The 64,348-nt window shown below is 45.3% G+C and overlaps 8 protein-coding genes and 2 pseudogenes across 14 annotated transcripts; 6 read left to right on the top strand and 4 right to left on the bottom strand.

Moving 5' to 3' along the window:
• The first annotated feature begins 20,832 nt into the window (after positions 1–20,832).
• LOC9639105 (protein MET1, chloroplastic) lies at positions 20,833–21,936 on the top strand. Its single transcript, XM_024667496.1, has 7 exons — positions 20,833–20,924; positions 20,969–21,075; positions 21,138–21,226; positions 21,312–21,361; positions 21,416–21,536; positions 21,606–21,665; positions 21,717–21,936. The coding sequence occupies exons 1-7, from the start codon at positions 20,890–20,892 to the stop codon at positions 21,858–21,860; spliced, it is 606 nt and encodes a 201-aa protein (XP_024523264.1). The 5' UTR covers positions 20,833–20,889; the 3' UTR covers positions 21,861–21,936.
• A 5,950-nt stretch (positions 21,937–27,886) lies between these two features.
• On the bottom strand, positions 27,887–36,485 carry LOC9639119 (annotated as a pseudogene).
• A 400-nt stretch (positions 36,486–36,885) lies between these two features.
• Positions 36,886–44,177, top strand: LOC9638859 (annotated as a pseudogene).
• A 910-nt stretch (positions 44,178–45,087) lies between these two features.
• On the bottom strand, positions 45,088–49,400 carry LOC9638858 (F-box/LRR-repeat protein 15). Of its 2 annotated transcripts, XR_002991350.1 has the most exons (18): positions 48,761–49,400; positions 48,518–48,698; positions 48,334–48,466; positions 48,188–48,287; positions 47,920–48,123; positions 47,591–47,861; positions 47,439–47,537; positions 47,298–47,386; positions 47,139–47,238; positions 46,911–47,081; positions 46,705–46,857; positions 46,490–46,650; positions 46,236–46,434; positions 45,738–46,183; positions 45,619–45,682; positions 45,470–45,556; positions 45,245–45,415; positions 45,088–45,196 (listed from the first exon to the last, which is right to left on the bottom strand). XR_002991350.1 is itself a non-coding variant. In XM_024667461.1 (17 exons), exons 1-17 carry the CDS (start codon positions 49,267–49,269, stop codon positions 45,332–45,334), a joined length of 3,051 nt encoding a protein of 1,016 aa, XP_024523229.1. In that variant the 5' UTR covers positions 49,270–49,400; the 3' UTR covers positions 45,088–45,331. The 2 variants fall into 2 exon arrangements, 1 of the variants encoding a protein (XP_024523229.1); XM_024667461.1 differs by having other exon boundaries at positions 45,088–45,415.
• A 161-nt stretch (positions 49,401–49,561) lies between these two features.
• LOC9639118 (transcription factor MYBS3) lies at positions 49,562–50,778 on the bottom strand. Of its 2 annotated transcripts, none has more exons than XM_024667462.1 (3): positions 50,376–50,778; positions 50,051–50,256; positions 49,562–49,961 (listed from the first exon to the last, which is right to left on the bottom strand). In XM_024667462.1, the coding sequence occupies exons 1-3, from the start codon at positions 50,662–50,664 to the stop codon at positions 49,644–49,646; spliced, it is 813 nt and encodes a 270-aa protein (XP_024523230.1). In that variant the 5' UTR covers positions 50,665–50,778; the 3' UTR covers positions 49,562–49,643. The 2 variants fall into 2 exon arrangements, with proteins under 2 accessions (XP_024523230.1, XP_002993844.2); XM_002993798.2 differs by having other exon boundaries at positions 49,562–50,000; positions 50,376–50,776.
• Positions 50,779–50,915: 137 nt separating this feature from the next.
• Positions 50,916–54,857, top strand: LOC9638857 (BTB/POZ domain-containing protein FBL11). Of its 3 annotated transcripts, XM_024667478.1 has the most exons (20): positions 50,916–51,072; positions 51,122–51,169; positions 51,222–51,342; positions 51,400–51,538; positions 51,590–51,639; positions 51,709–51,797; positions 51,851–51,929; positions 51,988–52,024; positions 52,083–52,183; positions 52,239–52,839; positions 52,899–53,129; positions 53,187–53,332; positions 53,389–53,673; positions 53,729–53,972; positions 54,031–54,086; positions 54,144–54,224; positions 54,276–54,320; positions 54,376–54,441; positions 54,494–54,675; positions 54,754–54,857. In XM_024667478.1, the coding sequence occupies exons 1-19, from the start codon at positions 50,924–50,926 to the stop codon at positions 54,656–54,658; spliced, it is 2,733 nt and encodes a 910-aa protein (XP_024523246.1). In that variant the 5' UTR covers positions 50,916–50,923; the 3' UTR covers positions 54,659–54,675; positions 54,754–54,857. The 3 variants fall into 3 exon arrangements, with proteins under 3 accessions (XP_024523246.1, XP_024523247.1, XP_024523245.1); XM_024667479.1 differs by lacking the exon at positions 54,754–54,857 and having other exon boundaries at positions 52,263–52,839; positions 54,494–54,712; XM_024667477.1 differs by lacking the exon at positions 54,754–54,857 and having other exon boundaries at positions 54,494–54,712.
• LOC9639117 (oil body-associated protein 1A) lies at positions 54,603–55,852 on the bottom strand. Its single transcript, XM_002993797.2, has 3 exons — positions 55,552–55,852; positions 54,928–55,331; positions 54,603–54,876 (listed from the first exon to the last, which is right to left on the bottom strand). Exons 1-3 carry the CDS (start codon positions 55,695–55,697, stop codon positions 54,734–54,736), a joined length of 693 nt encoding a protein of 230 aa, XP_002993843.1. The 5' UTR covers positions 55,698–55,852; the 3' UTR covers positions 54,603–54,733.
• A 63-nt stretch (positions 55,853–55,915) lies between these two features.
• LOC9639116 (senescence-associated protein AAF, chlorolplastic) lies at positions 55,916–58,648 on the top strand. Its single transcript, XM_024667464.1, has 14 exons — positions 55,916–56,265; positions 56,312–56,385; positions 56,451–56,506; positions 56,587–56,658; positions 56,708–56,776; positions 56,826–56,872; positions 56,930–57,023; positions 57,085–57,153; positions 57,203–57,306; positions 57,376–57,451; positions 57,512–58,084; positions 58,145–58,328; positions 58,379–58,423; positions 58,494–58,648. Exons 1-11 carry the CDS (start codon positions 56,000–56,002, stop codon positions 57,680–57,682), a joined length of 1,098 nt encoding a protein of 365 aa, XP_024523232.1. The 5' UTR covers positions 55,916–55,999; the 3' UTR covers positions 57,683–58,084; positions 58,145–58,328; positions 58,379–58,423; positions 58,494–58,648.
• A 352-nt stretch (positions 58,649–59,000) lies between these two features.
• On the top strand, positions 59,001–60,562 carry LOC9639115 (probable purine permease 5). Its single transcript, XM_002993813.2, has one exon. It carries the CDS (start codon positions 59,099–59,101, stop codon positions 60,308–60,310), a length of 1,212 nt encoding a protein of 403 aa, XP_002993859.2. The 5' UTR covers positions 59,001–59,098; the 3' UTR covers positions 60,311–60,562.
• A 202-nt stretch (positions 60,563–60,764) lies between these two features.
• LOC9639114 (protein cereblon) lies at positions 60,765–63,701 on the top strand. Of its 3 annotated transcripts, XM_024667486.1 has the most exons (11): positions 60,766–60,995; positions 61,247–61,326; positions 61,376–61,453; positions 61,504–61,616; positions 61,834–61,893; positions 61,947–62,048; positions 62,108–62,690; positions 62,757–62,959; positions 63,015–63,178; positions 63,236–63,385; positions 63,449–63,701. In XM_024667486.1, the coding sequence occupies exons 1-10, from the start codon at positions 60,808–60,810 to the stop codon at positions 63,372–63,374; spliced, it is 1,710 nt and encodes a 569-aa protein (XP_024523254.1). In that variant the 5' UTR covers positions 60,766–60,807; the 3' UTR covers positions 63,375–63,385; positions 63,449–63,701. The 3 variants fall into 3 exon arrangements, 2 of the variants coding, with proteins under 2 accessions (XP_024523254.1, XP_002993858.2); XR_002991351.1 differs by having other exon boundaries at positions 60,765–60,995; positions 62,108–62,695; positions 63,236–63,701; XM_002993812.2 differs by having other exon boundaries at positions 63,236–63,701.
• The last annotated feature ends 647 nt before the right edge of the window (positions 63,702–64,348 follow it).

Below are 64,348 nucleotides of genomic sequence, written 5' to 3'. Positions count from 1 at the left end.
GTCAACATACCAGGAAGCACAAGTGCCGAATATCAAGAGGAAGCGGTAGCCACACCAAAGACAGTGCCGCTCGCAACACCGCAACTACTCGTAGCGCCGCTCGCAACACCGCAACTGCTCGTAGCGCCGCTCGCACAAACTGCCACTCGCATAAACTGCCGCTCGCAATGGCGCTCGCAATGCCGCAACCGCTCGTAGACGCATAAACCACAGCCCACAACGCCGCTTACACAAGCAGCACTCACTGCGCTCAGCGGAACCAAGAACACGGCGCACAAAAATGATAGACCTAGGAATGAGTTCGAGAATTCAAAAATAACACACGCTTGAACGTCACATCAAATCCTCTGACAAACCAGATCTTATGATTCCTCTGACAAATTTCAAACTGAGTAGCTTCTAGACTTTGCTGTCGAAGGTTGAACTTTGTCACATCATGTCCTTGCCTCGATCCAGCTGTGCCATGTCAGTGATTCGAACTTTGCCATGCCATGTCAGCGATCCGCGCCAAGATTATTCGCCGTGTAAAGGAATAATTATGCTGTGTGTGTACGTCCATTTATGGCAATATAAGGCCACACGCCATTCATAGAATAATGCTCGACATAAGGCCACATGCCATTCAAAGAATAATGCTAGTCGAGCATCTTTTGGTGCATTTTTGGGTTCAAAATTGCATGAGCCCACACGCTATAAAGTTTACCTGTACCAAAAATAGAAATAGCTTTATTTACTTGGGAATTTATATGGTTGAGGCATTTTTAAACTTACAAACACATGCCCTACTTACATTCCTTTGGTTGCTTAAAATTCAAAAATATTATAAACCTTTCTTTTTGCATTTTCAATGTTTTCAATTATGGTTTTTGATTTTCGCAGGACCAGCCTAGTAATCTATTTGCATCCCGTCATGTTTATAGCTAGCTTTCGTTTGTCCCCTTCGCTAGCCTGAGATACATCTGCTCGGCATCTGCCTCTTACAGCATTTGCCCAGAAAGGGCATCTTTCTTCACGCAGCATTTGCCACATGTTTAGGGTTAGGGTTTAGGGTTTAGGGTTTAGCAATTCAGTAGCTTGATAAACATGCAAATACAGAACTTGATGCAAAATCCTTTGATATGTCACAATGCCCCTAGGACCATAAACACATTTCAATAGAGAGGGTCCTTTCATTTCATAACTCCTTACGTAGATCTTGGTGAAACCAGAGTTAGTGAAGTTGGTTTCTTGTGATCCCGCATCTGATTGTGATGTCCCTTTGCAGTGTCGATGGAAAGGTCAATGCACACCAAACTGTAGAATCTTGGAGCAAAATAACGGTCGGATCTATGGCAAATGCCCCTGAAACATTGTAAGGCTCGTGTGGTCTCATGTGGTGTCCGATCGAGATGCTTCTTTGCAGGGTCATCAAGAAGGACATTGTATACCATTCTGTAAAATCTAGTTGCGATCTAACGGTTGGATCTCCAGGAAACTCAAAACAATCTCGCGCGTGTTAGAATATTCTAGGAATATACTCCTATGTGCTCCTGAAAATGGCATGCGGCCCCACGCCATTCAAGAGATAACGCCAGATGACGCCGAGCATTTTTTGGTGCATTTTTTGGGATCAAAATTGCATGAGCCCACATGCTTGAACGTCACATCAAATCCTTTGACAATTTATTTAGCTGAATATCTGGCATTTTTGGAAATACAAGATGCTTTGGAATATCCAATCATGCATGGTATAAATATAGCGAGGGTATTAAATGATATCCCAATCATGATATTTCTTTTGGATTTCGCGTGCATGCAGTCCGAGGAATGATGACGTTGCGGATTTCTTTTGGATTTCACGCATGCGCGCGCCGATCCAGAAATTAATGGTGGCGCCCAAGTCCGAGAAATGATGACATGGCGGGATTACCAACCGTCGTGACATTTCGCGCGTGTGAGGTTAGGTTTTGCATTTTGCTTCGTACTCGCGCTCGCATCGCGCTCCCACTTGCGCTCACATCGCGCTCCCACTCGCGCTCGCATCGCGCTCCCACTCGCGCTCGCATCGCGCTCCCACTCGCGCTCGCATCGCGCTCCCACTCGCGCTCGCATCGCGCTCCCACTCGCGCTCCCACTTCTCTACAGGTTTCTCGTGTGCATCGGCGTCCACTCGCGCTTGCATCACACTCGCGCTCACATCGCGCTCGTGTGCATCGGCGTCCACTTCAAGACACACCCAGTTTGTAACTTCGCTGCCAACTCCGCCGCCCACTCCGCCACCCACATGCAGCCCACTTGGCGTCCCGGGAGATTTCAGCGCCACTCTCCAACTGTAAGTGGCAGAGTAGCCTTGCTGCTACGATCCGCTGCACATACAGTGCACATTCGCCAGCGAGTCCGGTTGTCATGCCTCCATTCGGCTTCAAATGGTAAGTCTTTTAGGCCAAGTAGAAAATGGCATGAGGCCACATGCCATTCAGTAGCAACATTGGCATGCACCGATTGGGCTCTCGAGTGCAGTCCGGTTACAGATGGCGTGTAGCCTCACGCCATCTTAGGATGCAGCCTCAAGACATCTGATGCAGTGGTGAATGGCGTGTGGCCTCACGTTATTTCCAGCTACTAGCTTTTCATCTGTCAGCTCTAATTGTTGTGCATTTCTGAACAGGCGAGGAATTGCGTTCTTCTTCCAGCCACTGTCAATGTGGATGCAGAGAAGGGGGAGGAGCTCACCAGTTGGACTTTCGGGATGGAAGGCGAGGATCTGAGGCTGTACAACACAGATGGTGGGAGAAAAGAATGCATGGGGATCCTCATCCAAGTGACAGACACTCCATGCAGTTCCATGCAAGAATATGGACTGGCACTTGTGGTAGAGACAGCGTCTGCCTTCAAGATCCACCTTGCACATCCTAGTGGCTTCCCGGAGGGCAGCGGCTATGAGGAATTCCTAGAGTGAGCTAGGGAGAGGTTGTCCAGGAGGCCCACAATTTCAAAGACGCTGCGGGTCTATGAAGATCACATGGAATCCACGGACCTCACCTACGGCGATGTTCAAAAACTATATTCCAACATTGAGCCGTTGAGAGTGACTCCAGTTCGCGAAGCAAAGGGGAAGGGGGTCAATCTGGAAACTACCTCGAAGCAGAAAAGGGTGGTCAAGCTCAAGCCGACGTCCGACTCTCCTGCTCCAAAAAAGAAGCTACTCAGTGATGCCATTGCCTCGGGTTCGAACACTACACCCACCAAAAAGAAGAGCCGCAAAGAGCAGAAAGAGCAAGAAGAGGCAGCAAAAATCGTCGCAGATAATAGTACTTGTTACTATTCCAACAAAGTATATACAATCGATGTGAGCCGTATTAACATCCAAAGCAAATACAACCACAGGCTAGTATCTGATGAGTGGGTGGAGAAATTGAAGCAGAAGATGCTGGCAAGTCCAGTAACACCCGACATCGCAGACGTGATCCCCTACTACCAAAAAATGAAGGGCGAGATGAGGTTTCCAGACTTGATCAATAGGAAGGTGTTGGACGATCAGAACATCCGGTTCTATGCCGTCTCCGGGCAGCATTCTAGCTTGGCGATGCAAGAGATAGTTGTGGATATTATGGTGGGCGAGGAGGTGAAGAAAGTCTTCAAGACAAGAGTTGTCCGCCTGATAAAAGGCAACTCGCCCCTCCGATCTATCATATACATCTCCCACGCGCAGAATGTCAAGCAAGAAACGTGCTACAAATCGGGTCTGCACGAGACATTGGCACGAACACGGAAGCTCTGGGTTCAACTGAAGAAGCCACAAAAACCAGGACAAGGACGTGCACTAGCAACTAGCGCCTGGCAGGTAAGCCTCGTTGTATGTGGCATAGCATGTGGCCTCACGCCATTTCCATTGCAGGAATTCTCGAGTCTTCTCTCGAAAACACTGGGGGTCAATGACACACTCAGCATCCATAACATTCTACTCGCGACAAAAGTTGTTTTTGACAAATGGGTAGATGTGCTGAGGAGGTACCATGACGGGGAGTTGCCAAACTCAATGGGTGTGGAGGACGGCCGGAAGCCCAATGATTTGAAGCTCAACGCCTTGCATTTCTCGCGGTCTCTAGACGACGACGACCTTCTGACAGTGGCTAATGCTCTTCTACGTGGTGAGGTTGTCTTCAACAAGACCAAAATGACTCCCGGCCATATTGTGACATACGAGGACTTGTGCACGACTCTGAGAGCTCGTGCGCTATTGAAGGATTGGATCTTCGAGCAAGTGGCCGTGGAGAGGGTGAGCATCGACACCACGCAAGAGATGATGGAAGCGCTGGAGTTGTCAAATGAAGACATCGACGAGTACGTGAAGGGGGCCCCCAAGTTCATCGATCTGCTGCGGGATGCCACGAAAAGTAAAGCTGAGAAGTTGGATCAGTATCCAAATTTCATTAAGATTGATGTCGACCGCCGGCTTCAGAAACAGCTCGACCCCGCAGCAGAGGCCTATCGAGAACCTTACCGGGTATACTTGAATTCGGATGAGGATCAAAGGTAGAGGAGCATCGTTTCCCGCGGAGATGAGCAGGTCAAGAACATCTTTTGTGTGATGGACTTCACAAACGAGGAGATCACTCATGCAGACGAAGTCAGCTCCATCATTGACTTAATGGTGGGACTTGCGGAGGTGGAATCTTCAGTCCACTATATGATCTACGACTCCGAATCCTATCACAAGTTCTGGAAGGCCTTGAACGAGGTGAAGGCTCGGTTGAAAGGCAAGGAGATGCGGGAGATCCATGGGATAATGGCTAAGAAGAAGATACCGACGAATGTCCGCATCTTCACACTCGCCCTTGTTATTGGTCCTGCAGCAGAGTGGGACTGGAGTGACTTCCCAGCTTCGTTCGACAAGGCCAATCGAATTGATCTGAGGGAGGTCAATTTACCCGTGCCTGAGGAACTGAAGACGGCTATGGAGCTTTCGAATCCAAAGAAAGCTCCAGGTGCAGCATGGGAAATGCTCAGCTGGGTCTTCAACGCAATAGCGGGTGGGTCACCTGCTTCCGACTCCAAGGGCAAATGCGTTGTCGAGTACAACTGCGGCGGACTATTCTTTCGAGCCGCACTACTCAAGGGTGTCCCGTGTGTTGCGGTGACAAACTCCATTGAAGAGGTGACTTCAATGGAGCATATAATTACAGTTGCCAAAGAAAAACAGTATCTTCTCTGCGAACCTGGTGAGTACGCACTTTAAGTTTAAATGTTATCTCACAAGCTCTGTATGCAGGAGCGTGGCCACCCCCAGATGCTGAAACGGCGTTAACAGCTACTGTTGAAGATACCCATGTTGGGCCGAGCTCACAACCTGCACAAGGTAAGGTCACGTGAGGCCTCACACCATTTTGATTATAGATCGTTGTGAATATTCAGACACGAGGACTGAAAAGCGCACTGGTGGCGCATCGAAGAAGGACAAACAGAAAAGCAATAGGAAAAAAGGAGGTACAAATTATATTTGCAATGGCGTGTGGTCTCATGCCATTCCTTGCAGGAGAAACTTCTTCAAAGGCAAAACAGGAAAGCACCAGCGAAGCTCAAACTGACAGTGGTCATAAAAAGCGAAAGCACGTTGGACAGTCGTCGAGATCAGAGGCGTTTGATTCGAAAAGGAAGAAGGGCAACGAAAAGATGATAGGTAATGCCTCGCGGTTATGGCGTGTGTGCTCATGCCATTCATTGCAGATCAAGGGCTGAGTGAAAGCAGACAGTCACCACCTCATGACTCAGATTCCTATGGCGGACTCTCCTTCCCCAATCTCAATGGAGAGGTACAATGGATGAGGGAAGCTTTTCAAGGCAGGGCCACGTTTTTCTCATCTTGTCGTCTTCGAAGGGTGCAAGAACGTGCAGAAACCATGTTAAGACAGTCGGGTGAGGATACGGTCCTAGGTCACGCACTAAAACAGGCTATGGATGTCTTGTATTTTGAGATGGAGACTTGGCCAGATGATTTTCCCAAGATGGTCCTGGAAGAACAAGCCATCCAGCCTGAGCAGCCTATGGAAGAAATGCAGGAGGGGGATGAGGAGCCAGAGAAAGATAATGAGCAGGAAGAGCAGAAGGACGAAGAGGAGGACAAAGAAGAGGAGGACGAAGAAGAGGAGGACGAAGAGGACTTGGATGGTCCTCACAATGGTGACGATCACAATAACGACGACGACGATGATGACGACGATGGCCAGCCTGAGGTGGCCAAAGAGCGGCGGAGGAAGGTCATACAAGACAAACCATCAGGTAAATAATAATACATCCATTCCTAACCTTTTACCATTTCTAACATTGTCCATGTAGGTTGCAGAGCAAATGGTAAGTAGAGATTATTCAGTTGAATTTACAAACTCTAGCCTTTAGTGTCGAGGAAGGATAGTGCCAAGCAAGGGTCGAAACGTATGTCCAATCCTTCAGAATCAGCAGTGCGCTCAAGTGATATCGGTCCTAGTTCCTCAATAGCAGTTGATGGTAAATACAGTATAGTCGATTCAATGTGCTAATGAGTTTGTTTTTAGTAGCACGGGAGGATACCATCTCAATCGAAGGGAGATATTTGGACATGCATATGGATCCGCTAGTGGACTCTACTTGGCTGCAAGAGTCATCAGAGCTGGTGGAGGCTACTATCCATATCAACGCCAAGCAAGCTGACCACGCTCCACTTGATGCTGCCCATACCACTGAGTCAATCTTGTCCACGTATCCAACTGACGGTGACCAGGCGCCATTGGACCCACATGAGGCCGCCCCAGCCGCCGAGCCGGTCGTATCCTCATTTCCAACGGACTCAACGTGTGCCCAATCGTCTGACTACGCGCCGTTGGAACCTCCCTACACCGCCCCTGCTGCCTGTTCGGTCATGTCCACTTTGCCAATGGAGGCACCAGCTGAAATGGCGTGTGATCACACGCCATCGGAACCACCCCATGCCACTGTTGAGCCAGTTGTACCAGAGTCTACAGCTGAAATGGCATGTGCCCACACACCATCAGATGCGATTGACCCCACATTGCAGAGGAGAGTATTTCCGCCCTTCACGTTTCCTCGACCAAAACCCTCTCAACGACCATCGGGAGCAACATTCGCTAATATTGTAGATGGTAAAATTGACTTGTACCATTTTTTATGCTGACGCATTTCATTTCAGAGTCACGGCGAAGGTACTGTATCGTTTTTGATCTGAACGGTGTCCTTTTCTCCCATGAGCGTGGCTCGTCCTCGAATGTCATTGCACCCTCCAAAGCTTGCGGTCGCAAGTTGGTCAAAAGAGACAGATTCACATTAATCACACGGGAGAAACTGCGGGATCTAATAATGACCATGCAACACTTAAAACAGAGGGCCGGGTTCAATTTGCAATTGGGAGTTTGGACATCCATGATGCGCCACAATGCATTAACGTTGCTACAGATGATGCACGATCAGACGCGAGTAATATTACCATTTGACTTTCTCCTAACGCAGGAGGATTGCTTGACTATGGTCCATGTGAGGGGTAGCAAGCCCATCTTCGTCAAGCCAGAGGCTGTAGTGATGAACCGGACTGCTAGCTCAAGTGAAATCCTCATCATCGATGACTCGCCGATTAAAACTGCAGCGAACACGCACACATATGCAGTGCACCCCATCTCTTGCAGTATGGAAACTAGGGAGAAGAAACCGTATGTTCTGGGGGACCTTGCAAAACGGCTTGGAGCGATGGTGATAGAGAACCGGCCAGTCCAGGAGGTGGCTGCAGAAATCAACCAAATGGCAGATGGAACGGTATATCAGAAGCCATTTGATCGGACAGACACCAGTCATCATTTATGGCATGTATATTGTCTAGCCAAGCACTATCCGCATCTCCATAATCTGCTCAACCGGATGGGTTCTTCGACCACTGAACATGAGCGTGGACGTATTAGAGAAGAGATGGCATTACTATTGGGTTTAAATCCTGATAGTGTGGAGAGTGATGAAATTCCAAGATTATTGTATAGGCGTTGGAGGCAAAAAATAACAGTCTGAGATGGCATATATTTATTTAAAAATGTAACTTATTATGGCATGGGGTTCCATGCCATTGTATTAATATTAAAAGACAATTCTTTGAGAGGATTTGCATTATACTAGAAGTGTTACAGCATGTTATTGGAAGTCTACGAAGTTGTTTTATTAATAATGGGAAAGTAAAGATTGAATGGGGACTTGGGCTCCACCTAGACTCGGAGCAACTAAGCCAATATTAAAAGGATGGAAAGAAATTGGACGACGATGACAAGGAGAAGAGAGAGGTGAAGCAGTGGCAGGGGGAGGAGAAGTGATTGAGTAGACATTTCCTTGTTTAAAATAAAATGGCATGTGCCTCAATGCAGTTGAATTTTGTTATATTTATATACTATATAAAGGTTTGGAAACCTTATTTTACAAGTGGGATAATGACAATTCCCACTTTAACGAAATAGAGCTTAAATCCAGTTTAACTTGGGGAGAGGGACTGAGAGAGAATTTGGGAATCCATGGATGGATGGCTAACACTCTATTGTTCGTGCAATGAGTTGCTGAAACCAAGTAGGACTAAGTAGGAGCTGGTACAATAAATGGGAATCTTGGCAAAAGAATTTAACTAAATCCAAGGTTGTGGTGGTCAGATAAATGAGGGAAGCTAACAAATTGAAAGGGAAAAATTTGTGTTTTACACTACGCTTTGTTAAGATACAGCAATTTTCTACAAAAATTGTGACATTTGCCAAAGGCATAAAATACAAAACTTTTGTGGGTTTATAAGACCGTATATAAAGGATTCACAAGCATGACATAATTTCATTTTACTTATGGTCAGAAAGCTCTTAAATAAAGACTTGCCAAAATAGAAGACTTAAACGAGCTTAACCTTAAAGTAATTTAGACTTTACATGCAATTTAAAAAGCCACAAATGTTAGGCATGATAAACAACTGAAATCTTTTGTGAGCTTAAACTAAGAGATAAGATCCTTTGGTATCAAGGCAAAATAGATGCTCTTAAAAATAAATTTGAGAGAAAATGAAATGGTCTATTTATTTTGTTTAAGATATTAGCTCTAGAAACGGCTGAAATGCACACTTTAAATAGGGATGATATTGCAATAGTAAATTTAAACCGCTTAAGAAAATATCATGAAGATATAAGCATAAATATTATCTATACCTTAGGGTATAAAATTATAGAGAAGCTCATGGATAAAGCCCTCATAAGGATTCATTCGTGATGCTATCTAAATGCACAGATAGGATGGCCAACTGTGAAGGATAAGAGCTTAGAAAAATTCTACAAAGAGATATTAAACTTTGTAGAACTATAGAAAGGTAGATTGGTTTTTCAATTATAAAATCTTATAAAACTTACTTTTAATATCGATGGAGGGGATATTAAGATCACAAGATCTTATTTCCAAGCTTTTCTATCTCTTTATAGAGTTAGATAAGTGGAATTGGATAGAAGGAGTAGTTTTTTCTGATAAGCTCAAATAGGGATCTATTTATTTAGAACAGAGGGAAAATACATATCCCTTGGGAAAGATTCATCTTTATGTTAAAGAAACTCTTATAAATCTGAGTGCTTTCTTTGATAGGGAAGTTCCAAAGAAAGAAATCAAGGGATACATTAGACAAATATTTCTTTCTCTAGAGCAAGCCTTCCCTTTAAATCTTGTTGATATGGTCTATAAATTTTTTTTCCAAGCAATGCAACACTTAGAGGAAAAGAAAAGAAGGGGTGAATATTCTAAAAGTAATGCTTACATTTTTCTTGCCCCATTCAGTAAACTCTACCAACAAACCACAAGGATTAATAAGTAGAGATTACTAGGCTAACAAGGAAAAAGATTTCCACAATATGTTTGCATAAAAAAACAAAAAAAAGTAAGAAAACAACACTTCAAGCTAATGTAATAAGGCAAGGAGACTTAAGTAATTTTGAGGCAACTAAAGAACTTCTTTTTTTCTCTTGCTTTTTCCCTCTCACTCACTCTATGCCTATGCCAAGATGTGCTAACACTTTAGGCTTAGCTCTGAAGCAATGTATAGCAGCTCAAATGTTGCCTAGAGCCATGCAAGAGCAAATGCCATCGTCACCGCCTACTGGGTCAAGCACACTCTTGATTGGGTGGAGTGATTTTGTTTTCACGTCACCGCCACAAGCCATTGACTCCACTCTTGTAGCGTTGACACAAGATTTCTCTTAAGCACCTTTGTTGGCACTGTACTACATATCTCGATCACCTAACGCCAAGTGTTATGCCTACAAATCTCCACGGATGGCAAAAATGCATAGGCTAAATGAGTATATAAAGGAAATTTCATCTAGCAACGAGGAGTTATATTATGGCCAAGTAAAGTTGTCTAGGGAGCTTTGTGCTTTTTCTCTATAACAAGTTTTGGCTTAATGCTTTTGGGTTACTCGTTTATGTGGAGCCGCTCGAAGGAGAAATATTGATCAAGTAAGGGATCAAGTTTGTGCAGAAGTAGTACCCATTTTCTACAAGCGAGTCTATCCCTTTGGACTCACCCAGTTTGTTTAGATTTTTTGCCTAGACAACAAAGGTGAAATAATTATGATGAGCAAGAAGGATTGCATGTGCGAACAATACATCCTCCCAAATTACACATCTGGACAAGGAGGTAACTTCACCTATTAGAAGCTCGACTATCATGCTAGGCTTAAGGTGTTGTGTGCCATCATCGATGGGAAGACAGTTGTGCAAAATGTTAGCATAAAAAAAAGCCTATATATTGGAAGCTATCAAGACTGGACGACAAATAAACATATCTCATTTCACATACAATGGATTTGTGGCCGATATGAAAAATGTTGCCTTACAGATAAGCAAGGGAAGGCAAGTGAAGATGAGAGTCTTCATCTTTTTGTAGCATATTTACGAGCATTACACTACTGTCGCGCATGTGACTTCGGGTATCGAAAGTTACCTGTCGGCTAGTCCTTACGGACACTCTTACCTTACTGCCACGACGGCAGGAGGTCGGTATTGCTGGACCCGTTATCAGTTTCCCACTTGAGCTAGTTGAGAAACTGGTCAATGACCATGCACTTAGATTGGATAAACATAAGGTAGGAACCCTATGTGTTTCTTGCTGAGCATACTCGGCCTGGTTTGAGAAACTTGAGTCATTGGCTTGCACTTGCTAGTATCAAGAACCCCCGCGATATTGAGATTGGTCCCTCAACATCACTAGATGATAGCTTACCGTGTCTGCCAAACACCCTCGCTATCATGCCCTTTATGTTAGTCTTAATTCGTCCCAAATGCTATTTATGGAAAGTGTCCAGATTTGCTCATTTGGCATATCTACGGAATGTAGAGATCGTCCTGAACACAATGGTGTTCGTCCCGTGTCCAAATTCACAATCTAGGGACATTCCATAATTAGTAAGTTTCGAGCTTGTCCCAGAGACTAACTCCAGATACTAAGGGAGGCTTGGGGTGAAAGCCCAAAGCGTGTGTTCCTCAAGGGGGGGGGGCTATGGGGGGTTCCAAATGTATAGTAGGGATAGGGGGTAGGTCGGGCATGGCCGACCAACCTGAGGCATAATCTAGCTCCCGCTTGCGTGCCTGTCCTTGTTCTGCGTCCGGCTTGGGTCTAAGCCCAAGTTCCATTCCATGCTAGCTGGTGGAGTACCCATACTCTCACGTTAGGCCACCGGTATGCCGAAATAGCGCCAGACTCCGTTTGGCTCCGTTTTGCGTGCTGGTCCTGGCATTGGGATGCTGGTTGCTCTAGGACTGTTCCAAGTCGCTCCAGGCCCCTGTCCCTTCGCTCCTTGGGCTGTATGCTCGGGAGTTGCTCCGTGGTCCGGTTCCATCACTCCTTGGCGTCACGCTTGGGAGTTTGGTACCGTTCCTTCGTTCAGTGGCCCAAGGCCCTGAACCTCGGGTTCCTGTGGACACGTGGCATGGACACGTGGCATGTGACACGTGGCATCTGTCACGTGGCACAAAGAGGGTTTAGGTTCCGCTTCGTGGTGTTATCCTATAGTAAATCACCATAGGATAAAGGGTCAAAACCACGTGCGCTACATTTGGTATCAGAGGATGAGTCTCAGCGAGTACTATTCAATGAGATTGGGCAACTAGTCTCGTTGCATACGCAGAGATGAAAACGATGATCCGAGTGGGTACACGTTTGGGTGCAAAGACTTCGCAATCGTTCCTTGGGTATGGATTCGGTTACCTTCTTGTACCGTAATTATGTGAGCTTGCTCTTGGGCTCATAAGATGGATTTGAGTTGTTCCAGTAGCACGAGTTTGTGCTTGGGCTCGTGAGTGAGGCACATTAGCAACTCAAGGTTGCACTTTGAGTTGGCAGGATTAATGTTAGCCTATCGATGGTTCCATGAGTTGTTCCATTTACCGTGGGTGAAAATAAACTTTCCCTGGGTTTACTATGATTGGCAAATAGGCTGGTTCGTAGCTGTTTAGCACGGCACTAGTGGATCCTTCCTAGGCATGATTATAAGTGGATCAATCAAGACTGGAGGAAATAGTCTATTGGTTCAAGTAATCATTGCCGTGCTCTCTCATAAACTTTTCTTCGATTGAGCTGAAGGCAGTGGGAAAGCAAGCTTGAGGTTTGGTCAAAGATGAGACCGAAAAGAGAGTCATCGGGGACGGAGGATCAAATACGTAAATCATTTTCTCTTCTTGGAGAAATGATTTGCAACGAGGTGTTAACTCATTGCTTGTGTTCACATTATGCAATCAAGAGTCCCTACCTTGATGCATGTTGGAAATGATGGTCTTACAAGTGGTGAGTTATGGGATGGATAGTGGTGTAACACTAAACCATTTTGTCTAGGCTCGCTATTGGAAGACTTGGGTTGCAATGCTCAATTCTTTTCCAGGGAACCTTGCTATTGCTCCTTGAGTAGCTTGGTGTTGGATTAGTGTTGAGTTTGGTCGGAAAGAGAGTGGCATGAGCTTGTCCATGTTGTGAACAAAAGTTAGTGGTGTTGGGTGTCGTAAACCTCTATTTGTGGAATGTGGCATTTATGTTGCATTTTGTCGAATCGAGTTGGCATTTGATACTCACATAAACGTTTGAAGTAATGACATAGGCATTGCTCATTGCGTTACTCAATTGATGATCAAGTCATTGTGATGCTTATATCATATCCATGTGATAAAGAGTAATGCGTTTACGAAGTTGCTTGGGTAAATGATGATCAACCCCAAAGTGGTTGATGGAGAAGCTAGTCTACTTGCACGAAGTAGCATTGTAGTAGCTTTGACTGGATTCTCGATGGTGGTCCATTATGCTAAGCTTAAGTTGGTACCTTGTTTCCTTGAGTTTGCCTGTTAGGTGATGGAAAGGGTTATAGCATTCATTTGCTATGGCTTGTTGGTTGATCTGTTAGCACTTGGAGTAGATTGTTGGATGGAGAAGATGTGTAGTTGGGGCATTGACATCACTAGCACTTGTGTTAGTGGAGGTGGCATTGTTATTTCAAGTGATGAGGAAGTTTCCTTAGAGCTTGATTTTCCAAGTCATTTTTCTTGTTAGTGTTTTGGCTTCACATTGGATCTTGAAGGTGGTTGAAGAAGAGTGCTAGTGCAATGTGGATATCCGAAGATGTGGTCTTCGTGATCAAGCCTTGGATGTTCATTTTGCACTTTGCGGATGTCGGAGTTAGATGTCGGAAAAATGGGCAAAGATGTTCGATGCTTAAGCATATTGATGGATCATGAGAATCTGTGTTGAGGTGAGCCTATGTGAAGTTGTTGGTAGGAGGAAGTTGGTTGAGTCTTGAAAGTTTGCAATCCTGGACTGAGAGTCATTCTTTCTATAGGATGGGAAATTTTCCACAAATTTTCTTAGACTTTTCCAATGGCTGATCTATTGATCATTTTGTCCGAAAACCATTCCATTTTCGAAAGCCAGTACAAACTAGTGAAGCGGTTGGAGTTGACTTCGGTTGGCTTAGATCTTAGTAAGTAGTTTGTATGATGCGGCCCGAAAGGGATGCTAACTTTTGGGGCTAAAGCAATTGAGTTGGATAGAGTCTGGAGTTGGTGTAGAAAAGTGGCTGTTGCGCTTTTCTCAGAAGGGTGACCCTTGTACCTTTCTTTTGTAGCGTTGTGCTTGGTGGCAGGTTGCACCTTGCATTACGTTAGACTCTACGAGAGTAGTGAGCTCTCACTGATCTTGACTTGGTCTTGGTGGCCCTGCGCCTTGGCTGAGGATGGTGATGTCCAACTTAGTTGTTTGAGGTTGAGATGTTGGTACCCGTACTATAGCTTTGTCTATGAGGAGGTTGTGTACCGATGTGAGTTCATCTCATGGTCTTCACTTTAGTTTCGACTGAGTGTTGATCATGCATAGCTAGCCTCTTCAAGGCATGCTCAGAGCTAGTGGCTAAATGTTTTAGTGAGCTTATTACGGTTGAGTTGGATTCAAGTGGTCATTTAGTTTGTGCTTGTCCATGGACTTTTATCTCATGTTTGAGGTATTATGTTTATGCTAGATAAGTATATAACTTGATGACATGAGTTAGTGTTCGGGTCTTGTGAAGGCAAGTTGAAGGGCGATTGTTAGTTGCTTTGCGACTAGTGATTACTTATAGACTTTGCCAAAAAGACCGTTGACACTTGCTTTGCTTGATGATGATTTAGCAGTGGTGGGCTTGCTTGACCGGATGGTGTTGCGGAGGATCGTGTTGTTAGACTTACATGAGTTTTTCATGTTGGCTTGTCGACTCTACCTCTGTCGATATCATTTGGTTACGTCTAGTCCGTAGTGTTGGATTTCATTGAGTCTTGGACGTGGTGAATCACTCCTTGATGATGTGTATCTGAAACTGAGTATTGCTGAAGGGTTGGTCTTGGATACACACTAAGGTATCTTCGACTGTGGTTAGCTTGGTTGCTAGGAAGTTTTGAGTGGTGATTCACTCTAGCTTTCTTCTAGCTTTGTCCTAATGTTGATGGCATTGAAGTGATGCCTTGTCATTGATATTGTTGATATTGAGATCTGAGTGAAATGAGATATCCTTCCAAGGATTGATATTGAGTTTCATTAGTCTTGATGAATATAGTGTTGATGATTTGGCTATAGCTTTGTGTTGTTGGCATTTGTGCATTTGCTAGTTAGCAACTGTGTTGACGTTCAAATGAACTGAGTGGCAAGTTGAGTTAGTTGTGTTCTAGACGAGATTATTTAGTAGAGGATTGAGCTTTAGCTTTTCCTTGAAAAGTGATTTAGTCGTGGATTATGCTAACTCTACAAGAGGAAGAAGAGTTAGTGATCGATATTAGAATGTTGAGTCCTTGCTGGATTTGAGTTCGGAATATAGCGATCATTAATGATTCTTTTTGAGCTTGTTATGAAGTGAGTTACGTCTTGCTATAGATGGATTCATGGAGGATCGTTTGATGATCACTTGTTAAACATAGCTTCGTTATGCTTAGCTTTTGGATTGATGCAGAAATGCTCTTCATTAGCTTTGGCATTATGAAGTTTGGCTTATGGATGTGTTGAGGAAGATATTGTGGGTTGCACCATGATTTCTTCTTTAGCATTGAAGTTAGCTTCTATGAGACTCGTGATCATTATTAGGCAAGACTTAGTTATAGGCTTCTTCGAGCTTTTGGTTCTTGAGTTTTGTGCTCATTGTTCCATTTGTTAGAAGTTGTTGGGGAAGGCATTTTTGGCTCATTAGCTTCGATGTTGAAGTTAGTATTTGCATCTAGCAATCATTGGTGATGATTGACTATCATCTGGGATAATTGATTATCTTTGTCAGAGGTTTTGCTTGATTATCGTTGATCTAGATTGATTCGCTATTCTTCGGGATGGTGGATTCCTTCTTAGACGATGATTTTGCATCTCTTTATTGATGGGATGATTGATGATCTTTCATGATGGTTAGTTGTTCTTTTTTGATGGCTTATGGCTTTTCACAATACCACATATTCTTTGTGGTTTGCTCTGGATTGGTCTCTTGGGTTTGAGACATCCGTAGGATGTTGCTAACACTTGCTTAGGCAACTTGAGTTCCTTCGTGTTGTTGGCTGGGATCTATTCGGATTGGCTAGTGTAATGGTTAATATGAACAAGCGTTTGTTTGCTTTGCAACATTCATTTTGTTCTGTTGATTGTTGCTCGAGTTAGTTTTGATAGATTTGGATGTTATTTCCTTTGGGTGATACATTCGCGAGCATTGTGCTTGTTAGTCAATGATACTTTGTGTTCTTTGAGTTCTCTCTAGTAAGTTGTTGGCTTACTGTCTACTATCTTCGATAGTTAAGTTTCATCATTGCGTTTCCTTGATGATCTACTTGCTATTGAATTTTGTTGGATGGTGATTCCTATGTTTACCAATTATAATGATCTTGGTGGTTCCTATACTGTAATACTAGTTTATCGGATGATAACTTACTTGGAATACTTTTGTGTTCTAATCTAAGCTTTATTCACTGATAATTAAATCTCTAAGATATCATTGTCTATGACTTTGATATGTCCATATATATTGATCTTTGAGTTTGGGCCAGTATAGGCAGACTGGCTTCGGCACTTCGTGTGCATGGTGAAATCTCTAGTCATGGGGTAGCTACTGTCGACTGGTCACATAACCCGCCTCTCTGTCGATGTTCCTTGTTCTGTGAAAGGGCGTGACCGTGTAAACAACTCTAACTGCCTGTTTACAGTAGTCTATCTAAACCTTACCGACGTGTTTGGTTTATTTGCTTAGGAGGGTTGGGGCCTCTGGCTTCTCTCTCTATGTCCCTGCGGGCAGGGGCGTATCACACTTTTGTAAGCTGGGTGACTCCCAGAGCAGCAGGGGTGGTTGACTCCGTTGGTCATTTCCTTGTCGGCGACGGCCGGAAGGTGTCTGAGCTGGTAGCGCATCCGCGTTAGACAAAGAGGTTACCCCCTAACTCATTTAAGTTGGTGCATTTCTCACATAGTGTGAGTACCGTGAACTTTTTATGGAGTTGTTTCCTTGGCGGTATTCTAGACTGGAGTATGCATCGACGAGGACGTCGATCTTCCCAAGGGGGGGCGAGTGTCGCGCATGTGACTTCGGGTATCGAAAGTTACCTGTCGGCTAGTCCTTACGGACACTCTTACCTTACTGCCACGACGGCAGGAGGTCGGTATTGCTGGACCCGTTATCAGTTTCCCACTTGAGCTAGTTGAGAAACTGGTCAATGACCATGCACTTAGATTGGATAAACATAAGGTAGGAACCCTATGTGTTTCTTGCTGAGCATACTCGGCCTGGTTTGAGAAACTTGAGTCATTGGCTTGCACTTGCTAGTATCAAGAACCCCCGCGATATTGAGATTGGTCCCTCAACATCGCTAGATGATAGCTTACCGTGTCTGCCAAACACCCTCGCTATCATGCCCTTTATGTTAGTCTTAATTCGTCCCAAATGCTATTTATGGAAAGTGTCCAGATTTGCTCATTTGGCATATCTACGGAATGTAGAGATCGTCCTGAACACAATGGTGTTCGTCCCGTGTCCAAATTCGCAATCTAGGGACATTCCATAATTAGTAAGTTTCGAGCTTGTCCCAGAGACTAACTCCAGATACTAAGGGAGGCTTGGGGTGAAAGCCCAAAGCGTGTGTTCCTCAAGGGGGGGGGGCTATGGGGGGTTCCAAATGTATAGTAGGGATAGGGGGTAGGTCGGGCATGGCCGACCAACCTGAGGCATAGTCTAGCTCCCGCTTGCGTGCCTGTCCTTGTTCTGCGTCCGGCTTGGGTCTAAGCCCAAGTTCCATTCCATGCTAGCTGGTGGAGTACCCATACTCTCACGTTAGGCCACCGGTATGCCGAAATAGCGCCAGACTCCGTTTGGCTCCGTTTTGCGTGCTGGTCCTGGCATTGGGATGCTGGTTGCTCTAGGACTATTCCAAGTCGCTCCAGGCCCCTGTCCCTTCGCTCCTTGGGCTGTATGCTCGGGAGTTGCTCCGTGGTCCGGTTCCATCACTCCTTGGCGTCACGCTTAGGAGTTTGGCACCGTTCCTTCGTTCAGTGGCCCAAGGCCCTGAACCTCGGGTTCCTGTGGACACGTGGCATGGACACGTGGCATGTGACACGTGGCATCTGTCACGTGGCACAAAGAGGGTTTAGGTTCCGCTTCGTGGTGTTATCCTATGGTAAATCACCATAGGATAAAGGGTCAAAACCACGTGCGCTACAACTACTTAGGAGGATCTTGCGCCTCACCTTGTTATTGAGCCACCACCTTTAGTATCTCTTCTGAGGGAAATAGAGAGGGATGTGGAAGTGGAGGAGAATACAGATTCAAGCGAGGAAAATTCTCCCCTTAAAAAGAAATTTTACCTAAATCCAAAAATCCAAACTGTGAGACCTCTAGAAATCCAGTGGCTAAGTATGCTGTAGAAAAGCTAAACACAATAAGTATGGTGATAAAATGCTATGCCCAGATCAAGAACAAAATTGTAATTTGTCTATGTCTACAAAGACAATTCTGATGCCTAGACAAATCTCTTTGAGCATCGAAGAAGTGATGAATACACAAATGGATAACACTAGGCAAATGATGAATGTCGAAGTTGTGGAAGAAATTCCAAAATTTAAGCCACAAAATTCAACACATAATGTGCCTATAGATGTTGCAAAACCATTGGCTGTAGATATATCCAATGAGGTGAGTTTAGGCCAAGAAAATCATGGCCAAAAAACTCAATAGGACAAAGACGATAAGGCTACAAAAGAGGGTCTATGTGAACTAAAGGAGTATGGGTTAAAGTTTCTCCAATCCACCTATCCATTTGATAACGACACACCCTTGACTGATAAGTCTAGCAAAATGAGGCAACCACAGCAGTAGTAGACACTACAGCAGCACTATAAAGTCAAAGCTAGTTGCGCCTTTGTGCACAAGTCCGCGAATCAACCTAGCCAGCTAGCAGTCCGAAGCTTCATGGAGGAACTTGCTCAACACATCAAGGGAGGCAAGCAGCCAGTTGACAAGCCAATGCAACCGATAGAAGATGAGGAAACTACAAAGTACTAAGTGCAAGTCTTGAGCTACCTCAAGACAATTACCAAGAAAGTGGATTGAGTCATGGGTGAGCAAAATCATCAACACCATATAATCCAAAAAACTCAAAAGCACAATCTTGACTTTCACATCCACTGATGTAGAGTGTATCACCCGCCAGGATTAGCACATCGCCATGCTTGACTAGAAGAATTAGATGATATGTCAAAAACTTGACAATCTATGCTGAAGCGTCGAGCTTGTCACTATGAAGACCAAGCTCAGCAATCTAGAGCAGGATTTAGAGAATTCGACTGCTTGAGGACAGGCAATAGCTGGGAATGATGAAAAGGTAAATGTTTTTATATCTTAGGCAGAACAAAAGAAAAAAGCTTAAACAAAATGGAATTACACTTAAGACCTCCTTTTCTATTTTCTTTTGTTCATATTCAACTTTGCCATAATTAAAACTAAGCAAATAAGAAGAGTAGGAAGCCCTCCAAAGGAGAGGCCTTTGAAAATAATTAAGAGAAACCGTTGGGGTGGGGGGTTTATGTTAGAGTTGCTACCTTTGAACAAAAATTTGGACAAAAAGAAGTTGGTCATACATATTTACAAAAGAAGATTCAGAGTCAGATTAACCCTGGTTTCTTAAATTTTAGAGATTATTAACCAAGGTAGAAAACCTTAGGAAAACAATGGAACCACCTGTTTAAATGCATGGCTTTATAGCATGGTCTAGGCACTTATAAATATTTTATAAAATCATAGTTTTTTGTCTTTTATATCTTATCAAAGTTTTACAATGAAATCAGTTGGATGGGAACTGGACAGCATATTGGCATTGGCCCATGCCCTAGAATTGGCTCATGTTGGCTATGGTACTTGTCATGGCAAAGTGCATGGCCTTAGCTGCATACTAGTGTTGGCTCTAGCCATGCTGGCTGTAATGGCATGCAAGCTCAATTGAGCAAAGGAGAAAAGAATGGTAGAAACCAATATATTTAATTCAAATTTTGATTGTTGGTAATGACTCCAAAATGGAAAAAATATATAATGGAAAAAAAGAAGAATTATTTTTTAGTTGATAAAGTAAAACGGTTTTGTAAGGTCAAACCCCAATTAATATACCTATATCCCAAGAACTCATAATGGCTTTCAAAAAGGTCATATAAGTTTACCTCTTAAAAAGAGTTTTATATCTAGTTTATTTAAAAAATGAGAAAGGGCATTTGTTTAACACAGATATAAAACAACTTAAGAAAATTTACTATCTATAAACATTATGTTAGAAGCGAATATGCCAAATCGAATATGCCGCCGTAAGGTATATTCTAGAATAAGTCCAAGGAATTTCAGTGGTAGCTTCGTCCACGTGGCCACGTGGACGAAGCTATGGCGCTCTTTTATTTTTTATGTCCTCCCGCTTCTTCATCCTCCGAGCGGCGATGGCGGCCGGGGCAGCGCTGTGGAGCGGCGGCGCCATCCTCAATCAAGGTGGCGCCACTGGGATTCCTGGTAAGATCGCCAGTGGCAGCAGCAGCAGCAGCATTTGTGGCATTTGCCTCTTCAGCCACGGCGGTGGCAAGCCAGCTCCAGGAATTTCGAGAGGAAGCTCACCTTCCCGCAGAGAATCGGCAACACGGGATCGATCTTGGCAGCTGCCAGTAGTGCCGATTCATCTAGCATTGGGACGGTCACCACCGGGGAATCCAAGGATTCTAGCGCTAGTACAAGTAGCAGTAGTGGTAGCAAACCCGACGAATTCTATGAGGTAGAGATTGAGAAGCCGTATGGGATCAAATTCTACAAAGGGTCCGATAGTGGAACATACATCGATGCTCTTGCTCCTGGCGGGAGTGCAGCGAAAACAAAGATGTTCCAGCCAGGGGACAAAGTTCTTGCGACAAGGTAATGCCATCGTGTTTTTACCATCTTTTTCTTTGTAATGCTAGTGCTGTCTTTGGGAATGAGATCTGGCCAGCGGCAGAGTATGGACGCACAATGTACACTGTTCGTCAAAGAATTGGACCTCTTCTCATGAAGATGCAAAAAAAATACGGTTGGTCATGACTTGTTTTTTTTTCTCATCTGTATCTTACCGAGATTTTCTCATCTCGAAGGGAGAAAGAGAAGATCAGGCTGTATCGTCTGGGAAACTCGCAGCGCAAAGAAACGCGAATGTCATCAGTGAGCAGCTTCGTGAAATCCAGGTGAAATTTCTTAGTTTTGCCCATCATCGGAATCTAGAAACTTATCAACAAATTCCAGATCCAAAACTAAAATCGAAAAATGCAGCTCAAGAAGCAAAGAGAAGAGGACCTTCGGGATGGCCTTCAACTCTACAAGTACGTACGACCGATTTGAATCACGACGTTGTTAACTTGAATATTTCTATCCAGAAAATCAGCCTATCAAGAAGCACTGTCAAAATTCGAGTCTGTACTTGGATCCAAGCCCGAGGGGCTTGAAGAAGCAATCGCCAGCTACAATGTAGCGTGCTGCTACGCAAAACTTGACCAGGTGACCATCAGATAAATGTTTTCGTTGCTCTCATTGATCTCTAATAGTGGTCTGTTTCTTTGTGGCAAGGTTGAAGCAGGGCTTTCAGCTCTGGGGGAGGCTCTGGAGGCTGGTTTTGAGGATTATAAGGTGAGAAACGAAAAATCAGGTAGTTTTCTGAAAGAGAGAAATGTCCTGCAGAAAATAAGAACTGATGAAGATCTGGCAAGCTTGAGAGCATCACCGGAATTTAAAGCGTTGATTGACAAGTATGACGAGCCTATATTCAATGAGAATGCTGTCAAAGCTATCAAAGGTCTCTTTGGTTTCTTTGGCAAAACATAAGCATACCAAAGTAAATCATTCTTATTGACTCTTATTCATATATGTTTGCCATCAATAAATAATTAACTATTTATCACTTATCTTTCACCGGTATGCTGAAATAACATTATATTCTATTTGGCTCCATTTTATGTGTTGATTCTGGCATTGGGATGCTACAAGCTTTAAGACTGTTTCAATGTCATTTTATATTTTTATTTCTTTGTTCCTTGGGTTAAATATTTGAGGAGTTGTTTTGTATTCCAATTCTTTGGCTCCTTAAATGTAAGTTTTGGAATTTGGCTCTATTCTTTCATTTAGTGGCTTAAGGTTTTAAAACTTGGGTTTCGTTCCACTGTCTTTAAACACGTGGTATATAATATGTGGCACATGAAAAGTTTAAGTTCTATTTTGTGCAACTGGAAAAAGGGCAATTGCTTGATAAGAGAGCCCTTAGTGGCTATTTTATCTTTATTTATCTCCTAAAGTTCCAAGAATCCACAGTGATAGTATATCTAAATCTTATCCCATGATCACATGCACTACACTCACTCCCCCTTCAGAAATGTTAATGTCCTTATTAACTATTGACTAACAACCCCTACTGAGCTAAGAGGAACTAACACTTCCATTTCTGCACTAAATTTACCAATCTTTCCATTGTATGGATTACCTATTCCATGTAAGGCAATTAGTTATCCACCTGTACTGTGGTCCCATGGTGGATACCTTCGTCTGTGGATACTCCACACAGGAGGAAGGATGTACGCATGGATGCCCAATTTCAAATTTAGGGGTAGGAATATACCTTACTCAAGGGTATATTATATTTTTAAGTAGCCACTAATTAATGGGAATCAAACCTGTGTCATTTGCTCCGATACCAATTGTAACACACCTTATTTCTCTCCTCTTAAGTCAACTGAAAAAGGGGTAATTGCTTGATGAGAGAGCCCTTAGTGGCTATTTTATCCCCATTTATCCCCCAAAGTTCCAAAGATTCACGGTGACAGTATATCTAAATTTTATCCCATGATTATATGCACTACACATGATAAGTATGATCAACTTCATTACATGCCTAATAGTGGATATCAAAGCCACAACCATGTCCATTAGAACCTCCATTGGAACAGGACCATCTCCCATATGAAATGGAACTGAAGGACATACATTGAAAAGTGGAAGAGGTAACATCTCATATATTATCAAAAGTGGCTAGAATAAATACATACATAAGTTTTACAAGATTTTGATAAAATATTCGCCATAATATTCCTAATTTGATCCACTCTAATATATTTAGCTCTACATAAAGCAAAAAGCTTCAGAAACAAACACCAAATTGCATCATTAACTCAAATAGCTTTTAATAAAAATGATATAATTATTAAAAGACATTAACACAATCCTTGATATGTCTAAATGTGCATTTGAAAATATCTGGGAGAATGCTCCAATCTGCATAAGTGATTGCATTTAAACTATTGTACCACTACAGTGTTGTCCTTTAGAAATATATGGGGAACTCTCACAAACACTAAGTATCATCCAAAAAATGATATGTGATAATCATTGTAAATTGATTGAACTAATTGTACATATTATTTTTAAGATTCTCATAGAAGAACTTCAACCAGACACGAGGATTGGCAACAAGAGTAGAAGGAACTATATCATATGTCATGAATGGCACTATCATTTAAGTCTGATTGTTCAATTACAACCACATAACATTGAGCAATTACACCAATTATTACTCCAAAGTTAAAAGAGGAGGAAGTTGTTACTCTACTATGAAAATGAATGAAAAGGAAAAAGGAAAAGAGAAAAAATTTAAAAAATTATAAGGAAAAAGAGTTTTAGACAATGCAAAATTTAAATCTAAACCAAAATCCCAAATCCAAGCACTCCTTAAGGATAATCAAAATTACCCCTCACCTCTATAATATGAGTGCATAAAATATGGAAATTGAATATAGAAATGGGCATTTCAATAAACCCAAAAACCTAGTTTATATACAAGGAGCAAGTGTCTAAATTAAAACTAATTTAATATTAATATATAGCATCATAGCCATACCAAGATGGCCATCTCCTATAATAAATTCTACCCAATGTTTTCTATTCCCTATTCCCTTGCCACACTAGTGAGGTTAGTCTTTCCTAATTCATATGTAAAGTACCTGCTGGGTGGATTTTTGCAGGTAAAATGTCATTAGGTTTGTGGAGGATGTTGCCCAATTGAGCGCAGATTACACCCATGTGAGTCAGGAATTTTCCATGCAATTGATGGTTATTATTAAAGTGACTACTCCAAAGACAAATCATCCAGACTCCTGGTAACACAATTCAATACAATCCAATGCATTGTTAAATTTAATACAAAACATTCACAATATTCGGGCCGTGTGATCTAATTTCTGCGTTGGTGTTCTTCCTAGCAACCCGCATGCCCTGGAGGAGGTGATTGGTGGGGTGGCAGGTTTTGCAGAGGAGCTGCAACAGCTTCTCCTCGTCCTCGCTGAGAAGCGTGGTGGAGAGCTCGATGAGGTGCTTCCAGCAAATGTTGGACTCGGCAACCTCCACTTCCTCCAGCAACACGGCGCACCAGTGTATGAACACGAGGCGCAGGTCCCTCATCCGTAACAGGATTCCTCCCAACATGAGCTCAAGGAAGCGCGACAAGAACTCGAGGAGTAAGGCCAGGCTGCCGCTGCTACTGCTCGCCTTTCTCTTGAGCGCATCTAGGTACTGACTATTCATTGTCAGTTGGATCGCCAGCATCTGGAATCCCCTCATCGAGCAGCTCATGAACAGATTGTTGAAGATGAAGAAGTCATTGCCACTGCTCCTCTCCAACAGCAGGCCACGGCACTGGCTGCCTGGGCTTCCATGCATCCAGCAGCTTGTAGAAACTCAGCAGCTGCTGCTTCTCCTGCTTAGCTTGCTGCAAGCTGCGGCGTGGCTTGTGATCATCGACTGAGGGGAGCGGCTTCTCCACTGGCCTTTCAGTCAGCCTGCTCAGAAGAACCCTGTGCTTCGAAGCTAAGTAATCGACTGTTACCCCTAAACGCAGCAGCGTGCCCAAGATTTCCTGCTTCGACATCCCTTGCCATGAACTAAACGCCAAACATGTGAGGCACTCATCCAGCCGCCCAGGATCTGGCGCCTTGACCGACATGCCTTTGAGTATGTTGAGCGATTGTACAGCAATCTCCGCTGCTCGTTCATGACTATCCACTGGTCGTTGCCCTAAAAGCCTCATTTCGGAACGATAACCTAACCTTCGTTCCTCCTCTCTAAATTCCTGCCCTTTTCTCCGATGCTTTTAGATTCGGGACCTCAAGACAATCAGATCCGTTTCAAGATGAAACACTCCTCTGGATGAATCTGCTCAGTGCATATGCCCGCAATGGGCATCTTGAAGATGCAAAACGAGCCTATGACGCTCCACAGTAACCAAAACTCATGACAGGTACTTCTTATAGTTTCTCACTGAGCTAAGCAACTCGTTCGCGAACGGTCTTGTTTCGTAGACATTGGAGAGCACTATATAACTCTGTGCGTGCTCGGGGTTGATATCGGATACCTGGTCACTGGCCTCCTTTGTTCGAGTTCTACAAGCTCCCAGCAGCGTCATCCACACCGATGCTGCAGCTTGAAACGGCATCTTGCAAATGAATCCTTCCGTCCGAGGAGATTCGCCATGAAAGAGCAGTGGTCGCCAACTTGGTAGCCGTGGATCATCGGGACGAAGAACTCCACGGCCTTGGCGGTCATGCCGCCGTGGCTGCAAGCGCTTTCACATCAGCGACGCCGTGCCACCTGATGAGTACCGCCACCTCGGGCAGGCACGGCTGCGCGGCAGAGGCGGTGGCAATATTCCACCGGATGCTGGAGCTGCTGTGCGTCGCTCTCGTGGACGCAACTGTGGATGTTTCAAGCTCGAGCAGGCCAGCAAGATGGTGGTGAAGGTCTTGGCGTCGGTGCGGTGGCCTGGTTAAACTGCTGGATCCTTCTTCAAAGACTGCACGGAACTTTGTGGGAAGCAGTGCGATGGACATTCTCATTGCGATCGCTGAAGCCAGTGAACAGGAAGTAGAGGATCGTCTGCTCTCGGCGGGCCTGGGGGAGATGATGGTTCAGCACGTACAGTCCGACTTCGAAGTGTTTGGGGTATGCGGCATCGAGGGGCTCAACCTCTTGAGGCAACGCTATCTGGAAGGAGAAGTCGAGACTTTCCGACAGTCAAAGCTGTGTGACAAGAGAGGCATGCAGCGTTCTTTGACGAAAGCTTTTCTCTGGTATAGGTGTGTCCTCGACACGCGTTTCAAGCTTTTGCAAAGAAAGGTACAAAAGTTCTTGGAGCCATTACAAAACAACCGAAATTCAAGGGCAGCTAAAGCTCACTCCAAATCTTTCTCAGGTGATCTTTCACTCTCCCCAACCACCCACCGTCGTCCTCTTCGTCGTCGCCTCCAGGTGGTTCTTGCTCAGTGCCGACCACCTGCCTAAAATAACCTCAATGTAAGAACCAAAGAGACGCACAGACAACCTTACCGACACTCGCGAGGCTCCAGATGCTTCACCAACAGTGGACACATCTTTCGTCTCTTTCGTTAAGGATGAAGCATATATTTCGTACATTTTAGATTGTCCCACTTGATATCATGATTAACCATGACGACAGCACTGTATCTCTGTTTTCCAGAGACTATCGAATCGGAGCATTCAGCTACACTTCTCTCCATGTCAAAGGAATAAGGATATGTGCCTCCTCCCCAGAGCATATACATTCCCTTTCCTCCGACTTCAGCGGGCCATCCCATGCCAAGTTCTTCGTCAAAGTACTCTCCAACCTTTGTTGTAGTAAGGGCAGACCATGGCATACCAACGCATGCTGACAGAGCTAGCCTTTTGTGATTCGCCACAAAGGCCATTTTCCCACTCAGCTTCTTGGACACCTCATGCACGCTGAATGTGGTATTAGCAATACCAGCCAGTTTAATTGAGGAGCTTGATTCAGCAGCCTCTGTCGAGACAGTGGAGGCCTTGAACTCAGCTCTTCCTTCTAGAGCCCCAGATGCCCCTAGCCGCAAATAACCACCTTGCATTCGCATGCCTAGCAAGTGATCATTGCTTGTCGCAGTCGAGGATATACTCGTCACAGATTTATCATGAGTGTCATGAAACACCATTGTGTCCAACAGTGTTGCCGTAGCAGTAGAATCTCCGACACCAAACTCCATCAAAAGGTCGTCATGAAGTACACCAACTCGGTCGTCATTTGCGATACACCTCCCAGATGTCTCAAAGCCGCCTTTGAGTACAACGCTCATCTCCATAGCATCCCAACCATTCTCGATCTTAAAGCGGAACACCATGGACGCCGACAATGCAAGTCCCGAGTGAGTTGATCTTGCTAACTGGAGGACCCCATCTTGCATAATGCCAGTTCCAGCGGGTGCCCCCCGCAACACCACCACCACTTCAAGCTCACCAGCTCCATGATCTTCTTCTTCTTCTTCTTCTTCAGTTTCTTCACTCTCTTCACTCCCGCCTCCACCCTCATCCTGGCCACTGTTCTGGCCACCGTTCTCATCCTGGCCTTCGCTTCCATTGCCGTCCTGGCCATTGCCATCCCCTACACCTCGCCCATCCTGGGCAGCATGCCCCCCATTGCCATCCGTTACACCCCGCCCATCTTGGGAACTAGAGCCATGCCCATCTGCTGTTTGCCCTTTCTGGGCACCACCCTCTGTGCCCTGGTTCCTGCAGCGAGTGAGTGTGAAGCTTGGAGTGGTGTTGTCCCATACCTCCTGCCACTCTGCCTTGGACAATTCCACAATCGTCACAGAACTCGGGATCAAGGGATTTCTTACCACTTTCCCAAATGGCAATCCTACCTTGAATAATTTTACCATTTCAATGGCACTACCAAAATAGAGCGCCTCACAATCGCCGTCTTGAACACGGACGATTCTCGCTCCATCAGCCATTGCTATCGCTTTAAACCCTCGCCAGTTTTGCCCTAACCCTAAGTCTAGATATGAAACTTGTTCTATATCCTATCGCGATTATCTGTTGTTACAAAACCCAGAAACAAAAAGAAAAGAATGGCAGCGCTCTACGTCGATGTGTTGGGGCGGTTGCCGGCAAGGATCAAAGAGATTTCCAGGCCCCGACTGAAAGCTTGGTTGAAGAGGAGCCGGCTCTGGAAGGTAGACACGAACGGGAACCACGAGAGAATGGCGACAGGGACGAAGATCACGGTTCCCATCCCAGCGTCATAGAGACGAGCCAAAGAACGCATCGATTTCCACAGGCCCAGGAACTTGATGACCGGTCTCCAGGCAATAGCAATCTGGAAGAACTCACACACGTAAGATGGTGGAAAGAACTAAGACTTTTTTTACCGAGAGGATTCCCCATCCGGTTGGAAGGAGGGCCAAGGCGGAAGCAAAGATGTCTCCCACTGTAAGCGTCGACGCGATGATAGCGGCGATTAAGCCGCCGAGGAGAAGGATGAAAATCACGCCTTGCATTAGCCGGAGAAACAACTGGATGTTTGTTGCTGTCTTCTGGCTCAAGCTGAAAATCTGGAGAAGCAATGAATGGAAGAGTTCATCGTCAATACACTGTCAAGAAGCTGGAAGAACCTCACCTTGAACAAGAGTATGAATGCCGCAAATACCACCCAAGAGACGCCATAAGCCTGGAACAAGAGGAACAGACGGTAATATGATACAAAAAGATAGTGTAAGCTTACCGTCAAGGACGTGCTAGTTCCGGTAACATGGAGCTTATAGACGACACCGTACTGGAAAATGAAGAAACGCAAGCTGAGGATTGTTTCCAAGATCCTGGATCTGAACGTGCGAATGTGCTCCTGGTATGGTACACACGAATGGTTAGATTTGCGGGAAAGCGGCTTAAACAGTTTCTTACTTGCTCTTCATCCCACCATGCTTCCCAGCTCTCTTCTCCTTTCACTCCGACTCCACCTTTATACAAAAGCCAGTTCGTCCAGTCATCGAAGTCGTCCACAGTTCTGAAGTTAAGACGAAGACAGTGGAATAATCAACCATAGAAAAATTACAGTTGTGCTTACTTTTGCCATTCGAAGCCGGACGGATTGAACAAGTAGGGAGCATACATCCACGAAATGGCCAGAAACCAACTGCTAAACGACAAGAGAAAGTAGCTGGTTCCACTTGAAACACCATAAGCCATGTATACGATCAAAAGCATAACGACTTCCAGGCTGGTCAAAGCAAGAATGAGTGCGTTTTCCACGATAAAATAATCAACGTACCCTTTTACAAAATGACTGCGAGAATAAAGCCGATAGTTTTCAGCGAATGGAATGTGCCGAACCACGAAACCTCTTCCGGTAGCCCGATACTTAACAAAAACAAAAGGACTTTTAGAGACGAGACCACATAAACGTCAACGGAAACATTAACCTTGGCACCGCCATGCAGAATTGTTCTACCAAAATAATGACATTTCGTTCCGAGAGAAAACGTAAAGAACACGGAGCACAGTTGCAATTGCATTGTGATAAAACTGATGATTGCCTGCGATCACGTAGAGATGAGCATCGAAGCTGTTTTAAAGAGCATTACCTTAAGCACCCCCTGTTCTAATACAAGCCCCATAATCATAGGTACTGCCGTAAGAACACCGATTTGGAAAAGAAATTGAGCATTCAGAGCACTCTCAAGGGCCGTGTTATCCAAAACGTCCGCTGTGTTCCTCAAGCTCGCTTCGACACCAGATAAAGACTGCAAGAACTCCGAAAAGTTACAATTTGCACGAAACTTTCAAATGTTTTTGACGCACCAGATATATTTTTCCATAGAGGAAGGCGTAAACTGTCCATACAGTAAACTGAAAGACAAAGATCAAATGGAGCTTAAAAAACCAAGTACGACCTTACCATTGTGCAAATGTAGTAACCCACAGTCGTATAAAAGAACGACAACATTCTGAAAAAATCAAAAAGCTGACCCAAACGGTATACATCCCTGCTAAGCATTTGCTCCCCGTTCCCGCTGGAGACTTTAGCCTCAAAGAGTGCAATCTGGTTGAGACCAACATCCCTTCCTTTCCCCACCTAAGATGTTTCATGGAATCAGAGTATGTTACCAATAAATGTGAAACAAACCTGGATGTACTCGTGATGTGTAATATTACCACGCCGCAGAGTTGAGTTGAAGCCTGAAAAGTTACAACAGAATGGGACCGGAAAAAAAGTTGATAACAAACCTGCAAATATATCCTCACTAATGTTTATGACCCGAGAGGCTTTACTAATGCCCCCCCTTGTTATATGGAAGATTCTATCGAAAACATCTGGATGACCGTAATGCATTCTCACCCTGCATAAAAACTGTTAACACTACAAGTTCTACCAAGAATAGACGTACTTCAGAGGCTTTGCAAGAACCCTTTGCCCCAGCGTAACAAAACTAGTTTCCTGGCTTGACATAAACCAAGCCAAAGAAGATACACTGCAAGAACACATACTGGTTAGTAAAATATCCTTCAAAAACCAGTAAACAAACCTTCCAGTAAAAACATGTTCACGAACACCCAAGATCGACGGGGGACGCAAACCGTGGTTCGAGTCAAACTCTTGAAGCAGGTTTCGCATTTTAAGGGCCTCTTCGAAATAGTTGTCCTGCAAAATAAAATGGTAAGTCTGTGAGAAAATGAATGCAAAGTAGTACCTGGTTCATATCTATGGTTTGTATTGCATCTCCACGGGTAAAAATAATCGCATGATTTTGATTTTCAGGCTTGCCTTCTCCAAGTTTTGGATTTCCCGGTAATTTGATAGTGTAGATATCCTGTAGTACCTGATTAGATTAAAGTTGAACGCATAGCGAGCGTACCTGGTCCTTGCCACTTGCATCCGTTTTGATAAGTTTAGAATAGTATTCTTTATCGATTTTCCCTTCTCTTAAAGTTTCTACAACGTCAATGTATGCAATCCTCAAGGCTTCGTTTCTGTCAAAAACAAAAGAAAAAAACGGTGAATATTTTCACTATACCATTACCCAGCCTACTTCTGCATCAAGTAATTGATGTCTGTAGCTCGTTGATCTCGCTTGTGCTTTTGCTCGCCATAAATTTGACAAGTAACAACATAAGTAAATTTCAAGTCGGATTGAGCTCGAGCTCCACGAGATAGCAAGTAATCTTGGTGATTACGAGATAGTCCATCCTCCACATCTGTACGATACAGCAAACCATTCAGTTTCGTGGCGAAGGCGATTTTTTACATACCTCCTATGTCAGATTGTTCGAGGAAGCTTTGAAGTATCAATGCTCTACGGTAGTACATCATTCCTCTAACTGCACAAGGAGATTATAATCAACAGGAATATAAATATCTGTACCTGTTCGAGCAAGAGTCTGCCCTCGGTAAGATGCCCAGAGACGGAGCTCAATGAGATCAAGAGATTTGTTGTTTAATTGCCGCTCGAGCTCGGCCTCAGTAATTTTTATCCGTTCCAGGAAATTACGCCACTCATCTGCAGAAAACTAATTAGACGATGGAAAGGAGCAAGCTTCCAAATGAACCTGGAAAGATCTTTTGCAGATAGAAAAGAATGCTGATACCGTCTTCATTGTCTTTCCGAAGTTGATCTTTGCTATACATCACGTCCTCACTGTAGTAAGGTGTGAAGACGCTGAAAGTTTTTGGCCATCGTCAGTGCACTTGAGCAAGGATCTTGATCTTGAGTGATGTACCTGAACGAGAGCATTTTCTGAACTGGTAACGGTGCTGGCATATTCATAAACAAGGAGTTGGTGAAAAACTGAAGACGACGACGAGCCTCCAAATTGCGAGGAATGTTCACAGCAGACTCCTTCAGGGAGAGTAAGCTGTGAAGCCTCTTTACTTGATCTCGCTGAGACTTCAGGTCAGAAACAAAACAAAATCTACACGCGATCACAACGAACCTCTTCGCCCTGACGAGGCCAGGAAATTCTTCCAAAGAGCCTGTCTTCACGTAATGCTTGTACCAATGCTCCCCATCCCTCATATTTCTCCCTAATTCGAAAAGCGAATGAAAACTATGAAGAGCATGGAGCAACGAACCTTAGCTCAACAGATAAAAATTCACGCATCACAGTTTCGTACAAATCTTGCAACGCTTTTACAGCGGATTTGAGATTCTCTGGACTTTGATCTCGAATCTGAGAATGATAAATTTTGTCAAATTTAACAAACGCTTGTATGCATACCAGAACGGCCGTAAGCGTTGTCACTTTACCCAGTATATCATGCAACTTTTGAAGATTAAAATGTGCAACAAAGTGTCCCTCGTTGATGATACTATCAATATCTTGAAATATAGTCCTTATCCTGCAAAATGGTTTCAGCAGATAAACAAAATAAATGTCATAATTACCAAGTCTTAGCCTCATCATGCAGCAATCTTTTTAAAAGCCATTGTACGCTGTGATAGATCTCTTCAATGGCAAAATACAAGTACTCTTCTCTTCTTATCCTCTCGAGGAGCTCGTCCTGGTTGCCTTTGTGATCCTCGGCCATACCGATAGCAATATAGACCTGTTCATAGAAATCAACATTTGCCAATCATTTGAAGAAACCACCAACCTTACTAGCGAGGAGAAAAAGCGGCCACTGTACTAGAGGCAGAATGCTGTTATTTCCCGGCATCAAAAGCAAGTCTTTCTCCCTGCAGCAATAAATCACTAAATGGCGTCAAAAAGTTGACACATACCTGTCACTAATATAGTCCTCTTCCCGAAGGCTGAGTATAAACTCATTCCAAAACGGAGCAAACTTTGCTGCATTGACTTTATTTCCAAGATCCTAAAAAAGATGCAAACTATGAGTAGTGAACAATAGCTGTCGGGCTTACATCATTTGTCAAGTTCATGCTCGGGGGAATAGTTGGAACTCTGCGAGATACGAACAAAATTACGTACGAAGTTAATAAAAATAAAGAAAACTAAAAGTTCTCACGTTTCTTTCAGTTTTGAGGAAACTAGTGTTTCTACAAAAGCTCGTGGAAAACTTTCAAAGCGCCTACGCAACATAGTAATGGAACGAATCTATTACAAAAATAGTTAGTAAGCAAAAGCTGCCACGTAAAGGAAAATCAATTAACTTACTTCTCCAAGACGGTCTTTTGCACCACTAAGGCCACCTACGAGCGCAGACAACACCGTATACCATATTTGTGTATCCAAAAAGTAAATCTACAGAAATCCGTTAGAGAAAAAATATCTCAACACAGTTTAAAGTTCTTAGTTACCAGTATTACAGGAGCCCAAAGTGAAACGAGGGTCAGAGCATTGTGATTTCCTGTCATAAAACAGCGGTTAGTGACTGTATCAACTGAGAAAACATACCCTTTGAAACGAAATCGTGCCAGTCGTAAGTGATGGTTCTGACATCAACTATAGCTCGTGATGGTCTTACTAGCGGACGTATCTATGATATACGAAGTTAAAGGAGCCACAGAATAGAGAATTTTACCAGTAGGAAATACGCGAAGGAAAACTTTGCTCCCAGAACAACAATCCAAAAGACGAAGTATCTGTGAAATGAATAAGCACAACAAAAGTCATAACAAGCTTTGTACCTGAGGAAGTCAGCAGCTGATTCATATAGCCCACGGCCAACGTAGTAACGCTCCTACGGCACGAAGTAAGGATTCCATAGAGGAAATGAAGAAGACAAACCTGATGGACCCACTTAATGAAATGAACAAATCCTCCTTCTCCAAGGCCAGAAACGGCACGATAGCAGAAAGGCAAGCGCATGATGACACTGATAAAAAAGTGAAAGGCCGCGTAAACACCAATTATGAGAAGGTAGATTTTAAAATATGAGGAGTCTGATACACCCTGGCTCGTTTCGTTGAGAACTTGGCTGGAAAAGCAACTCGTGTTAGTTGTTAGAGGTTTATTGGTTTAGAGATAAGAATCAACTTTTAACAAGCTTACACGTAAAGTATCGTAAGAAGAGCAGCTGACGCGCCGAAGAACAAGAATCGAAAGAGTATTCTTAGAAGAACCGATCTGCTGGTGCTTGAGTATGCTCCGTACAACAATATAACATCAAATACACCTTCACAAACCCGAGAATTTAGCAAGGAGAAACACATCATGAACGTACATTGTGCAAATTTCATCACCACATATGTGGGGCCAAGGCTGAGTAGCCTCTTTATCGTGACGAGATGAAGATTTTCGTGAAATGCGAAGATTGTCAAGGCCTATTAAATAAAAATATCAAAAGAACGGACCAAACCGGGCATTATTCAAACCTGAAGCATTAGAACCAGAAATATCCATAGACGGTGAAAGCTGTGATACATATGTATAAATGTCCGATGTTCCACAAACAGCACTTTCCCTCCGTATCTACCTTTTCGATATTGTAGATCGGGATTAGTCTAATCAATAACAATTAGAAAATAGTAAACACCAGAAAACGTAAAACTCACATTCCTTTTCTTCGGTTTCGGTCGCAAGAAGAATGACCCGTTTCTTTTCCATGGCCAATGAAGCTCAAAACACTTATGCGACCTACACAGGGAAAGCAAGGAAATGAAAAAATTGAAGTCAGTGGTAGAAAATGATACAGACCAGAAGTACTCATTAAAGTCGTCATAGTTTCTACTTGCAGCATGAGAAGCTTTGCCATCGTTCGTGTTCGCTGCTTCCTGCGAGCATTCTCAGAAAAACGTAAGACAACAAGAAGATGACGTAATACCGCCGAAAGCAATTCATAAATTGGTGAAACGACGCTGTGAAGGAACCCGTATTCCGAATCGTTTGTCAACATTTTTGATCTTTGTGCAAGTTGACCATCCAATATCGTGTAAAGCTCTTCAGTCATCTGAAATGTGATCGCAGATAAAAATGAAGTAAAACAGAAAAACACACCGACCATGTGAAAAATGTAGCAAAGGCATTCGGGTAAAAACCTCAAGTTGGCCGCTTCGCCCCAAATAAGAAAATACAAGGATACCAAGAGCACCTTTCTTTGCCTATTGTGAGCTCTGTAGAAAATACAAATACAAAGGTAAGCAGCATGGCCTTTTATAAAACGGATAACTTGCACACCTCGCAGTGACTGGCCTTGCTCTAACAAAAGAGCACCATCTGTTGTAATTTGCCAGGGTTCTATCAAAAACACGGGTGACCGCCTCTTCATCTAATTGCTGCGTAAAAATAAATAGCTCAGCGCATCATAAATGAGCGCGAATTCATCTTACTGTATCCTTGTCGTGTAAGACCTCTAATTTTGATTGACTGTTGGCAAGCAAAAGAAGGAGATGCTCCCGTTGGTTGATTACATTGTCCGTCTATAAACACCAGAGGGAGGAACTCACGAGGAGTCACAATAGCACTAGAGTACCTGAAATCCGAAGATGAAGTGCAGCAAATCAAAAATATCGATAGGCCTGTGCTTTGGTTTGGAGTAATTTTGAGGTAGCTGAGGAAGGTCGCTAGTGTATTCCACCGCCGAAATCGCTCCCCTTACCTGTATTCCACGAGAACATTTGAAAAGAAAATAAAGAAAAGCAAAAGTATGTTCCACCTCTGGAAGTAATATGATTGCGTCTGCTACTCCAGGAGCCTCCAAAGGAAGAATGTTGTAAGGCTTAAATTCTTCCACTTTTGCAGCATCCGACTCCATCATTCTTTTCATCTGATATAGCGAAGTACGATTCAGAATGTGGCGTCATTTAAACAGACTTTACCTCCTCCGAGATATTGGCTGCTGCTTCTGGCGATGCCTGCGTGAGAGCCTCGAGCACCTCTTTCAAAACTCTTAAAGTTTCGAAGACCCTTTTCGATCTTTCCGTCTGGATCTTCAATCTAAGAAATTCAATGTGACTGTTTAAACCCAGATGCTACATAAAAGCACCAACTTACTCTCCCGGTTGAGCATCTATGTCCCCAGCTGCTCTCCATTGTCTTCCCTGCTCTTTTAGCTCATCAACGTTGTGCTTCTGCCGGTAGTACTTGTAGTATTCCCAAAGCAAAGAGATATCCTGACTGCGATCGATCCTTTCTCCCTCTTTTCTCGACAGTTTTTGCTGTAACTTAAACCTCTCAAAAAACCCACAAACACCAGAGAAGCCGCGTACCTTGATAACCGACTTTAGGCCCGTCTTGAACTGGAGGACTCCTCTCCCTTCGCTCTTGGGGTCCAGGTTCTGAGCTAGAGTGTAAGCATACTCACACACTGAGAAGAATTCGACCAGCCAGAAGCGCCTCATCAGCTCAGAAAGTATAGTCATGAAAATCACCACGAACTCACAGATTCTAGAGACGCTGGGATTGTCAGCTTGGATCTCGTCGGCAGCCTGTAATATTGTCTCGATGTTGGTCTCCCGCAGCAGCGATGGCGGCACCGCATCGCTGGTGGCACCGATGCCCGATCCCTCGCTGGCTAGACCTGATGTTCCTCGCAGCTGCTCGCGCCGGAGCGCTGCATCCACAAGCCTCTCCCAGTTGGATAGCGCCTTCTGCCACGCCATTTCTGCCGGCCGCCTGCCCCGATCTAGGAAAACCTAAAACATGACAAAATGCTACTCGTCTGGGCGAGCTTCTCAGCAGCTCGAGCCATTTGAAAAGATCACTGTCGAAGGGAAATCCCTGCCGTTGATTTTGGCGACTTGTACATTCCGGATAGGAAAGAGCGGGCGCGCATTGTACGCAACGCGAGATCCCAATCTCCAGCCGTCCATTGCCAGGAAGCCGTTTTAAGGAGCTCGTGGCCGTCGGATCGAGAGGTCCTCCCTACGCGGACTCTTGACACTGACAGAAGCATCCATCCAGGTACGTTTGATGCGTTTCTCTTTTTTGCCACGCTCCCGAATTTTCCTTTTAACCATTCTTTCACTAGTTAAGCCCGCGAATATTCCGCCACATGGAGGAAGTGTCTATTGGAAGTAAAGCTCTCTTTGAGTAGCGAGGCGGGAAAGCGAGCGCCCTAAGGGTATCCTATTTATTTCGATGATTCCTCGCCGAGTGATCGTCGAGGCGCCGGAGCGATGGCCGCGAGCTCGGCAACGGATCACGCTAGCAAATTGCTCGAGGTATTTCTTCGATCGATCCAGCGGCGGGCTTAATCGTTTCGTTTTCAAGGTGGAAGACAGCGTCAAGAAGAAGCTCAAGACAGTCAGAGAATCGATAATAGATGACACAAAAGATGAGGACATACTGGATTACCTCAGAGACGTTTGTAAGTTCCAGGTCAGGATTTTCTTTTTGCCCAGTGACGATGGATGACAGCTCCAGTTCCAGGAAGACAATGTGAGGAATCAGCGCGAGCACATTATCCAGTTGATTGCCAACACGCACGAAAAAGATATCAGTTCCGCCATTCGTCACCTTGCGAATAAGACTTTAGAGAATTACAAGAGTTGGTATACGCACTCTAAGTCTTGGATTGATGATGAGCACTCTAAATCTCGGATTGATGATAAGCACTCTAAATCTGATCAGCACAGGTATCTAAAACTTTTTTTCTATGGTCGCTTCACCACCTTCATTACAGTTTCAAAGGCGACGATCATCTAATGTCCTTGTGCTTGTACTTGCTGATATGGGGAGAAGCGGCGAACTTAAGATTTATGCCCGAATGCCTTTGTTTTATCTTCCACAAGGTTCTTCACCAGAGAAGTAGATCACTTGTGTTTCATTACTATTTCTTTTGCAGATGAAAACAAGTATAATTCGGCATAATGCCAAAGCCAAAAATGGGTTTCTCGAGAGCGTGATTACGCCCGTCTATTCGATTTTGAAGGAGGAAAAAGATCGCAAACCAAGTCCCATTATTTCTCATAGAAGGATTGCAAACTACGATGATCTGAACGAGCTATTCTGGTTGGTAATTTTCATAATTCTTTGTACCAAAGCTGTTTGTTGTTTCCAGGTCCTCTCAGTGCTTGAAAGTCTTCACATGGGATGATAACAATCTTTCTTTGGTCATAACAGTCCCCGGATTAGAGAAATGGCGACGCAAGAAAAAAGTCAATTTTATCGAGCATCGCACTTTTCTTCATATTTTCCATAGCTTTCACAGGCTTTGGATTTTCTTCACAATCATGCTGCAGGTTGGTGCCACTTTGGTGTATTGAACTTGTAATCTGGTAATGTCCACAGGCCCTGCTTATAATTGCGTTCACTCAAAGCCTTAAGCTCAAATACCTTTTACTTTTTGGTCCTACTCATGCCTTCTTGATGTTTTTCCAGTGTAAGCCAGAAGCCTTTGGCTTTTATTAAGATCTTACACTTCGTGTGCAGCCACTCTCGACATCGTCTTTACCTATGGTGCTTATGTAAAGCACAATGTGAGGATTGCTCTCCAGTTTCTTTTCTACGGTGTTGCAACAGGGATCCAAACCTTTCTTTCTATGTAAGGAATGTTTCTGATACGTTTTCTTACCCCTCGTTTCCAGCAAGAGCTTTCAAGAAAATGAACCTGAAACTTCTGTCGACTATTTTAAGATTTACGAGTATGTGGCGTCATTTTATCTCGTAGCGCATTTGGCTCATGCAATCGGCCACTCCCTCTTGAGCTTTTTCCCCACTGATAAAGGGAAATCTGTTACATGGCTCAAATGGATATTCAAGGTTTGTAATTTGCTTTTGGTAAGCTCTAAGAAGTGTAAAACAGGAAAGGTACTTTATCGGGAGTGGCATGCAAGTAAGACCATTGGATTTCCTTAAGTATGTATAATGTCTATTCTAGTCCTCCTTTCTATGTCAATTCGTGATGTCAGGTACGCGTCCTTTTGGATAGTTCTGCTCGCTGCCAAGTTTTTTGTTAGCTATAAGACACAAGTGAGAAGTTTCAAGGTTTTTTTTTATTTATGCCACGATTACTTATCGAATTGCCTTCAGATAGTACCTTTGGTTAAGCCAACGCGCTCTATTATCATGATGAGAGATGCGAATTATGTTTGGCACGACTTTATTTCCAAGAGTATGAGCATGCACGTCCTGTTCCAAGCTTAATTTTCTCTTGATTCTTCGGCAGACCATTACAACATTCTCACCGTTGCCGCCTTGTGGACACCAGTAGTCCTGGAAAGTATATGTTTTCATACTTTGATGAAGGTACTAAAATTGGAATGCATTGCATCGCAGATTTATTTCCTTGACACGCAGATTTGGTATGTCGTATTTTCCGCTATTCTTGGCTGCGTAACTGGTGGTATCGCCCACCTTGGAGAGGTAATGCCAGGTTTTAAATGGTACCAGCTAACTATGAAAGTGATTTTCTCTTCAGATGAGGTCAATGTATATGTTTGCCAAGCAGTTTCGCAGGATGCCAAAACATTTTGAAAAACGATTAGTTGAGGGTTCTGGAGAACCTGTTTTTTACAAGTGCTGGAATGAGCTGATCAGTAAATTGCGAGAGGAAGACTACTTAAGTGACAAGTAAAGTTCTCACAATTCTATCACTTCTTTTTTTCATGGCCTGTTTGTGTTCCAGTGAGAAAGAGCTGTTCGTAATGCCGCCACCAAAAGAATTTACAATTGGAAACGGTGCGGTTAACGTTAACAGGTGGCCTCTTTTTATTGTAGTCAATGAGGTAACCTCTTTAGGAATCAGTAAACTCGTTTTTGATATGATCTTCTTGTGGAATAAGGTGCAACTTGCTGTGTCATTGGCTGATAGAAAAGACCATAACGAGCTTTTAAGAAGTCTCAGCAAAGAAGGCTATCTCCGAGATGCTATCAAAGAAATATTCTTCACCGTTGGAGAAATCCTTGACCGGCTTGGCGTGTGGTAATGTTAGCTCCATATTGGAACTTGGCCCTCAATTGCCTATATAGGACGAACGAGTTGAAAGAAAAGTACTATAATAACTGGAAACATGGCATATACAACGAGGAAGCTACTCATCTGCTTAAAATGCGGATACCGATAACGAGTCCTATGGTTCAAAATCTGCTGGATGACAAGACTCTCCACGTAAACTGGAATGTGAGTGAAATTTCTTGCGTTAGAAAGCAGTCCCTGATACTTATCTTGCAGGATCAGGAGCTGAACACTTTGAGTGTGGAAAAGCTTCGACTTGAGAAAATGCTAAACGGGACAACAAATGTCTTAGACGTTCCTAGAAACGGAGAAGCCCGACGCCGGCTTCTATTCTTTGGCAACTCGTTGCTCATGAAAATGCCAAAGCCTCCATCGGTTGATCGAATGCTATCTTTCAGGTGCTTTTTACAGGCGTGTTCTCTTCAAAAAAAATTTAATATTCTTCTGCTTGCAGCGTTTTGACACCATATCTGGATGAGGAAGTTGTATATAGCACAAACGACCTTCATACGAAAAACAAAGATGGGATTACCACGCTATATTATCTCCAGCTTGTCTACTCAGGTATGTGAGCTGAATTATAGATAGCATGCTAGCATGGTGTTGCAGACGAATGGGAGAATTTTAACGAAAGGATGGAGAAGAAAAGGATAGGGAAGAAAAGCCTTCCTGAGGACGACGACGAAATCCGACTTTGGGCTTCATATCGTGGCCAGACTTTGGCAAGGACGGGTAAGTGCACATTCAATCACTTTGATTGTTGATTTGTGCAATATCTTTCGTATGCAGTTCGAGGAATGATGTATTATTATGATGCCTTGAAGTTTCAACATACCGGGGGCGACGGTGATGAGTTAATAGGTTGGTTAATCGACGATTTTCTTTTGGCAGCTACTTAAACTTGGATTGCACAGACCTCGTGCCTGCGCAAAAGTTCACGTATATTGTAGCTGCTCAAAGATACGGCGAATTTATAAAAACCAAGCACACTAAAGCAAATGACATCAACTTTTTGATGAAGAAGTATAATATCCATGATTTTGTGAACTAACATGAATTCTGTGATACAGGCATCCACTTTTAAGAGTGGCATATATCGACGTAGGAAACGATGGGAAAACGCATTCATCCAAGCTTGCAATGCTTGATGGGAAAGATATAAAAGTAATACTCGATTGTCGCTTCTTTCTTATTTTTATTTTCATTTTTTTCTTTTTAGACAATATACAGCATTGAGCTTCCCGGTGATTTTCGCATCGGCGAGGGAAAGCCGGAAAACCAAAACCATGCCATCATCTTTACCCGTGGAGAAGCATTGCAAACAATTGACATGAATCAAGTGACCTATGCAATAACTTAATCTTTACCGTTTTGATAATTGTTTCCGTCTAGGACAATTACTTTGAGGAGGCTTTAAAAATGCGAAACTTACTTGAGGAATTCCGCCCTCCCCACAAGAAACCGGACAGACAAGTGCCGACCATCTTGGGTGTCCGAGAGCATGTATTTACTGGAAGGTACTAAATCAAACTCGCACTTGAAAATTGATTTTTTTTTTTTTTTTTGCAGTGTTTCATCGCTAGCGTGGTTCATGTCCAATCAGGAAACCACCTTTGTTACTCTCTCCCAACGAGTCATGGCAAATCCATTGAAGTAAGTCCTGCTTTACATTTCCCAACCTTCTACAATACTGTATGCAGGATACGAATGCACTACGGGCATCCAGATGTGTTTGATCGGATCTTTCACATAACCAGGGGTGGGATCAGCAAAGCCTCGAGAACCATCAACTTGAGTGAAGACATCTTTGCTGGTAAGTCACACCTCTGCTCGGTGTGAACTAATCGAATGCAATTGTAGGATACAATTCTACACTCAGAGGTGGCATGGTGACCCATCACGAATATATTCAAGTTGGTAAAGGTCGGGACCTGGGGCTGAATCAAATATCAGCATTTGAGGCCAAAGTCTCGAGCGGAAATGGCGAGCAGATCCTCAGCAGGGACGTCTACCGCTTGGCACGATTCTTTGATTTCTGGAGAATGCTGTCGTTTTACTATACATCTGTTGGGTTCTATATATCTACAGCGGTAAGCATGAATTCAAATCATTGTAAACTTGGACTTTTTTCTTTTTTCATTTTTCTTTTTCTACAGATGATAGTCGTGGCACTTTATGCATACTTGTATGGGAAAGTTTACATGGTAGTCCTAAACTTCCCAACTTCACGTAATAGTTCTGTGTCTTCTTGTGAAGGTTCTGTCGGGGGTGGAAAAAGATATGCTGACAAAGGCTCGCATAGAAGGCAACAACGCACTGGAATCAGTGCTTGCAACGCAAGCGATTTTTCAGTATGGGTTCTTAAACTGCGCTCCCATGGTCACGGGCTACATTTTGGAGCAAGGCTTTCTCAAGGTGATGTTTTCCAAGTTTACAAGGAATGTCTCACAAGCTCAGTTTTATTCACTTTCAGGCTCTACAGTACTTCATTCTCATGTGGCTGCTGGGCTCGTTTATTTTCTTTGCTTTCTCGTTGGCCACAAGAACACACTACTTTGGTAGGACGATACTCCATGGAGGTGCAATGGCAAGTGAAGAAAGAATTAACTTCGAAGCTCCTCTAAACCATGGATGTTGTGTGTCAGTATCGCAGCACTGGGCGTGGATTTGTCATTGAGCACGTCCATTTTGCTGAGAACTATCGCTTCTACTCGCGCAGCCATTTTGTCAAAGGGTACGTCTTTTATGTCCTCGTTCGAAGCTAATCCCCGTGTAGTTTGGAGATAGCAATGCTGTTGTTCGTCTACGTGGTATATGGAGCACAACGGACAAGAAAAGGATACGTTCTACTGGCTCTGGACATCGGTTTCCTTGCCATATGCTGGCTCTACGCCCCGTTTTTCTTCAATCCACTCAGCTTTGAGTGGCAAAAGTAAGTTAGTCTGATGGCGTTGTTTGCACGAATGATAAATTCTTCTTTTCCAGGACTGTGGAAGACATAACCAACTGGAATAACTGGCTTACAAACAAGAGCCATTCCGCCCCGGATTACGAGAGCTGGGCCACCTGGTGGGAAAAACGGGTACAAGAAAAGTTATCCAACTTGAAAACTACTAGTTTCGTGTTTCTCTTGTTCTTTCTGCTAGACGGATTTGATGGGCTTCCGAGCTAGAGCCGTGGAATGCATCCTGAGCTTACGCTTCTTCCTTATCCAGTTTGGAGTGGCTTATCACCTCAGGTCGGGTGTCGGAACAATCTCTCTGCTGGTAAAAGCTGTGTTTTCGTCTTTAAGAGCATGCACAAACAAGAGAGCTTGTGCTGTCAGGTGTACGCAAGTTCATGGGTGTTGTTCGTTTGCATAGGCTTGCTAGTGGCGGTAAGCTCCAAACCCAGCCAGCTCTCACGCTAATCAAACGTTTCTCTCTTTTGTAGTTCCTGTCGCTCAGCCCAAGGAGCAGTAACAAGCTCCGCTTTGTTCACTTCCTTGCATTCATAGTTCTTCTCGCTGCCTTCATCACCGGATGCGTCTTCACGCTGAGGCTCCAAGTCCTGGATGTTATAGCGAGCATCCTAGCTCTCATTCCCACCGGCTGGGGGATTCTCAGCGTAAGCTTTGTGTAGCTTCCCTCCAATCCATTATCACCTCCAACTCTTTCTTCGCAGATTGGCATAGCTTGCAAACCATGGCTCAAGAAGGCGAGGCTGTGGTGGCTCATGTCCGTCTGGGCCTGGAGCTACGACGTCGGCATGGGCTACGTGATCTTCGCTCCCATCATCTTCCTCTCGTGGTTCCCATTTATCTCTCCACTCCACACGCGCATTCTCTTCAACCAAGCTTTTAGCCGCGGGCTCGAGATATCTGTGCTACTGTCAACCCCCATAACCACCACAACAGAAGAAACCATCGGAAGACAACGGGCTCTGGACTTGAATCTGCAGAGAGCAATAGAGACAACAGTTTGCTGTGTGGATCAGGCAGTTTTGCGGGGCCTCAAATGGTCCGTTCTAAGAGTCGACGTTGGCCTCGACACGACTGCTCTCCGGGAAGGTGTTGCAGCAGGCACCGAGAGAGTAAGGCTGTGTTTTCGATCGATCACCAATCATGACTTCTTGCCGTGGTGTGCTAATTTTCAGAGCGTTGCGACGATGATCTTCAGTGTCGATTCAGTGGCGAGAAAGGTGCTGGTCTGCGCTGGAGTCCCAAGTTTCGTGGCGGGGAATGGAGTCGGCGCTGTCGAGTGGCTGAGAAAGGCTTTGGAGCCATTGAATGGGAACAGTGGTGGCGAGTCCATGTTTGCTCAGGGACAAGTAAGCTCCTTCCTTGTATTAGTTTCTCGTCTCGTTTACATGTTCATATTGTTTCAGGGCAGCAACGTTGATGGAATCAGCAAAGCGATGCTCATAGCCGAGGAGCACGCTGCTCACATTTTTTCATCCTAAAAATGCGATAACTGTTAGAGCTGAACGAAACAAGAATAAAAAGTACCATACCATTAGCGGTAGTGTTCTAAAGATGGGAGAGTTGTCAAGAGCTGTATGAAACAAATGGGAGAATTGTCAAGAGCTGTATGAAACAAATGTAAAACAGATGAACTCGTACCGTTATGCGAGAACTAAGTTAAGGATGGCTGCAGCCACAGCCTCGTCCTCGACGGCTACGGCGGGGAATCCTAGAGAGAAGGCTCTCAGAACATCAAACTTGTTGATCGGCTCACAGGCGCGGCGTTGACGCTTGACGATGAAAGAGAGCTGGCCGAGTTGGCCGGGAGTGCATTTCCGGTGGAGCTCCCAGGCATCATCGAAGGAGATGGCAGCCTTTTCCTGGCAGGTTGACGCGGTAGCACACCCAGAAGATGGTGCGGATCCATGCCTTGGCGAGCTTATCTCCCTCCTTTCTCGCCAACTTAATGATCCATCTTGCGTGACCCATTCGGTGGAGCTGTGCGGAGGTAAGTTGATATCGTTTAGCAACGAAAAAGCTCGCTAAATTCGACTATCAGGAACGCACCTCTCGAACACTAGACAGGCCGAGGCATTTGCTATTGTCTCGGAAGAGGGAGTCGCCAAGGGTACGAGGCGATTGGTTGCGGTGACTGGGAACCTCGCAAAGGAGGCTATCCAGCGTGCGGAAGAACTCTCTGCGCGTGTGTCCAACGCCTACTCGCTGGAACTCACAGAGCTAGAAAAGGCAAGTTGGAATTTGCGTTGTGATTCATACTAAAGTCTTTAGATTGTAAACAGGAACTCGCTGCACTTAAAAACCTCTCGCAAATTCCACTGGTTCGGAAGGTCTATTTGCAGCAGCAACTTAGCGAGCTCCAGGTACTAGAGTTTTCATGCTTCGAGTTTTGATATCTCATCGGCATGTTTCTTTCACATGTAAGAAGACAGAAGGAACCATCGGAAGAAGACAGAAGAAGAAGCTTGAACATACATACTGGGAATTTATGATATTACAATGGACCTTTTGAGGCTTTCACTGTGGCAGCTATCCGGCAATAATATCCTGTCAAAACTATATGGCTATTAGCACGAACAATGCTAACAAGCCATCCACACTCACTTGGATGATGGTGGAGCTCCTTTCCTTTTCATAATCTTTGGTCGCCGGCTATCTTTTGTTCCTTTTTCCTGTACAATAGCAGCGCTACTAGCCGGGTGTCCCCCAACTGTTATAGAGTCGCTTTATTCCAGGACGAATCGCTCGTATTTTCACCAGGGTAGAAGTTTGTATCTGTAAGGAACAGCTTTAGCGAAAAGAAGAGCAATAAAGTGAAAGTCGGCACACCTTTGGGCAGTTCCGAAGGTCTAAAGTCTCCAGCAAACTGCAATCTCTTATGGCTTCTTCCAGCTCGCCTTCCTCGATTCCAGATGCCTACAAGCGAGGAGGTGAGATGAAAAGAGGTTTTTTTTTTTGGGCGTAAGAAAACTAAGTACCTGCAAACACAGGCTCACGAGCTTGGGACAATCCAGTTTAAGATCCATGAGCGACAGGCAGTTACTAAAAGAACACAAAGTTAGAGGGCAAAGGTGATAGGCGAATGCGATCCACATACCTCAAGTTCAAAGCTATCAAGTTCGTGCACGCCAGTCGTACCTCCTTTATGTTGGTGGACAAGGAGAGGTTCAGAATCGAGAGATGGAGGCAACCAGCCGATGACGGAATGAAAACTCTCTTGATGTTGGGGCACCCGACGCAGTTCAAAGTCTGCAAGCACCTCTCCGCTGAAACTTCCATTGGCTGTTCTTCACGGTCAGCATCGTGCATATGGGTATCCTCCTCGGTGCTTGCAGACGGCCACTCGATGTCAAACACGTTGGAGCAGCCATTGAGACTGACGTGTTTGAGGTGGGGACATTCCGACAGCAGCCCGTCGATTGCATTCCGGTCAAGGCTCCCATACGAAAGATCAAGTTCTTGCAGATCCGGAAGTAGTTTTCCACCATGCAAGGCGACCAAAGCGTCGTTGGCGAGGTATTTACACGCAGAGAGCCTCAAGACCTGGAGAGAAAAAAATTTAACACCCAACAATTTTCCGAAGATAATCACTGACCTCCAACTGAGGACATGCTTCGTAGATGGGAGACAAGTCGGTCAAAAATGTGTAAGAGAGGTCCAAAACTGTTAAGCCCGGCAACTGCTTCAAGGCTAGCAAACCACTTGGTCCCACGGAAGGACATGACGCCAGAACAAGGGACTGTATAAGCGAGCATGCATTACTCGTGGCCGCAAGACAGTCATCTCCTAGTTGGCTGCACAGTACAGCATCAGTAACAACCAAGTAACGTACGTGTTATCAGATCAAACCTGCAGTACGAAGCATCTAAAGACAGGAGAGACGGGCAAATGATTTCCGCCTGGCGAAGAATTCCACACCCCCTGAGATCAAGAGCCACCATCTGATCCGCTCTGATGACAAGTGTTTTCAGGTGGGGACAGATTCCAAGATTTAAGGATCTCAATCCGACCTGCCACAACACAGCAGCATCTAAGTCATCAATTACCCAACCAAGAAAACATACCGGTTTTAAGCTTGCCCGACTGAGATGGTCACATCCATCTAACAGCAAGCGTTGAAGCTCTGGACACTGAAGATCGATAGAGGAAACTGTTCGGCAGCCAGCAAGAGATAAATAAAGTAACGATGAGCTCGATAACCTTATAGCCGTTAGACCCTGCACAGCGTACTCATGTGCACTTGCCATTTCGAGAAACAGAAAGGACATACCTCACAGCTGTCGAGGATAAGTGATCTCAATCGCGGGCATCCGCCCCCATTACTGAAGACTTCACATAAAGAGTTCGAAAGCGAGTCACAGTCTGTCAAGTCGACCTCGTACAAGGATGGGCATTGCAAAAGTATGGTCGCCAGGTTTTGTTGTTGATTTAGAACTAGCTTCTGTTAGAAAATGTATATAGAATGTAAGTAATTTATAACACGTAGCCGACACTTTACCTGAAGGCTACTCGAACTTATATCAATTCTGTTGAGCATTGGACACTTTGTGACATCGATCGATGTCAGAGCTGGCGAACGAAGAGCAAGCTCTGAAAACCTGATCCAAGTGAAAGATGCCAAAAAGTGAAAGGGACCATAAAACAAAAGAGGACTTACTTCCGACAGTTTGTCAAACTGATCTTCTTTAGGCGCGGTAAGTCTAGCGATACCGTCGTCAGCAACCAGCAAAAATCAAGAAGAAGTTCCTGCAAGAGAAGGACTAAAGTTAACAGGGTGCAAAGTCCATCCTTGACTTACTTCGAGCATGTAACAATGAGAGATGGCCGTCATAGACGAGGAATTGATTCCTTCGCAATTGACAAGGGTCAAAGAAACGAGCACTGGCATCCGAACACCCTGCAAAATCGGACTCAGAATTTAATCCGCAAACTTACAACTCTCATGCTTACTTCAAGAGAAATGTTAGGACAATTTGAAGCATCAAGGGACCTCAAGTTTGAGCACGCGATAGCAATCTCTCGCAGAGTTTCATCACTGACATAAGAGCAATGAGATATATCCAGCTCCGACAAAAGTGGACAGGTTGTCGCTGCTGCTCTCACTCCAGTATCAGAAAGCTTATGGCATGACGATATATCAAGACGCAAGAGTCGAGGACAGTGAAGTATTACAGCAGCTGTGCCTGTGCGTCTTAGAGACAACCCTTGCAAATGTGAACCTCTGCAAACGAGACATAAGGTTACGGACCAAGAACTTGAACATTTAGCACTGTACCTACCGGACATGAACTCGTAAAACTCGGCATTTTACAATATCGAGTTTTAGCAAGTGGTCATGACGGATCTGTATCTCTTGAGAAGCTCCACTGCCTAAGACAGCGTCTGAAATACTCAAAGTTCTCAAACTAGCGCATTCGGCCGATAAAGCGTGAAAGAACGGATCACCATATAACCCCTCTCCCAAGCTAAGAACCTGCAGTGCTCTGAAATTCAAAGAAAAAACAGGGATGAGTGCATGAAAAAGTAATCACTTGAATTACTCGTCACCTGAGGCTCCGGATTGCGTCAAGCGCAAGTAGATCCTCCACAATTTTACATTTCAGGTTTAGCTCGATTGCGTTGGGATACCTTTGGCATAAGTTTCTCACTGCAGAAGATTTTGTAAGAAACAATTGCAACATTGATGCGGTCACCTTGCTTCGGAGTCACCCGTCGGCCTTCAAAATTCAAAATCTTCCAAAAGTCCTCGTGCGCACTTGCGACACGCCATTGCCGACAAACTATTGCCGCACGACACAAGGAGACGTCATCCAGATAAGAGAAAACCTGCACAGTTTCAACAGGTATTCTAGCTCCACATCAATAAACAAAAGTTACCTTGTGAAGCAAATCATCTGTAAGATCCATCCTAGCCTCTCCAGCAAAAGGTTCTTCTGGCTCCACCTCCCGGGGCGCGATGGGAACGATTTTCTCTTCCTCCTTCTCTGCGATAGACATCTCCCTGCGAAGCTCCTGGATCTGTAGCTCAAAAGCCTGCGTCTCTCGAGTCTTCCTACGCCTGCAGTGGTGTCATAAAAAATCCAAAAGGAATTTATGGAAGGTAAAACCACCAAGACTTACGCAGCAAAAGTAACAAGCTTCGTCCTCTTGGAAAGCTTGTGTAGCTGGGACTTGTTAGCTCCCGGAGGCGCTAGCAAAAAACACTGCTGCTCGGTCTCAGGAGTATCCTCTTCCATGATCCTCAGTGCCTCGGCTTGATTGCGAAGCCCCCGCCCAAGCTCCGAGATAATCTCCGCCGCGATCCTGGAACCATCTACATCCCCAAACTCAAACCCCAGAGACAGGGAATCCGAGCAAGCCTTCAACGCAGCACTGCTCTGGTACCCCCTGAGCGATTCGCCAGCGCCAGCGGCAGTGGAGCTCGTTCCAATGTCCTCACTGCCGCTAATGCCGCTGGAGCTGCGAGCTAGACCTTTCCCTCTCAGGATCCGGCGCTCCTGTTGTTCCAACTCGGGCATGGAGGAATGGGGCTCATTCTCCAGCCCTCTCGCCGCCCACTCGTCGCCGCCGTTGTTGCTGCTGCTGCTGCTGCTGCTGTTGCCGCTGCTGCTGCCAGAAATCTCCTCCATTTCGAACGCGCATTCCTGGTAATCCACGCGATGCGCCGGCGCCGTGCTCTCGGGCTCGCACGCTTACCTCGATTGTGAGCTCCACTCGCACGCACAAACCCTAATTTTATTTCAGACCTAGGCCAAAACTCTCTCCAGCTCACTGCGATAATAAAAGGGGTAAAATAACTGCAATGCATTTTTATCTTTTCTCCTGCCGTATATATATTTCTTTATCCATTGGACAAAATGCAAGGGTAAATTCTGATAGATATATTTGCCCTAAACCTGGCACACGAAACACGTGCTTGGATACGCCATATCTCCTCCTGCTCGTATTCCCTTTCTCCAGTAAAAAGTCAAATAAAAGGTATGTACGTTTTTCAAGGTCTGGTTTAAACTACGCTTATTGGCTCCGAAGTGGGGGCAAGCTTCTCCAGATTAGGCGGGGCCACTAAGTTGGCGGAGCCGAGGCTTAGCCTCGTCAGGTCCTCCGGTTCCTCCTCCAGTGCTAAGGTTTTAGCAGGGGTTTTGGGCTTAGGCCCCGCTAACTTATCCGCCGCTGGATTTGGCGACGTGGATATACACAGCCACTGTCGCGGATTTTCCACGGAAGATGACGAAATGCTCTCCTCCTGGGGCGCGAGCGGTGGAAGATGCCTTTGGAATCTGGGAGATTCCCTTGGATCCGAGCTCGTTGCATCGTCCATTGCCTGCTTGCCACGAAGATTTCTCCGGGGATTACAATCCGCCTGTCCTTGTTCCAAGGTCAGTGGAAGAACAAGTGGATGCTTCTTCTTACCTCTGGGGAGATGTCAAACAAGCTGGAGCGGCGCTTGCGCTTGGTGAGATTGCTCTGGCGGATGAAATACTTCTGCGCGTGGCTCGCGACCTGCGTCGGCGTCCTGCTCGTCACGTAATTCCTCGAGATCCCCCGCCAATCTCCTTTCCCCAGCGCGTGGAGACCCACCAAGAACAGCCGGTGTTCTTCCTCCCTCCACGGAACACCTGGAAAATTTCCAGAGAGATTCAGCCAATTGCGGTGTGGACGACGTGAATTGAGGAGGATTGGAAGCGACCCAAGCCGAGAGATCGCGAGAATGGGCGAGAATTGGGCTGCAATTTACCTTTCTTCCTCGCTCTCGCGTAGCTCGACGCCTGGACGAGCCCATCCGAGGCGTAGCCATCGCCGCCCGACTCAGATTGCTCCGACGCGACCGCGGAGCTGCTCGTCGGCGTCGCGATTGCTTGCATTGTCACCAAATTCCCTGCGCTGGCGCTCCTCCGCATCGCTACGCCGCTCGCGCCGTCCGTGGCCTTCATCGTGAGCCTCACGCCAAACAACCGGATGCCGCGATCCGGACACGTCCTCGAGTTGTGGCCATTGTGGCCACAATGCGAGCACCTCCGCGCCATCCTGATCGATTGCCAGTTCTTCCCACACAAGAGAAACTTCTCCACAAATCTGGAATCTTAACCGCGGAGAGTGTGAGAAAAAGAAGACCCAATGCCCTCGCTGCAATGGCCAAGCACACAGGTAGATCTGGGGCCGGTTAGCTGACAAGACAAGGCACCGACCATGATCCGACGGTCCAGATTCATCGTCAATTCCTCCGCGGGAATGTTCTATGTCTGTGAAAATGTAGCCTAAAATCTCAGGGTTTCCATCCTCGCGATGGAGGACGAGGTGATCTTGGAGCTCCGCGACAGCGATTGCGAGGAGGGAGGAGCTGCGGTTCACGCTGCGGCGATGGAGAGGGAGGATTGGATTCCGCTGCTTCTCGCGAGGAAGTGCAAGGTTTTCTTGCGTGCGTCCAGGGTCATGTACGTTTGCGAGTCGAGATATTCGCTCCTGCTAACGTAGGGTCTACAGATTATCGGAGCGATCCAGCTATTTTCGATCGCTCTTCAGCAATTTCAGGTTCTTGTCTATCGCTCGACTCGGGATTTCGGTTAATCCTTTTCGTTTTCAGGGAGGCCCATAGTGATCACGTTGTTGTGACTTGGAATTTGGAAGTTCTAGCCAACATTTTGCAAGGAATTCTATTCGAGCGCCTCGACGTAGCTCCTTGCAGCGTCGCAGACTTGCTTGAGGTAAAAACCATCGCAAGTATAGCTTCTTCTTTTCATCTCTTTGCTCTTTGCATGCAGGGCGCCACATTTTTTGGCTGCGATTCTATTATTTCTGAGTGTCAAGTTTGGATTGCTTCTGACATGCTCTCGTGTTCTCGAGACAACCAAGATGTTTTGCAGTACGTTCCTCGTCTCTGGAAAGTTGCCACTGAAACAGGTTTGTTTCTTAATATCTGAAATCACAAGGAAACCTGTGGTATGCATTCAGGAGTCCCTACTATTGCCAGTGCTTGCGCGCGCTACCTCGCAATCAACTTTGTAAGTAAACCTTTTAACTTTGTTTCCTCTCTTTATGGAAGTAACTTGGTCCAGCGGCAGTGACTTCAGGAAGATGCGGGCTCTGGTGAATTCCTCGAAAACATTCCACTTTTACTTTTTCAAGCTGCTGTAAACCATCCATTTCTCACAATATCCAGGTGCGGTTGTTTACAAAGCTATGTCTTGTGGCCAACAACAATCTCTTTTACAGCGAGAGAAACCTTTTCCAGGCTATCTTACGCAGGTGTAGGTTTGAAACAAGGGATTGCGCACTCGAGCTAATAAGCAAGGTTGCACATTATTATACCTTCTGTATGAACTCATTTCTAAAATCATTTACCGAGACAGGTCAGAATGCATTGGGTGCCGGTGGACTTTCTAGCAGGTCGGTGGATCCATAATACGTGTCTTTTCTTCTTTCTTACACTTCTCTACCTATCCAGCTCAGTCGGATAACTCATTATTGAACTCCCACAATCGTGACCTTCCTTTGGAACCTCCTGAAATAAAATCCGCGGGCCTTCGCCTTTCTCAATACACAAAGGTCAGATATTTGTTTTTGTGCTTTCTTGTGATTTATTTTATTCTTTTCTTGATAGATTTTAAATCTTACTGGATGCCAGCAAGTTACAGACGTGATATTGTTCGACTCGGTTCTTTGTTCCCCTATAAAAGTTGAAGGAGAGTACATACTTCATTCATTCCTGAACAGTTCTTCTCGATATTCAAACTCTTCTGCAGCTGGTCCGTTCCTCAATCACCTAGTCAGCCTGTATCCTCTTCAAGAAGAGAGGACGCAATTTGAGCTAATGCAACTTCCAAGCGTATCAGAAGAAGTTAACAAACCAGATAGATCCGGTATTCCACTTTTGAACAGCCTTCGAATTTTGCTTCTCGGTAAGTGCTGGAGAGTAAGACCAGAGGAGCTATTTCTTTGGATAAAGACGACGTGCTCAAGCCTGCAACAGTTGAACGTGTCGCAGTGTCCTCAATTTTCGGCTTTTTTCCTATCGCATTTGGCTTCGGCTTGCCCTTTTATTGAGGTAGCGGACTTTTCTCGAGATTTAAGCGTTATCCACCTTGCGACCGTGAAGAAGCCTTGTACTGGAAAACTGTTGACGACTTCGTACAAGAAAGGTTCATGGGACACTCATCGTTATTTAGTCGAACTTCATCTTACGGGGCATACTGAGCTCAAAGGTCCGTCTTCTAAGTATACTCCTTTTTGCTACCATGCGTTAATCTGCTTTGCATCACAGATTCTGAGTTATCTTTGATATCGAAAAAGTGTCCAAGTATATCTGCAATCTCATTAAGTGGATGCAGTAATCTCAGTGACTCGGGCATTGCAAAGTTTTTGCAAGGCCATCCAAAACTGCGGTTTCTCCGAGCTGCTATCACCGCATTTGGATTTCAATCTGTATGTGCATTACTGGCGGCTTCTGATCAAGAATGTAACCTGGAAGTATTGGACCTTGCCTACTGTACAGGTTTCCTGATCTCTTTCATGTGTTTAACCGAAGAAAATTCAACTCACAAAACTACAGGATTGTCTGCTGGAGCTCTTGTTCGTCTGCTGACACGAATATCCAGTTTCTTAAGCCTATCGCTTTGTTACACGAACCTCATTGATGATGGCCTCTTTCTGTCTTGTGGAACCTCTCTGGAAACTTTAAATATACGAGGAACGCAGGTAAGGATCGCGTAAGCTGTTTTTTGCAAGAATCACTTAAAATGTTAGCAATGCAGGTTACTGGAGCGGCTATATCATACACAATCAGAAAAAATTTTAAACTTACAAGTCTGAACTTCAGAGACTGTAGAGGAGCATTTTCGTATGAAGGTTTGAAAGAGGAAAAACTGGATCTTCGTAGGTTGAAAGCCGGGTGGGGTGTGGCACACATACTGGCAAACGCAAAACTTCCCTTTTTACAAACACTTCACCTGGGACTCGGAGCACAGATTACCAGCACATTTCTTCGTGAGCTTCCCAGTCGTTGTCCACAGTTACAACATCTTTCTCTGTCTCTCCAGGTAAGATCAGTTGTTTGCGTTATCTATTTACTTACGGTTTTCTCCATGATTGCAGGACCTTTTAGATGACGACTTAAATCATGCAATAGCGAAGTTACCATTCTTGACTACGCTGAAACTGCGTCATACTTTGCAGCCATTGTCGGGAAAGTTTTTGGAATCTTTAACTTCCAATCTTGTCTCTCTGAAGCTTGAAGATGTTTGCCCTTCGCTTACAAATGCTCAACTTGCATCAATTGCGACTTCTTGTAAAGGTCTGCGTCAACTGTCACTGACGGCTTGCCGTTGCCTTGATTCTGGTCTGTAAATCTTATTTTTCTTCGTACTTCCACATAACAGTTTTCTTATTGTCAACAGGTGCTCTGAGCATAATTTCTAAAGCCTGGCCTGCACTTTCTGAACTTAAGCTGGAGGTTTGAATTAACATCTAGAACCAACGTCTTAGCTGACGCTCTTTCTCTTATTTGCAGGATTGTGGTGAGGCTACAAGGGAAGGTGCCGCTGTCTTACTCTGCTTGTATGGACTCCAATCGTTGACATTACGTCATAATGTAAGATGGAAACGTTGGGAATGCCTTACTTAATTCGTTTGCTTTGAGCAGGGAGCTGGTCTGCCAAGGAACTTCATAATGGATGCTTCGTATCAGGTACTTAAATCTGGGCGGGGGTAGCTGAAAGATCTCTAAGATATTCTATTTGCAGTTCCCACTGCTGAGATGCTTATCTCTGGACTCATGTGATACGTCAGGGCATTTCAACACGCCTCAGGTGAGTAAACTAGACACAGTATATAAAATCTTACATGCTTTCTCCATCCTAGGATGGAGACTGGAGATCCATTTCCACAATCAAGATAGCTCACTGCAGACATGTCCCTAGTGCATTTTGCCTTGAGGGAAGGGGACGAAGAGTCCACAGGCAGACTGAGGTGATGGAAAGAGGAGGCACCACGCTGCGTACATTCATAGTCAAAGAGAGGCTCTAGACAAGCGTGTAATCCAGGTGCCTTTTGAAGAACATCATTCACTTTTAGTTTCTAGTTCCTGGACTAACACCACGCCTACATCTCCTTAACGACAGTTTGGAAGCCTTTTCCTTTCTCCCAGTAGTCAGCCAGGGAATGAATTCCAAGGTCGGGTCCTTTCATATCAGCTCGCTTCTTCTTCTTCGCAGCAAACGAGACGCCATATCGTTCCTCGACATCTAGACAATCACGGAGTGATCAGCATTACTAGAGGTACAACAAAGTCTTACCTTTGGCCAATTTATCGTGGAGCTGACCATCCTTTGTGAAGGACATCATGAGCTGCGGCGGCCCCAGAGGCAGCGCGTCTCCTCGATCAAACTGCCAGAAGTGGAACGTCTTGCCATACGTCTTGGCGACTTTGGCAAGCTCGGCGTGCTCGGCCATCTCGGGCAGGCCCGGACAGAAGAGGATGCCGCTCTTCACCTCGTACTCGTGAGAGTGCCAGAGCTTCTTCTCCTCGTCCGGCAGCCCCATGAAGAGAGCTTCGGAGATGATATACTCGATGCCGATGAGCCTCGCGTTCGCGTCATCGCTGTCGTATATAACGCACTGCCGCATGTCTTCGTTTACATGGCCGCAGTAGTGGTGGGCTTCTACCTGGCGGCTCATGTCGTGTCCATAGCCGTGGAAGCTGAGAAGAAACCAAGACAAGGCGTCAGCCAAAGGCAAGCAAAAAGAGAAACTTCTTTGCTCTAAGTTGATGTTTTCTCGTGGCAGGAAAACGCACAAGAGGGAAGCTGGAACACCAAAAACTCTATGGAGAAAAGCTTCTTCCAAAACAGAGAAGAGAAAATCGGGAACCACAACAACAACAAAGGCGAGAGAGATCTAGAAGGAGCTTGCGATCTTACGCGCAAAGATGTTGATGGATCTTGTTCACTGGAGCGAAGCTTTGGAGGATTGAAGCGCCGGACTCCAAGACCTTGGTCTTGGTCTCCTTGGCATCGCCAGGAACATACTCCCTCGTCGCCACCGGCCCAGGCCCAACAGCAGCCATTCTCTTCTTCCTCTCGATCAATCGACGAGCTAAAACCCTCTTGCCAAGTGGCGTATATGCACATTGCCACCCGACCGCCACGTGTCACAACCTGCAAGCATATTCTGCTTGCTTTGTATATTCAGTCAGGGGATATTCTGTACATTCTGTTAGGGGCGGGATATTCAGCTTTGGAATCATTTTCTTTTTGTCTTTGATTTGTGGCGCTCTCGTGGCCACTACTTAGCACTGTCTAGGTCGGGGGCCCCGGCATGGCAAAGCGAGCAAGAACCCTAGCAGCGTGAGCACCGCCGCTGTAAGTCATGAGAATCCAGGCGGGAGTGCGCGAGAATGGAAGAATATCGAGCTTTCGCGCGTGGGATTGCGGCAGCGCCGCCGCCGCGAAGCCGTGCTGCTGCCGGGCTGCGAAGCCGAATGGCTCGTCTGGCTTGGAAGAGCAAGACAAGTCTGGGCACCAGTGCCGCTTAGCCGAGGCGGCGAAATATGCCCGGCAGGATGCGATGCTTGTGACGGCCGCAGCGCAGAATATGGACGAGAAAGCTCGAAGTAATCTTCTTCTTTTAGCTCGGTGAGTAAGAGCCTTGTAGCCTTGTTTCTTATTTCTACCATGGCAGGGAGTTTTCGAGATTGGACATGCGTGCTCGCCAAGACATGGCGTTGATAGGATCGACAGTGACAAAACTAGATGGTAAGAACATCCTTCTGGAACTTCTATCATTTTGCTTTGACGTTTATATAATTCTTTTTCCAAAGCTCGTGCCAGGGAGAGGGCGCACAGAAAGGCTGACCGCGTCAATCGTATAGCCACAGTATTTAGTTTAGAGGATGATTTCCACCCCAGCTGAAGTTTTTTCCGTTTTATTTTCTCTTGTGATTCTCCCATTTTCAGAAGTTGAAGGAGATTGCAGGCAGCGAATTGAAAGTAGCAGCAACTGAGCATTGGAATGACGGAGCTCTGGATGTAAGCTCCTAAGTCCTGTTCTTTCGATCGTAATGTATTCCTCTTACAGGCCGATCTCCGCTTGGCCGATTTACGAGCTCGTAGACGAGCTATGGAAGATTCTTTTGCAACTGTTCAGGTGGCTTGCATATAAATATGAATGTGTAAGACTCTCCTTCCGCATGCAGGCAGTGAAGAGCATTCATGATGCTGCCGTCAAGGTGTTGCTGATGAAGTAAGAGATTTTGTGTTTTTTCTTTGCGGTAGTGAGCATTTTATTATTTGGTTGCAGAGAAAATGCTGAAACTACAACGCTGAATCCTGGTACGGACGAAACTTCACGTCCTGTAAAGAAAACAACCTTGGACCGAGTTGCCGAATTTGAGGTCTCTTTCTTTCACTTGTTGTAACAATTTCTAAGCCGTACACAACACGTCTAGTCAACAGGAAGCCTACGTGAAAATGGCGTCACTGTTGGCGGAGGTCAATGTTTTGGACGATAGTGATCCGGATGAGGTATATGAATATCCTGCTTCAATTCCTGCTGATGTTTGCATCTGTCTAGCTCGAATATATAATAGCAACACTTCTCGATATGGATGAAGTTCATGGTGCAAGTGGTGCAACTCTTGTCACGCAGACCGCGAGCTCTCCAGATATTGCAACCAGGCAAGGCCTTTTATGTTCTATATCTTGCGAATTGTGGTCCGAGGTCGTTAATTCCTTTTTGTCACGCAGGCGTGCTTTAGTTGATGCCCTTGCAAATGCACCGTCTCTTTTGGCCCTTGGAAATGCTGGAATCAGCGCATTACAGGTTAGCTCTGTTTTTTTTCCATACAGCGGCATTTACCACGCGCCCTATGCCCCTGGCCAGAGATTAGCTGAAGACGAAAATCTCGAGGTCTCTCGTGCTGCCTCGAAAGCTCTGGATGAGCTCCAAAGCGAATGGAAACATATCGATGCTAGCATGCTTTCCAACAACGTTGACGGTGGCCAGCACTATTTGGATGACACGACATTAATGGAGGACCCGGAGGAAGATTAGTAAGAGGGGACAACTGTTCGCTTACGTAGAAAGGAGGCTCCGCGGACTATATAAAATTACGATGCATGTGCCGAGATGCTCCACTGAGATATGGTCCGTGCGATTTCTTAAAATCTTACAGCTCTGCTGGAAAGGTTACATCAGAAGGTCTGTGGTGCCCCGTATTGTTCTCTTTTCTCTTGCCCCTTTACTCAGGCTGTGAGGAGCGCGATTGAGCGAATGAAATCGATTATATTCCCAGGTAAGCTCGTCTTAAAATGATTGAGCTAACGGTGTGATTCCATCCATCATCGGAGCGAGCTTTGTGTCCAGCAACTAGGGAAGCCGTTTTGAGGGGCGCAGTTTCAACGGTCCCTGTGCTGGACACTCCGCACTCCGCACACTCCGCACTCAAATCTCCAGGTTCGCTTTCCAGGGAAAAGGCAATCTTTGTAAGATTTTGATTTTCACTCTTGATTGCAGACAGATACTCCTCCTGCTTCCAAAGTATTTGCCACGCGTGAGCCTTCGGACGATTCTCTAAAGAGCGTCAAAAACTCTTCCATTTCCCCCGAGCAGTTGCTGCTGCGAATCGCTTGGAAATCATGCTCGGGGATATTGCAAGACGGCAGCAGGCCTTCCTGGAACATCTGTCTCTCTCTCTGTGGTAAAGTTTCCTGGCTTTATACTGTTTCATATGCGCACCTCCTCAATCAGGAAATTGGCTCTTGCTACACGCGAGAGAAGTTCGAAGCTCACAAGGTACTCTAAAAAACTTCTCTAAAATATTCTAGATTTCTTTCTTGAAAGCGTGGTCTTGCTTAATCCTTAGGAGTATCGTCAGCTGTAATCTCGTGAATGGGCCGGAAACTTATATTTGTGCGGTCAGAGCGTTTTTAAGGCTCCAAAGTTGGAGAGCTATGATGCTTGTTATATGCCAAAATATTTCCTTTTTGACTTAATGGCCATTGTATTATATACAAGTAACAGTAAGCGAATTTATCCATGAGAGAATCAAAAACTTTAGTTTGAGGCTGAAATCCACCACGACACTCCCGAGACACTGACCAGCATGATGCTTATATTATATGTCTTTGCCAAAGAATTTGAGGTGTCCTGTGAGAAATGGATTTGAAAAAGACGATCTTACATCAAAGCCTGTGATGTCATGGTTTCGCATCCGTCCTCCCAATGGGTGTGTCCTCACTATAAAGAAATGGCGAGCGCGCGAGCGCTTGGAAGAGTGTATCCAACTTAAGAGTGCATGCCTGCGCCTGTGCTTGTCATTGTCGCCCAATATCACGTCCCGCTGTTTGCCAGTAGCTGCGAGCTCGAGTTTTATAATCGTATCGCAGCTTGTTCACTTGCAGTCCTGGAAAAGAGAGAATTTTAGGCTGCTAGATCGACAAAATAGCCGAGTATCTATGGCGGAGCTCAATGCCGACAAAGTTGCTCCAGAAGAGACCATGCCCAAAGGTGAGATCCACCTTGCATATAAAGAACCGAAACGTACGGTGTTGGTATTTTGGTTTTCCAGGCTTGAGTGCTTTCGATGGCGAATGGAGCACGGCCTTGGCGCGGGCCTTGAGGAGCAAGAGCCGCAAGCACTGGCTGCTCCTGTGCCTGAGCTCCACCGGAATGTTCGTCGGTTTCATCGCCGCCACGCTGCTCATGCGCTTCTACTATTCCAACGGTGGCTCCCGGCGCTGGCTCTGCGGCTGGGTCCAAACCGCTGGCTGGCCGGTCTGTGCGCTCGCAATGCTGATCGTCTACTTCAAAGCCAGCAGCAGCAGCAGCGATTCCCCCGGCCACCACCACCTTCTCGCACCCTTCAGCTTCAAACTCGTCGCTGCTTTCGCTTCCATCGGCTGCCTCATCGCTCTCGACAACTTCCTCTACTCGTGGGGGATGTCGTATCTCCCGGCCTCCACTGCAGGACTCTTGACATCCAGCCAGCTCGCCTTCAACTCCCTCTTCGCCTTGTTCCTCCTCCGGAAGAGCATCGGCCCATACGTCTGGAACTCCATCGTGCTCGTCAGCTCCAGTGCCGTGCTCTTGGGCCTCCACTCCAGCTCCGACGAGCTTCCGGGAGTTAGCCGGGAGCAGACGGGGCACGGCTATGTCATGACGATCACTGCTGCTGGACTCTACGGCCTCATCCTGTCCCTCACCGAGCTCGTCTTTGCCAAAGTCCTGGGCCGAAAGTCCACCTTGCTAGTCTTGCAAATGCAAACCTCCACCGCGCTGGTTGCTACCATCGTCTCCACTGTCGGCATGGCCATCAACAACGACTTTGAGGCCATTCACGTCGAGGCCGCGGTGTTCAAGGCCGGAAGTCTCGCCTACTTCGTGACTTTGTTGTGCTCCACTCTGGCCTGGCAAGCTGCGTTCCTGGGAACAATGGGTGTTATTTTTCTCTCATCGTCGCTGCTGGCTGGAGTGATTCTTACCGTGGTGATCCCAGTGGGAGCAGTGTTTGCATATATCTTCTTCCATGACGCTTTTGGTGGGCTTAAAGTCATGGCTCTGCTCCTCTCCTGCTGGGGATTCGTATCGTATGTGTATGGCGGCTACGTTGAATCGAGCGCGGCACCGCCGGCAATTCCTGACAACAAGGAGGAGCACGAAGAATATGTCAGCTCGGTTTGAATCAAATCAAACGGAGAACAAAGAGAAAGCAAAGAATAAGGAGAAAAAAGGAAGGCACTTGCGATTAGAAAGAAAGCATGGTGGGATGATTCCATCATCCACTTTGCAAAAGCTTGCGTACTCTAGTATGTTTTCTCCCTCCTGAGGCGCTCTCTTTTATACTTTCTTTGAGGATTTTAGAAATCTCTAAGATCTGTGTGAGTTGTCAGAAACTACGTTCGACTTTAAAGGAGTACTAAGAAATTCTATCTATATCTTTTTTTCCTTCTTGCAGCTGAGAACTACGCAAGAATCCGGGGTAAAATGCAAGAGAATCGATCTAAAGCCTACCTAGAAAGAATGCGGTAGAAAATCGCGATTGAGAGCCAAGCGCGCGATCGAGCTTAAAAGAGACATACGTGTGGGCGCCATAATATTGTGGGCGCCATTGTGGACGAGACGTAAGAACCCTAGCTTTCTGGATTGGCATGAAATATTATTTAGGGTGAGAGCGAGGTATGAGCGACGAAGAACACGAGGATGGCGCTGGAGGGATCGATGAGGCGGCGCTGGATCACGTCGTGGAGCAGCAGAGCCGTCGCCGGATGACGGACAATGAGCGGCATCAGGTGGAGCAAATCGAGGCGCTCGAGATGGAAGAGCTCGAGGAGGAGGAGGAGGAGGAAGACAATGATTCGCACATCAGGTAGCTCCATTTTTCTCTTTCGATCATTGGATTATGGGATTGCTAGCTTGTTTGATTGATCTATTCTTTTCTTTTCATGTGTTCTTTGCCTCGGAATTCTTTGGTATGATCTGCATTTTTTGTTCATGAACCACAGACCTTTTCTTCAAGGAATTCTTGTGTGTTTTCTTCTGCTGCGAATAAGTTCTTGAGGATTCATGATTTAGATATTCGTTTCTTCTGGCAAGAACTAAAAGAACGTTGCTACGCAGGCATGGACGCATCGCTAGAGCTCCTCGGCCTGGATTCACGTTTGATACATCTCTAGCGAGCAGACACGTGTACCTTGGTGGTAAGATCTTATTGTTCTATCGGTCCAGATCTTAGAGTCAACTCGGTAGATGTGGACGACACGGGACACATTCGTGCGTTCCTGGAAGAAGGTAGCGTCGTGAGGCTTCCTATTTTATACTTGGAAGGTGAAGATTTGTGCCTTTGGGGTGATCGCTTCTAAAGTTTTCTTTTGCAGGCATTGTTCTTTTTCCAGAAGCCACGCTTCCTCTCAAAGTTGTGCGGCGGAGGTGTAAGGCCGCCGTCGTGACGGCTATAAGTCAGGACCATGCACCGTATACACTCGCTGTGGTATTGTTCTGACTCTTCTTGGTTTGCATTTCTGTCCATGCACTTCAAAAAACAATGCTTTCTTTAGATGGTTGCCAGACAGTAACGTGTGTTGATGGAGAGAAAATCTTTCTAACTTAGCTATGTGCAGCACTATTTCCTGATACGTAAGCATTAACCGGTTCTTTAATCAGTAAGAATCAGTAGTTCTTTAATCTCCCCGGTTTTCATTTTCCAGCTTCACGTTGGGCGGAAGGACAATGCTGTTTATCCTGCTCTCGTGGGAACCACAGCTGAGGTATGACATCATCGTTTCGGTTTTGCTCATTTACGTTTGCTTGCAACTAGCAGATTCGTCAACTAAGGCACTCACTTGATGGTTCCATCACCGTTGTTGCAAGGGGCCGTCAAAGGTTTCGAGTTCAAGATGCGTGGAGTGATGACAATGATACGGTAACGAGATTTTATATTCATTTCCCGGATGCTTTGTTATTTCTCTTTTCTTTCCTCAGCCATGTTGTCTAGTCAAGATACTTGAAGAAACGAGACCTTTGCAAGTCCCAAGAGATGCTTTTTCGGCCAAGGCTGCTGTGCCCAGCAGAGAAAGTGGAAAAGTCCCTCGTGCCATTCATGAGTCTCCTGATCCCGTGGAAGACGACGATGAGGTACCTCTGGACGCGGGCCCTGAAGCTAGTGGTGATATAAGGAGTCAAGTGACACGGTTCCTGAATGGCCAGGGAACTCTGACGCATCTGCTACTACAGTTTCACCACGACGACAGTGACGAAGAGGACGGTAGTATGGTACTTCCCAGATGGCTCAGAAGACGGAATGTAGAGGATCTGGATACTTCACCGTCCGTGGAAAGAAACTTACCAGCAACATCGTCTCAGCCTGTTAATCAAAACCAAGCTGGCGAGAGCTCTGAAAACGCCATGACTCGTAAATGGTCCCGCTCGGATGGAGAGTGGGGTGGTGCTTCCAAAGCTTGGGCTAGAGACGAGGCCAAGTGGATTTCTAGGGGACAACGGGCTGCTTGGCCACACTGGGTCTACCGGATGTATGACGCGTATGATCTATCTCGCAGAGCAGCAGGTAAGGTACAGAAAAACAAATTCTGAGAGCTTTTTCCTCGGTGGTCTTAACTCTGCTTGATCCCAGATATGTGGAGACAAATGGTCGAGCTTCCTAGCATGGATGAACTCGTCGGTAATCCTGGACTACTGTCGTTCTTCATTGCTAGCAAGATGCCGCTTCCAGACGAGACTAGGCAGGAGCTTCTTGAGTTGGACGTCGTTTACAGGCTGCGAAGGGAAGTCCAGCTTCTCGAGAGTATGGATCTCATTCGCTGCAAGAGTTGCAAAGTAGGCCTCTCTCTTTTGTTTTTCTTTACATGTGATCTGTAAATGTTTTTTTCAGGCAACAATTGCTAGGCGGAGTGACATGCTTGTCATGTCTGCTGACGGTCCTATGAACGCTTTCGTGAACGAGCACGGCTACGTGCATGAGACGCTTACTCTTCGCAAAGCACAGGGGCTCAACTTACGTGGTCGTCCGGAAACACAGCACAGCTGGTTTCCCGGGTAAGATTACAGTATTCTCTTCCTCTTCTCTCTCACTTGAGTTGTTTTCTATCGTAGCTATGCCTGGACGATCGCGAACTGCGTGTGCGACGCACATATGGGATGGAGATTCACGGCTGCAAAGAGCGGCATGAATCCGAAAGGCTTTTGGGGGATCCGGAGGTCGCAAATCGCAGGCACTGGTCCGGAGCAGTAGAGACGACGTTGGTAAGCTCCTCCCATTTTTTTTGGATTTCCTTCTTGTCTTGTTTTGTTTTTGTGCTGCTCCAGACGTAGATTTTGCGAAGGAATATTAAAGATCAGTGTTGGAGGTTGGAAGCCGTTACAGAAGAAATTCTCGCTCGCAGGGAAGATTTGCTCCTCGATTTGTTCTCGCAATCCATTCTCTCTCGACGACGGAGAACAGAGTTCCTCCAAAAGAGAACCAATGAGAAAAAAAAACCAAAAGGCTCTGCTGCCGCTCGCTGGAATCTAGTTGTTACTTAAGATTATGATCAACCATGATTGTCTGGCGTGAGACTTCCTGGCAGCATATCCGCGGGATAATCCACAGCGGGAGGGGTATATGCCTCGCCACGTCTGGGAATATCCCAGGACATGGAGCCCATGGAAATGGCTGACACGCTGCGCAATAGTGGCGTTTTGGCGGCATCGTAGTTTTAGGCAACGCAACGGAAAGCCAACACTCGCCTTTGATTGGACCGAGAGAAAAAAAAGAAAATGTGGCAAGATTTTTCGAGCGCAGGTGAATGTGATCGCAAAATACCAAAAACTTTGGCACTGGTAATTGGAAATAATTACCCTGTGCTTCGTTTGAGAATGTTTTCTTTTCTCTTACCAACTTTGTTTAAGACGAGATAAAAATGTTAGCGAAAACTTACCGGCAGTGAAGAACACTGACACCCGGTGAGATTTGATAGCGTTTCGTTTCGTTTTTCCTGACCGCTGCCACTGGCGACAAATCTAAATGATAGTCCCCAGCGCAGCTTGGAGAAAAAAGGATTAACCACAGTGAGGGCGAGTCGGAAGAACAAAAAAAAGTTGTAAGCGAAAGTTTGCTCAATCCAAATCTATTTCTTCTCTTTTTTTTTCTTCTCTCGCTCTCGTTGCTGGGAGAATTTGGTCGGTCAGACAGTCACGATTTTTTTCTTCCTCATTCCAATTCTCAGC

The sequence above is a fragment of the Selaginella moellendorffii genome, unplaced genomic scaffold, assembly GCF_000143415.4.
Source record: "Selaginella moellendorffii unplaced genomic scaffold, v1.0 SELMOscaffold_174, whole genome shotgun sequence".
NCBI classification, from domain to species: Eukaryota; Viridiplantae; Streptophyta; class Lycopodiopsida; order Selaginellales; family Selaginellaceae; genus Selaginella; species Selaginella moellendorffii.
This window is presented reverse-complemented; position numbering and strand designations above follow the sequence as displayed.

What these genes read in the sequence shown, in the direction of transcription:
- LOC9639117 (XM_002993797.2), bottom strand. Translation starts at nt 55,697, where the DNA reads ATGGCTGCTGTTGGGCCTGGGCCGGTGGCGACGAGGGAGTATGTTCCT. An exon ending in ATCCATCAACATCTTTGCGC is followed by an intron (nt 55,332 to 55,551) that starts GTAAGATCGCAA and finishes GTTTCTTCTCAG; the next exon opens with CTTCCACGGCTATGGACACG. An exon ending in CCACGATAAATTGGCCAAAG is followed by an intron (nt 54,877 to 54,927) that starts GTAAGACTTTGT and finishes GTGATTGTCTAG; the next exon opens with ATGTCGAGGAACGATATGGC.
- LOC9638858 (XM_024667461.1), bottom strand. Translation starts at nt 49,269, where the DNA reads ATGGAGGAGATTTCTGGCAGCAGCAGCGGCAACAGCAGCAGCAGCAGC. An exon ending in ACGGGTGACTCCGAAGCAAG is followed by an intron (nt 48,288 to 48,333) that starts GTGACCGCATCA and finishes AATCTTCTGCAG; the next exon opens with TGAGAAACTTATGCCAAAGG. An exon ending in GACGCAATCCGGAGCCTCAG is followed by an intron (nt 48,124 to 48,187) that starts GTGACGAGTAAT and finishes TTTGAATTTCAG; the next exon opens with AGCACTGCAGGTTCTTAGCT.
- LOC9639118 (XM_002993798.2), bottom strand. Translation starts at nt 50,664, where the DNA reads ATGGCGCGGAGGTGCTCGCATTGTGGCCACAATGGCCACAACTCGAGG. An exon ending in CGCGAGAGCGAGGAAGAAAG is followed by an intron (nt 50,257 to 50,375) that starts GTAAATTGCAGC and finishes GAAATTTTCCAG; the next exon opens with GTGTTCCGTGGAGGGAGGAA. An exon ending in TGTTTGACATCTCCCCAGAG is followed by an intron (nt 50,001 to 50,050) that starts GTAAGAAGAAGC and finishes GAACAAGGACAG; the next exon opens with GCGGATTGTAATCCCCGGAG.
- LOC9639116 (XM_024667464.1), top strand. Translation starts at nt 56,000, where the DNA reads ATGAGAATCCAGGCGGGAGTGCGCGAGAATGGAAGAATATCGAGCTTT. An exon ending in TCTCCAGATATTGCAACCAG is followed by an intron (nt 57,307 to 57,375) that starts GCAAGGCCTTTT and finishes TTTGTCACGCAG; the next exon opens with GCGTGCTTTAGTTGATGCCC. An exon ending in CTGGAATCAGCGCATTACAG is followed by an intron (nt 57,452 to 57,511) that starts GTTAGCTCTGTT and finishes GCCCCTGGCCAG; the next exon opens with AGATTAGCTGAAGACGAAAA.
- LOC9638857 (XM_024667478.1), top strand. Translation starts at nt 50,924, where the DNA reads ATGGAGGACGAGGTGATCTTGGAGCTCCGCGACAGCGATTGCGAGGAG. An exon ending in GCTACCTCGCAATCAACTTT is followed by an intron (nt 51,640 to 51,708) that starts GTAAGTAAACCT and finishes CAGTGACTTCAG; the next exon opens with GAAGATGCGGGCTCTGGTGA. An exon ending in CGTTGACATTACGTCATAAT is followed by an intron (nt 54,225 to 54,275) that starts GTAAGATGGAAA and finishes TGCTTTGAGCAG; the next exon opens with GGAGCTGGTCTGCCAAGGAA.
- LOC9639105 (XM_024667496.1), top strand. Translation starts at nt 20,890, where the DNA reads ATGTTCCAGCCAGGGGACAAAGTTCTTGCGACAAG. An exon ending in GAAGATGCAAAAAAAATACG is followed by an intron (nt 21,076 to 21,137) that starts GTTGGTCATGAC and finishes TCATCTCGAAGG; the next exon opens with GAGAAAGAGAAGATCAGGCT. An exon ending in GCTACGCAAAACTTGACCAG is followed by an intron (nt 21,537 to 21,605) that starts GTGACCATCAGA and finishes CTTTGTGGCAAG; the next exon opens with GTTGAAGCAGGGCTTTCAGC.
- LOC9639114 (XM_024667486.1), top strand. Translation starts at nt 60,808, where the DNA reads ATGAGCGACGAAGAACACGAGGATGGCGCTGGAGGGATCGATGAGGCG. An exon ending in GGAGTGATGACAATGATACG is followed by an intron (nt 62,049 to 62,107) that starts GTAACGAGATTT and finishes TTCTTTCCTCAG; the next exon opens with CCATGTTGTCTAGTCAAGAT. An exon ending in TCTATCTCGCAGAGCAGCAG is followed by an intron (nt 62,691 to 62,756) that starts GTAAGGTACAGA and finishes GCTTGATCCCAG; the next exon opens with ATATGTGGAGACAAATGGTC.
- LOC9639115 (XM_002993813.2), top strand. Translation starts at nt 59,099, where the DNA reads ATGCCGACAAAGTTGCTCCAGAAGAGACCATGCCCAAAGGTGAGATCC.